Below are 72,089 nucleotides of genomic sequence, written 5' to 3' on the forward strand. Positions count from 1 at the left end.
TGCCTTAGCTCTCTCACGGTGAAAAGACACGAAAGAAAACTTTGCTTTTATGCGGTAAACTTTTCCGTACTGCAGACGAGGCTTAGCAGAGAGAGCAGCGTGTTGAGGATGAGGAGGAATACAAATGGTAACTGTCCTCTGACTACAGAACGCAAAGATGCTAGGAGGGCATTCATTTGAGGGATGTGATCTTTTTGACATAGATATTTCAGCAGATGCTGTAAAGCTTCAGGGAGATTGAGTTGAAGAAAAAGTGAGCATAGGACACCAACAATACTGTTCAAATTTCTGTGCGGACAATATTAGTAATCTCATCAAATACGCCCTATGAAGCTGTTCAAACTATATCTACCAACATAAGATGGATGCATTGAATTATTTTTATATATTGTAGACCTAATTGTAGACCTATTTAGAGATTGTTAAGGGCGTTGTTTAAACTGAAATATAGGTTAAATTACATGAATAACTTTAACATTTAGGCTTGACATCCTAAACAGGAGGACTGCACTTTTCTCCACAGCTCGTCGGGGCTCAACATTTCCATTAAATATATTTAATACAAAAATAATTCTATTGGTATCATTTAATATTCAAATAAAATAGGGAATTTCAGGTTTTTGATTAGCTATGCAAATATAGAGACTTTTTTTTTTTATCGGCGAAAGCCTACTGATATTTTAATTACCTTTTTCAGACTTTCAAAGATATAAGCCAGTAATATCTTGATACTAATTTTTATGAGGTATTTAAGCTCCTACTGCAGAAGATGAGCTTTATAGTAATAAACATAAAATGCTATAAAAATACCCATCTTAGCAACCTTTTTCTCAATACTTTCTTCTATTTTTTTCAGAAGATGTATCTTGTAGGGTAGTGTGATAAGTGGCCAGTACCTGCAGCTGATGACTTCAACAATAATCCAGGATATTTGAGGAAGGTAACACAGAACATCTCCATTGGTGCAACTGAAAAACAAGGAAAGACAACTTTGAGAAGAAGTGGGTAGCATAAAAGTAAGATGCATGCAGAAATGCTTCCAAGAGAAAAAGTATTAAAACATAAATAGGATTTTATCTTTAAAAAAAGGTTAGATCTTAACCAAATCCCAAAGTGCCCTTTTAGTCCAAACTTTGACATTTTAAAATTTCACTCATAGTATGAACTCCCTGCTATTAATTAAGGAAGCAGAGATAATCCCTAGTACACATTTGATTACATATTATTTAAACTTTAATACTAACTTTAACTATTGACACTAAATTTCATAAGTGTCATTAAAACCTGTAACTATTTGATCCCTATAGCAGAAAAGTACATTCATACAGCTGAATAAAAAATGCATAGACGACCAATAGATGACCCCACAATCTCTTGCTTTGGCATATCCTTCATACTCTGTCATATAATCTGACCTTTTCTCTTCATGTGTCATCCAGCATGGCAGACAGGAAGTTTCCATTAATCATTAGAACAACCCAGAACATTGAATTGAACCGTAAAGCTACTTTGAAACCTATTCAGCAACGAATCACATAAAAATAAACTAGAAAAAAGAAATAAAAATGCTATATATGTGATGAAAATGTAATATGGCATAAAACACAGTAGCATTTAATTGAATCACTATGAAAGTTGAAATTATGGTAAATAGGAATTTCATTTTTAACATCCTTTTGTGTAATGAGCTGTTAGCTAGATTCCTCTTTGAGATTCCAATTTAAATGATTCTTCCAAGAGACTTTTATGAATACTGATACGTTTAACCGATAGGTTCACCACAGCAACCAAATTTGTTTAAATAAAACTAGACATTTTTTTTCCTCCTAAAAGCCTGCATAAAACATTTAACCGGAACCAAAGGTTATCTTCGTCTGATCATTTTTATTATTAGCTGCCTAAACTAGAAAGCGACCAAAGATAAAAAAAAAAAGCTCTTCAAAGTATGGTGTCCTTTAGTTAAGCCCCTCAGAGAGATCACACAACTGCTCTGTCTCAGTGCACCTTTTGGGGGGCAGCTTATACAATTCAATAACTTCCATCGGAATTAAAGAATCGTCAGCTTGTGAAGAAAGTCCCTCTAGGTAGAGAAATAGAAGGCAAGGTTCAGTAATGTGTCAATCAGCAGGCAAACAAAATGATTTGGTTAACCTCCCTGCACACCCATCCACATTGATTACTGCGTATCTCAGGTGTTTATTTCATCTTTGCGCTTTATGGTTCAAGCTGTGTGTATGCAAGAGGCTCAGAGAGGTGTGCACATGAAGCTGAAGCATAACGACCACTTTAGAAGAACAAGGTCTGTGGAGCCAGCGTGACACCTATCTCGCTTTTGTTTCATTTCACGCTCTCTTATAATCATTATAAATTAGCCTCTCCACTCAACCACCACCCGATGCTTGAATGTGAAGCAGGCCATTGAATACAGCATGTAGCATCTCAGTCATTCACTCACTCATTGATCCATGCTAACAATATACTTTAGTCAGTACTTTCGCATGTTAAAGTATTCACACTGTGCCTCACGAAAGTATTGACATTTTCCCATTTTGTTTTAGAAGAACCCAAACTTGAAGATATTTTGTTAAGGGTTTATATTATAGAGCAAACCAAAATGGTGGGAAAAGATAACAGTAGCTATACTAAATGACAGAACCACCTGTGAGACCCATAGCAACTCTGGAGGAGCTGCAGACAATCATAGCTCAGTTGGAGGAATATGTTGTTGGGACAACCACACTGCTACACCAGTGCAGAGCTTTCTCATTGTTGGCAGCATTTGTGCAGTGAGACATTTTAACTGAAATGAAATAAAGAACAGCAAAGATGCCTCGACAGTTTAAGAATATGGTCAATACTGCTGACTTTTGCTTAAAGTACAACAATGAAATGGCTTGTAAGAGGTTTTGTTATAAGGCACAAAGGGTTCAAAGTTAAACAAAGTTCAGACTTGAATGATTAATCGATTATTGAAATAATGGTCAACTAATTTAGTAATCGATTAATCGTTAACTGGATTGTAGACACTTTAAAACATGCTTTTAGCTGACAGTGACCCAGTTAGAGCAGTAATTCTACCAAAATTGTAAAAAAAAAAAAAAAAATGTTTTACATTTAAGATGACAAAGGATTTTTATTTGTCAATATGCTCTATCCAGAACTCCTAATGTGGAAAAGTTTTAGTCCTATCTGGTTTAATTTCATAAAAAAGCCTTCTTAAGCAGCCTTTTGCTATCCGAATAATAATCAATTAATTGAAAAAAAAAATCTACAGATTTATCGATTAGCAAAATAATCGTTAGTTGCCGACCTACTTTAGAGCTTTGGAAATGCGTTGAAAGCAGATTTTTATTATTCTAAATTTGCTTTTATTTTATTTATTTTTTAAGAGATTGAATTGTTAATAGTCCAACGAAGAACCTGTACCTGAACCTGAAAACATTTCCATCTGGAAAATACATATTTAAACTTAAAGGTAAGAAAAACATAATTTGATATATTTCTTTGCAATTTAACAGCTAATTAAAGTATGAAAAGTGGTTAAAATACAATTCCTTTACTGAGGAATCCCACTTCATATACCAACCTAACAATTCTATAAGTTGTAGAAGTGCATTTAGTTTTATGCAGCAGTGAAATAATACAAAGTCTGAAAACTTACAGCATATGGGATTGACAGATTTAACTTAAACTAAAGAAGAATGAATGGAGAAAGGCATCAAGACTTTTTTTTTTTTTTATTCAGTTTGGATTTCCAAGCAGGACAATGATCCCAAATACACAGCCAATGGAACTTTTAACTACTGTAGTTTCAGAGCAAGATAAAGACTGTTAGAATGGCTCAGATAATTAAAAGAGCAGAGTGGACAGGAATGACTAAAAAATATCAAGATTTAAAAAAAGAAAATTGCACACTTGTCTTAATACTTTTAAAAGTGTTTTTACCTTTACATTCCTATTTCTTTTAACTTTATTTGCGTGTTATTTCAATCTGAATTTGATCTGCATGGGAATAGTTGGGCTGTTGTAGGCACCTGGTGCAAAGACTATGATATGACCTCAGAGAAAAATAATAGCAGACATTGATATGCATGATATTCTTTAACCAGCTTGGTAATGATTTAAAAACAGCAAATTTGATACTGGTTGCAGAAAAGTTCAGCCTACTCCGTATTCAAACTCCCCCTTATGTAGAACTGAGTAAAAAACATCTACCGTATTTAAAAAAAGGACATTTTACTTCAGATTTATTTGTGAAAAAGACTAAAGGCTTCAAGTGAACTGATGAGGATGAAAGTGGATGTAGGCATGAGTGAAAAAAGAGAGGAATCTCTGATTTTATTTTTCTACCCTTCCTTGTGTGCCCAATACAGCTCAACTTATGCTATCCATGAAGAAACACGTATGGAAAAAATATACAAATAAAACAAAACTGAATAGTAAACTCTGTGTTGCAGATTATAATATGGAAAAACGCACATGAAGTTAATCTATGATTGCATCTAAGATCAGAGATGGGAAGTAACAAAGTACAAATACTTCGTTACTGTACTCAAGTAGATTTTTCATATATTTTTACTTTACTTTACTACTTATTTGTATGGCGACTTTTTACTTCTACTCCTTACATTTTTACACAAATATCTGTACTTTCTACTCCTTACATTTTAAAAAATTGGCTCGTTACTTTAGTTTTGAATCATTTCAATGGAGTTACCGTTATTATTTTTCATGTCATCAATACCAAATTCAATCTAATTGGATGGGAATCTACGTTGCATTTAACGCACCACTACAAGATGAATCGACAGATTTGGCGGTATTCATTCACGGCAAATCATTGCAGCTTGGTGGGGGTGGCGTTAGCATAGTAGTATGAACGACGAGATGATTGAAAATGAACACAACGGAGATCTAGTCCTATTGGAAGACATTCATTTAAAATGTAGGCAATGGCATGAAAAAAGTGGTTTCTACTTTTACTTTTATACTTTAAGTAAATTTACAAGCCTGTAATTTGTTACTTTTACTTGAGTAAAGAAGTTTAATCAGTACTTCCACTTTTACCAGAGTATTTTTTAACACAAGTATCTGTACTTTTACTCAAGTACGGAAAGTGAGTACTTTTGCCATCTCTGTCTGAGATTATATCCATTTATTTTAAAATAAATGCATTTACAGACTACATGTACAATCAGAACTGATCCTAATAAAAGGATTGTTACAAAACCAAATTTTTACCTGGTATTGAAAAATAAATGACAAAAGATTCTTGTTGATATTAATTTAATTTAAAACTAGTCCATTTAAAATAAAAATTATTTAAAAAGTGTTATTGTTATAATCTGAACACAAGACGGCACAAAAAAACAGGCATTTTGTTTTTCGTAAGGGTAACCATGGAGGTATGAAATAATTTTTAGCAATTTATCACTCATCCAGGTGCTAAACATTTTTTGTTGCCTTACTTTTGGTACCATAGAAACCTGACTTTCATGTAATGGGTTTGGGTTTTAATCTCATGCCTGTTTTCTCTTCTCCCTTGCTATGCTTCCTTGTCTTCCTCCTCTTGTTTCCATCAGTCTTCTGGGTATTGCTGTTTCATTTTGAAGGATTTTCTCCTCGGGTGTCTGTCTTTACATGTAGTCGCAGAGTTTTGTTTTTTTTAGTACCTCATTAGTTTCACTTCTGGTCTGAGTCCTTTGAGTGTGCTCCTAATGAGTCCTGTGGGCATTTGACGTTCTTTATGATTTCTCTGTTCCTTATCAGTCCATCTGTTGCAGTTACCTATTTTACCAGTTGAGCTGTCCCTATATGCTCTCTTTGCTTTGTTTTAGACATTCCAGCTGCATTCAAGTGCCAGATTATTAAAGTTTCATTGTATTTGGCATGCTGGTTGACCTCGCTCCACCTCCTGCATGTGTGACCTCTGGAAGTATTGCAGCAAAATGAGCTATGTCTTTTTCATGAATGTGAATAATCTTAGGGCAACAGGTTGAATGCAGAATTATTGAACAACTAATTAAAATACATTTCTCATAACTCATATTTATTCCTGAACTTGGGAAGAATGGCCTGAATCAGAATGAATGCCTTTGGCACTGAATTTTCTGAACTAAAAAGCATCCATGTTGGAGCAGCTACAGTTTTTATGCTGATTTTTATTCAGGGCACCAAAAACATCTTTAGTTAGTTTATACTTAACCCTCCTGGTGCCTTTGGGTCATAACGACCTGAAAGTTTAAAAGTACGAAAACCAACTTAAAATTTGATGACTCCTCCTAGATTGACCCCAACATTAGAAAAAGTAAAGTGTAAACTTTATTCGTCTTCCATATAAGTTGTACAAAAATAGGTACAAATATAGTGTGTTAGGGTGATTTTGGTGATATAGTCACATAGAACTAAATTTACGATAGAGCTGTTTACACACCACATACAGTAGATGAAGAAAAGGCTTTAGTTCTGTCTAAGATTTATCAGTAACTGACGAAAGCATTACAAGATGCGGTCTACTCTAGCAGAAAGCTCTTCCTCTACACTCTCTAAGGCTACGTTCACACTGCAGGCCTTGATGCTCAATTCCAAATTATGTGAAATCCGATTTTTTTTTTACGTTGCCATTTAAATTTCCAAATATATGCGACTTGTATGTGATCTCCTGTGTGAACTGCAGTCATACAACGCAAGTGTCCCGAACGCGCAGTACAGGACGCAATGACGTCTCAGGCAAGCGGGCTCTGTGTTTATAGAAGGAAACATGGATGGTAGTGCCGGTGCGCATTTAGCGGTATTTTCCAACCATAAAAACTCAATCTTTTCAATATGGTTAAATATGAACACTGCTCTCCGCATCGTCATCTGCCATGGTTGTTGTTTTTCTTGCCGCTTCTGCATAGCAAGACACAGAATAGTGACCTTTGTCGGGTATTAATGACGTTCAGGTCAGATGAATGCGACCTGGCCGTTCAGACACAGGTCGCATTTGAAAAGACCAGATTCGTATCAGATTCAGGACCACATAGCCAAGTGGCCTGGGTCGGCTTGGAAAAAAGCGGATCTGTGTTGTTCAGAAAGCCATGAAAAGATCAGATCCAGGTCGCATACGGGCAAAAAAAATCGGATTTGGGTCACTTCAGGCTGCAGCCAAGGAGGTGGCACTTTAGATGAAAGTGTCTAGAAATGCAGGAACGTAAAGAATCTAATGAATGATATTTCCACCGGCTCAGTATGTTTGCAGTTTCTAATTATGTAACATAATTATGTGCAGGTTCTAATTATGTAACAATATGGTAAATGGTCAGTAATTTACATAGTGTATTTTCAAAGTGCATTCAGTATTTATTCACACATACAGTAATTGGTTAAAAGCTACATTTTAGCCACAGCTGCACTGGGGCAGACTGACAGAGCTGGTGCCTGTGGTGACATACCATCAGCAGGCAATGCAGGTAAAGTGTCTTGTCCAAGAACAGAACAAATGAAAAGGAGATAGCAGGGGTTCAATTTGGCAGCCCTATATTTGCATAACAAACTTCGGCATTCTACGCCACAAATATTGCTAGTATTTAAAGCTGCTCAGGGCTTACACAGGTGCTGAAGATGACGATACTCCGAATCTTCTCTTCTGCAGACATGAGTGTGTCTTTCACTTTCAAACATGTAATTGAAAATAATTTTGAAGCAAGAAAACTCTGATTCAGAAGAAGAGCAGGTATCAGAAGAAGACGGTGGGAAGGAACACAACCAAGAGCAAGATGCTGATTCCTCCACAGAAGAAGAAGAAACACCTCAAGATGAAAGAAAGACTTTCCTTTCAAGAAATAGGGAGTGATGTCCGCTGAATAAATGCCGTCTTTCTGACATGTGAAGGAGGACAATTCAGGTGATGGGAATGTTCTTTCAGGTAAAACAGATATGTTCTGTATACAGGTAGATACAGAATATAAGGACCACAGGAGGGTTTAACAGGAAAATACAATAAATCATTCTTTTTTTTTTATTGCAATTCTTCTGTTCATTACTTTGAACCTTCCATGGCAACAGAAATAAAGCTGTGATCGCCATAAAGTGTCCTAGAGAGACATTTTCTGATATTTCATTTGCTAATATTTCATTAGGAATCTTTTGGGCCTGCTAGTAGTTTCATTTATTGCATGCACTGTGTTTTAGAACTTACTTTTAAACGTATTCTTCAGTTCTGTCCTTTGCCACTCTGAAAGAAGCCTTTGTTGCATGCAGTGATTAATACTTTGCATATTTTGTTCTTGAGTAGGGCCACAGAACTGGCAGCAGGTAGGCAAAAATGATAATGATTAAAAAGAACAGGCTTAAAAAAACCTAAATATGACAAAGTGTTGAAAACCACTCAAGAAAATAATCCACAGGGGATGATGTGATGACAACAGGAGGATCTGAGGAAGACTGCAAACCCTGGCGAGCAAACATAGAGAGGGATTGATAAGTGATGAGGTGGTTTTATTTAATTAAAATATGGAGCAGCTGTGGGGGAGCATGGGCTGAGGCTCTGAGGTAGAACAGCTAGATTATATTACAAGCGGAACACAAGGGGAAATACTGAGGAAAGTGGAGATAATATTGTTGATTGCTATAAGCTGAACATATGAGAGCATTACAATGCAGACAAAGTCAAATGCAAAGTTCACAAAGGATCATGAAAAATACGGCGGGATTTTTTTTAATGCTTTTTTACTTCATTCTCATTATATAACATTTTCAAAAAGCTAAGATATGCTAATGAACTACAATATCACAAAACCAGATATCCAACTGAGTGGCCCTTTTTTCTAAAAAAGGATAAAATGTTTTCATTATTTCCAGCATGGAAAAATTATGCATCATATCTTAGCATGCTGCCTTTTCAAATCACAGAGGGTCATCGTTTGAGGGGATTCTCGAATCATCCATCACTTGAGTATAATTACCGGCAAGATGACACATTTGCCTCTCAAACATCTCAAAAGGGCACTAGGCCTAATCCACAGTACCGACACTTCACTCAGGACAACGCACGCTATTTGCTCTGACACATTTTCATTTTAACTGTGACCCTGTCTGAGAGATGCTCAAGAAAGGTCTTAGTAGGTATAAACCAAAGATTTTACTTCAGTCAGAGCTTAAAAACATACTGGTATAGACTTGTCTTTGCACTATTGTTAATTTAATACAAAGCAGGGGAAGTGAAAATGATTTGCAAATAGCAAAGGGCCTCGTGATATTTTTAATAAAGAGCAAAAAACAGTAGAAATAACGTGCCTCGTAGAATTGTTCCCACTCAATCATTTTTATATTTTAAAAGCAATAGCAACTGTACATTTCGGTTATTTTCATTGTCATTTACTATGCTCAAACACAAAACTCCTTTGGCTTTAATTATTGTATTTCTGGCTGTGTCTCTATGTTTGATTTAATCTCCTTCTGAAAGGTGAACCTTCAACCTAACCTTTTGAAGCCTCTTTCAACTCTACTGTCTGGATTGCTCTGTTTTTAGCTCTTTCCATCAATCCAGCCACTCTGAACAACCTCCAGGGTCCTTTTGGGAAAAAATACCACAACTTTAATTTGTCCTCACCATCTAACCAGAGCACTATTTTTTTTCCATGTTTGCTGCATTCCATTCGTTCCTTCCTTCCTTCCCTCCCTTCTTGGCATTACTTTTTACCGCTTCATAGAGGTCGAGTGAATTAGTTATCCCAATTTAGACAGATTATAAAACCTGAGGCATTGATCTCTGCAGCTCGGCTGCATCTCTTGACGGTTCCTATTGATGCATTTTGTCAACAATTGCTTCCTTCCATAAAGGATATATTTCTTAAAAAAATGTGTTAATATGCTGAAAAACTATGAAAGAAATTCCCTCAATGGTTATGTGTTAATCCTGTCATGTAAAAAATTTGAATAAAATATATCATAGAATGTTATTGTAACTGAGAAAATGTAAAAAATATTGTAATATTGTAGGGGTCTTCCATTTTTGCAAGTTGTTGTACTGAGTTGGAACAAATGTATATAGAGTAGGGGATATATGTTCTGGTCTGAACCTGCTTTGGAAAACAGATCGACATAGTTGATAGTTGTGTATTTCCTTTGAAAATGCAAATATAGAGAGGGAAAATTAGTTAGATGATAAGAGACTTGATTTTTACAATGTCTGTTTTTTCCCCCGTTCTTTGAGCCTTTAGAGCACAGCTTGCCTGTTCTGCTTTTGGCAGCGGGCCCTGGCAATCCCCCCCCCCAAAAAAAAACAAACAAAAAAATGACAACACAATGTAACTCTGAAATATTATTCAAAGAGGGACCCATGAGGGGGCATTGTTTGACGTCACTGCCTTTGTTGTGGGTGTGATTAGCTAAAAGTAGATTAGAAATCACAGCTAAGAATAAATTCAAGGGAATGCGGCTATTGTGACCCTGCATGGACTTAATCACTTGAGAATACTGATGGGTTTCCATAGGGCATTACAGTTTTTTTACATCAGATTTTCACCTTTTTGATATATATATTTTTTTTTTAACTGTTCATTGAAACAACACAGCAGTAAGAAATGACTCAATATGTGAAGCTTTTGTATTTTCCTTCTCTGGCAGTTTTTTTCATGGGAGAGAAAAAAAAAATCTGTTTTTGTATAAGACATGAAAGGTGGAGAACAGCCAAACTGCACTGAGAAAAGTAGAGGCACAGGCTGGCGTGCCATTGAGTCTATCACTTAAAAAGAATCAGCTTGGAGCATACTTGTTCTATGCAGATATAGTAATTATCACTGCAAAATGTGTTTCTTTGTATTGTTTTTGTACCTGCTGGCCAGTTTTTGCAGTCAGTTCCACCAAAACAGTTACAGGGATAAAACAATGATGGGGAATAAAAAAAAAAAAAAAAAATCAAGAAACAATGTGTTAAAATTGATTTATTGAACAACAGCTGTCCAATTCTTTCTAAATCAAAGCCATCACTTCAGCAGAGGCCAAGAGCAGAATAAGACTCGACATCTTTCAATTTTTGGCCATACATCTGAAAAAAACTAAATCACCATATGGCACGTGTTATAATACTGCTCACACCTACATTGTCAGCAACAAACATTTACTGTTAAATTCTATTCTAATTTTGTTTGCAAACACCTTTTAAAAGCCAAGAATCACAAAACAGCTCAAGATTAGGAACATCAAAGACTCTGGAGTGTAGAGGATTTCAGACAGGAGAATTTGGAATAAACATTAAAGCTTGAACATGTTGTTCATACAGCTTTGTACAAGAATTGTTGTTATTCTTTTTTTAACTACATTTTTCAGACTAAAAAGCAGATTAAAGATTCCGAGCCAAATGCTTATAAGCAGAACACAGACAGTGCCATTGTGAGATGAATATACCCAGATATTAAATAGCTGCATTCTTTGGGCATTTAATACGTATGACCTTTTTGTTTTTCTTTCCCGTCCTGGTTATTTCACACTCAGGAAAATTATCCTTCTCCACTGAGACCTTTCGGAACATCAATACATCATTTTGTTACTTACCTTAAAGGCTAGGGAAAGGCAAGTTTTTTAACTGTCAATAACACATTTCAGTGGCAAGGCAATTAAAAGTACTGTGTATATAAAATAGCATAGGAAAGACATAGTGAAGTACAATGTCTTGGCATAAGGGTAATTCAATTATCAGCTAGGAGGGGTAAATAAAGGAACAATCAGCCAAATGTCACCACTAGGTGAGCTGTTGAGCACTGTCTATAGATCAAAACATGGTGTGCGACATACACCTTATTACAACAATAAATATCGTTTTTAAATAGGATGCGTTTTTGATGTGCCGTTGATGTGTGATGTCACACCATGTTCCACAAAACACTTATTTTTAGCCCTTTTTATATAAAAGAAAGATTGCTTTTTGGGCCTTTTACAGAAAATTAAAATTAAAAATTACAAAGAATAATTAAAGCAACGCTTTAGACACAAGTGTCCACTTAATTGAAATACATTTAATGTTTTTTTAGGTTAATATCGGAGGTAGTGATGCTCCCTTTTGGCTGGTCTTCTCAAAAGCTAGACTGTAGCTTTAGAGAATGGGATTCTGTGACTGGCTGGATGTACTCTCTTCATCCTCTGACATGGGAGCAGGCTTGGAGCTCGTCTGCCTGGCTCTGTGGTTCTTTTTACAGTTGCTTTTTGTATCACTGCTTCTTTTTTGCACTTCTGTCTCCTTAAAACCCAGTCGGCCTCGGCAGATGGCCACTCAAACTGCTGGAGGTTTCTTCCTGTCCAAAGGGAGTTTTTCCTCTCCACTGTCGCTACAAGCATGCTTAGTGTGAGGGATTGTGTTCGAGTCAATGATCTATGCAATAAACTGGTTTTCCTTATATGGAAAACTTTTAATCAATTTGACTGTATGATCTGGTGAACTGTAAAGTGCATTGAGATGACATGTGTTAGGTATTAAATAAACAGAATTGAATTAAATTGTGACATATCAGGCAAATTTCAGCAGTCTGAGCTGCCCTTAAACATAAGAGATGACCAAGTTAAAAGTTGTTGCTAGGCAAAAATACAGATATTACACTTTCCTGATCAGACATAAATATGGTTCTGTGATGTAGGACTTTTCTAGCTGAGTGACCATAACTTGGCCTTTACAAGTAACCTTATTGCTGTGTTCGAACATCTCCCCTACCCCCTATAATATATAGGGCCTAGATGAAGCACTATATAGGGCTTACGCCAAATTTAATAAGAGTGTCCAAATGTCTAGTGGATGAAAAAGTAGTGGACTCAAAAAAATTCCCACAATGCAATTTGAAAAGTAGTGTACATCAATGGTCACCAGACAAGCAGATATATCCTCAAATGCTATACAAGAACTCTCCTTGAAAAGCATCATGGGATTTGTTATGGGGGCAAAAGAAAACATAAATGGAACAGGCACCATGTGGGGAGCCGGAAACACGTGGCCAATGGGGAGGAAAAAAGTAGTGGTCATCTGTCCAAATGGTCAACTAACTGAGTTCACTGTAACAGGCGGACGTTTGGACACAGTCTATGACTTCTCAATCTCCAAAGTGATCAGCTGTCAGATCTCAAACCATGGAGAACAGTTTTGCCACACAGTATTGTTTCCAGTTGCTTTCAGGGTTGCTTAGTGTTACAAAGTATAGCCTTAATAAAATCATATAATTGCTTTCACAACAAACTCAAATAGGATGTGAATGTGACCACTACATGGATTTTAAGCAGGCTTTATTGGCGTCATGTAGGCCTGTGCACACAATTATCTGCTTTATGTGATCTATGTGTGTACTGTATACCCAATACAATCTGTATTAGCATAAACAGTTGGGAACCCCATACTGAGTCTCAAATAGGTTCCAAAGAAATTAGTTAGAATTTAACAGTAAAACTAAGACCCCCACGGCTCCCACCTCTTATCCAGAGTCGTTATATATCACACCTATACAGGGGATAATACCAGGGGCACAACTATGTACCTCCTAAGTGGTATGGATCACTTGGAATTAATAGCTGTTCCTACATTTCCACTTAATATTTGACCAAGCTCCCTTCCCCTGGATAATTTCTTCTCTTTTTTTTCTCTCTCACTTCATCCTTGCAGCTAAATGACATTCATGTTGTTTTAAAATTTTTTTGAAAATACAGCAGTATATGTAGTCCAGCATAAACCACAAATAAAAACATAGAATCTAAATTCAAACGTGATCTTTCTTGGATATCAATTACTGATTGAGAATTAAAGTTATCTAATACATCCCAGTCGCCCTGTAGTATAATGACTGAGGGAAATCAACTCAAGTTCAGTAAACTCACTTCTTTGTGAGTTTACTGAATATTATGCTTATTTTTCTCTGGAAAGAAGGTCCGTTTTATACTTCTGTTGGTTTTCTCCACCTTGCCATTCATTTCAGGAGTGTCACATTGACAGCAGAAAAAACAACAAAAATGAATACAGGATATGTGATGGAATATAGCCAATCCAAAAACCTAATGTCTTCTACAGCCACTAACAGTTTTTCTTCTAGGATCCGATCACATTTTGCTCCATAAATCCTTAAGTTATTTCTGTTTAGCTTCTTTTCTCCTTCAAAAAATAAACATCCACTGAACATAATGTTGCCATTACCATATTGTACTATAATCCTTGCGCAAACTAATGTGTTGTCATGCACACACAGTTGCTGTCTTTCTGCTCTGGTGTTACAGATTGTTCCAGCAAGTTCCCCTAATGGTGTGTACCTTTTACTGCCTTAATGTCTGTCCCTGTTTCACCTAGGGGTGGCACTATTTAAGCCAGCCTTCTCCTCTGCTCTGGTGCCAGATTCTCGAAAACATGTGTGAGTAGACCTTCCAGAATTTCTAGCCTGCCTACCTATGAGTGAACCTGATTGCGTTTTGGATTTCTGCCTGTTTTGCCTCGCCCTGATCGGACTCTCTAGTGGTTCTTGGTTTCTGGACAAACTCCTGTCTCTGTTGCCTGACTTTGCCTTGCCCCCCCTGTACTTTTGCCAATCAGATTATTTTGGATTTCTGGACTCAGGACTTAACCTGAATTTTGCCTACTGGATTGCCCCACGGAAGTCTCTGCCTGCCTCTGTCTACCAGTGTTCAATATTGGACTGCATCTTCATCATTTCCCTTGTGGTTACAGGAGAGTAAATTCTGCTACCCTTAGCAGCCCTACCCTTGAGTCTCTTGTGGACTCAGACAAGAGTAGTAGCCTTAAGGATTTACATTATTTTTTCCTGGATGAGTATTTAGCCACTAAACCCTTCCTGTTTCTTCAGAACTGTTTGATCAGTCCTTAAGTTTCCCATTCTGGCTACACAAGCTGTTAAGATTTTTTTTTTCAGAAGTTTGTGTGAATTATCTGGTCGTACATCAGTTATCCTTACATTTGTAGTCTTACAGTTTCCAAAAACACTCCATGTTTAGTATGAGACCACGATTCGTAGTTACTCTGACTAGAACATCTTACTCTTTGTTTTGCTTTTGATGATTAGTGACATATATAATGGGGATTATGTTTTCAACAATGGCTTCCATCCTTAGACTATATTGGCAAAAAGTATTTGCTCATTGACTTGCATGGGAACTTAGGTGACATCCCATTCTTCATCCAAAGGATCCATTAAGATGTTAGTCAAAGTAATTTTTCTGGAAGGGCTGTCCACAAGGTTTAAGAATGTGTTTACAGGGATTTTTGACCATTCTTCCACACATATATGTAAAATCATACTAGATTCTAAGGTTCGACAAAACAAGCTGGCCCTCATTCACTGCTTTAATTCCTCCTGAAAGTGCTATACTGAGTTGAGTACAGGACTTGGTGCAAGCTAGTCATCCACACCAAACTCACCAAACTCATCCACAAAAAACACTCTCATTCATGTATTTCTGGAAATTGCTTTGTAAAATCTCTGTATACAGTGTTCTTGACCTAATCCAAAGTCCATGAGGTTTTCACGGTCATTACGAAATGACTCTGCAGGTGATTTTGCACACTACATGGCCTACTCCTTTCAGGTTAAATTGCTGTCGTTATCAAAGGAATTTTTTTTACCAATAACAGTTTATGGTGGAATATTTCAGAGCATGGAAGAATCACAACTGAAACTGTTTCACAAGTGGTATCCTATCACAGTAGCACAATAAAGTTCAGCATATGACCCATTCTTTTACAACATTTGTAGAAACAATCTGAGTGTTTAGGTGTATGATTTTATACATCTTTGTCCATGGATGTGATTGGAACACCTAATTTCAGTATTTCATTGGTTTGTAAATATTGTTTAGAATGGGGGGGTAGGTTTGGGCCTGCCTTTCTGTTTGCTTGTGGTTGACTGTTTATCTTTGTCTTGTGTAGTGATTGTTACTGTAAAATTGTGTTGTGTGAAACCGAGTGAGGGGTTGAAATTATATAAGTGTTGCGCCTTTCATCTCCTTTTCAGACTGTATGTATTTGAATCCTTTTTTTTTGTTTGTTGCTGGTGGGGCTCATTTCAGTCTGTTGATTGCAAGTTTGAAATAAATGAATAAATGAAATGAATTGTAGTTATAGTTGATATGGAGTATGCAACTACGTTTTCCCACATGGAGCAGGGAACTCTCGACTGAACTATTAGACAAACTGAAAGCTGCAAAATAAAGGTGAAGATGGCAAAAGCAAACCACAACAGTCATGAATTCCTTATTTCTATGTCCCACCAAGGAGATATTGAACACAAACTCTTGTCTCTGAACAAGAACATATTCTTTTTAATTACAGTTTTCAGTTTGAAGCAATGTTGTATTGTTACAACTCATTTTTTACAGTAAATAACATTATCTCCTTCCACAGAGAAGAGAATCAGAGCATTTTCAGACTGCAGCAGTTTGAACGGAATCAGCATCTTGCCATGGGACCTTCTGAGGAATATGGATTATTCAAGGAAATGTGGAGCATATGGGACACATTTTTTACTATGCTGATATTCTCAAGTGAGGATTGGTCCAATGGTGATATCTCAAGAGAACCTCTATAGCGCTGAATAGAATCTACGTTTTTTGCAAAACATATAAAAGCAGGGATAGTGAACATAGTGCTGAATACAGAAATGCAAATATAGCCTAGATTGTTCAGACTTCACCTGAGGGGATTAAAGTTATAGCTTGAAGGAGGTATATAATGAATTTAGAGAAAGAAAGTATTATTGGGGTTTACACACTTGCCCCTTTTCATTGGCTGAGTCATTGTATTTATAAAAGCAAAACCACATTGTATTGAGTAAAACTGTATTTAATTGAAGTGATTGTTGCCATGAATGCTTTGAAAGATTGGAATGTGTTTATGGATCTCGGCCGCTTCAGCAAAGGACAGATCATTTTTTTCTGTCACTTGTAAAAGACCCATTTATAGCTGTGAATTTCAGTCAATAAATTCCTCTGCCCTCTACGACCTCCTTTCGCTCTCTCCAACTTTCTGTCTCCCTCCCTTTCTGCGGAACACATCACAAAATGTCACCAAGAGACTTTTTCAGAGAGGTCTGCAAACATTCGTTCCCTGGAATTAAGGTTTAATTCCAATAAATGTGATGTGGTATCTTATTTCTGGTTTTTCTCGACTCTGATAAGCACTTTTGGAAAGAGGTTTATGATGTAGAGAGTGTACCCTTGACTGGCTTCATGAGGTGTGAAGTCTTAGCGGTCAGCTCCAGGAAAACGTCCAGGATATAGAGGCAATATAGGCCAGAAATGCAGACTCAGCTCAGGATACAGTACCCCTCTGTGCCCTTATACATCTAAACCATCTATGGAAGTTTGCAAAATGGCTCGAGCTTTGTCAGATTGGAAAGAGTGTCTGATGCCATCAGGTTTAAGGTCATGCTCGATCTTTAACAGAGAATGTGCACAGGATAAGAAAAAAAAAAAACGTATATGTTTATTATGCCCTGAATTGGTTTTCTGACGCTTCTATACATCTGCAGTCAATACGAAATTAAACTGGTTAGAGGGAGGCAGAGGGAGTGGCTCACCCAGGCTACCATTTATGCAAAAAAACATTGATTGTATGTTTGACCAGAGGATTTCTTCCATATGTTTGCTATAGTAAATCATCCGAGTGGCCTTTAGCAAACTTTAACTATACTTTGGTTCAATAATTTCTTCTTGCCGTTCTCCATAAATGAAAGTGAATAACTAATAGTTTCCTATCAATAGACTTTTCTGTTCTGTAAATAACTACAACTTTAAATACTTAGTTACTGTATTTCAGAAGAAGTCGTTTTCCAATCCTTCCTTTCTCAAACTGACCTGTTTTCTCTGTACATTATGACAATGGCATGAGATAAGTGGAAACAAAAAAAGAGGAGAGCAGTTTTCATAAAAACAGAGTGAAAGTGACATGATTCAAAGCAATGGTTTGGAAAACTGCAAATAATCAATGAGATTTTGAGATGCAAAGAATTCCCATCCATCCCCATTTTATTAGATTTTAAATGTACATATTTGATATTTTTCAAGTTCTAATTCAATTTAATATATATATATTTTTTGTATCATAACTCCAGCCTTATTCAGCTGCTCATGCAGAACTTATGATTAACTTAATCTCCATGGTCCTGTCCAAAATTTTCATTGAGGACAAAACTAGACTGAGTCAGTATTTTTAATGCTCCTTCTTTGTTTTTCTATTATGAATAGAATTGTTGTGTCATTTTATATTAGTTAGGAAGCAGTTCTTCTAGTTTTTCACTTTTAGTAAGTACAATATGGAACAGTTTTTTGTCTGTTTTCAAAAGTCTTTTGTTACACACATAACTGCACTTTTAATTGAATTTAATTGAATTGAAGTGTTATTAACACTCTGACTTTTCAAGCTGAGTATCTGGACCGGTGATTGTATTCTAGTGTGTCTTCACCACCAGTAAATGGCGTTAACTTGAATTATAATTTCTAGCAGATATATTACAAATGAACCACAAAGAAAATATAGCCTCTGTATGTTCAAGTTGTTAACTTAAAGAGAAACTGATTCAATGTCTTAGAGACAGCCATTCACTGTTATAAAATAACCACAGACGATATGACATTGTATGACCTGAGTGAATTTGGAAGGACTCATAGAATCAAAAGAAGCTGAACCTGATTAGCTGGGTGGGTGTTGTTGCACAATTTTCCTTACCATTCAAGAAAGTTTAATCTTTCCAACAGAATGAACCTTTTAATGGTGCCATGAAACTCCAAATATTCATTCTTGGTTCTGGATTTAATTTGTAGTAGACGGTAATTTGTTCAATTTTGTTCATGTTACGTTTTGTGTTCAATAGTAGAGATATTTATAAAAAAAAAAGACGAATGACACTGGAAGGGATTATTTTCAATTAAATTTTCTTTTTAACTGAAAAATCTGTTTAACATTCAGCAATTTCCGAAGGTTTTAAAACATGCAGTAAGATGACTCCTTTACTGAAAAACAGACTTTGCAATTTAAACTGTTTTGATAAATTTATAAATTAGAATTCTGATCAGCTTTATCATACGCTACACAGAAAATGCAATGTTTTATTTTTATGAGAACATAGGAGTAAATATCTTCTCTGAAACAGTAAATGGATGCTTCATTTAGAAGAGCCTTAATTGGAAGGGAAATTGTCATTAAAGCAAAACAGACAGCTAATATTTCATATAATTGTTGCTAATCGATTGTGATAGAAAATTAAGTTATTTAACAAATAAAATTTTGAATAGTCAGTTTATTGAGAATAAATTTGAATAACGATAACTACCTCCTGTTTTCATGAACAATAACCATTATTTTATGGTATACCTAAATAAGAGATAATAGGAAAACAGGAGGCTAAAACCATGCTTGTATGAAAGTTTTTTCATGTTGCTGTCAGGAAGTATATACTCACTGAAATAAAACAAAATAAATGTATACAGCTCACCCTGAAATAATGCTGAGAAAAAGAAAGCTAAGGCTGTAAAATAGGAGTGAGTAGGATAAGTTCCATCCACCGGAAGAATCCATGACTGAGCTAACATCTGAAATGTTTAATTACAAGTTTAAATATTGAAAGGATATTTGTTAAGATTTAATTTTTTTGCTGAAGCAGATTTGGCCTATCTTTTATAATTGATCATATGCAGGAAGTCTTCATTCAGACTAAGTACAACCGAAGCCTTTAAAATACAAAGTGAAGCAGAAGCTGCTTGTTTGGTTTGACAATGAACTTTAAGAAAGGGTAGGTAATTTTCTTTTAAATAGCCAAATATATCTCCCTGTTACTTAGATACACAGTGATCCTTTTCTTACACTTTCCTCTTAATTTTAATGCTTTTTTCAGGAGCACAGTCTTCCCGATTTAGAATGACAGTTAGGTTTTCTTTTTTTCTAATTGTTTAGAACCTCTAGTTGCTTGGATATAAATGTATCTTTTATTATAGTAGCAAACTTACACTGTTAAAAGATATTACATAGTGAAGACAAAAAGTCTTGTATTAAGAAATGTTTTTGTTTTTAATCTATTTTTAAATTCATGTTGAAAATGTACATTAAAAACTAAACTTAACAAGGTCAGAATGTGTCTAGAAAATCGTTTTTAACAGTCTTTGTCTCAATTTTTTTCCTGCGGCATGAATATAATGTGACAAAGTGGCCAATTTCTCTTGTTACTTTTAAAAATGGGAGAGGAACAAATATAAGACATGTCCTTTCAAGCAGAGCATCAGCCAAGAGGCCCTGTGTAGCTCTGGGTGTGCTTCAGTGATCAGCTACTAACGATCAATTCAAGGCAAGACAAATATATTTATCTTGCATAATTTAACAAAGAGACAATTTAAAGTTCTTTACTTGAATTAAACAGTATAACAGATGCAGAATAAAAGCAAGTAAAGATAAAAACTGGAGTTAAAGTAAACCAAACAATGAGGAGGCTGTCGACAGCCTCCTCATTGGACGCTGCCGGCAGCGAGGCCGACATGCATAGTGGGCGGCCATCTTGGATCAAACCACAGTTAAGACAGCTGCTGTCAGAATGAATAGGATGCGCCTTAGATCTCAGTTTAATCACATGAAAGATGAGTCAAAGAGGATATTACAATAATCTCTTACATGTCACAACCCCTTAAAAGAACAAAACAAATGTTAAAATGACCTTTCAGTTAGATTACACACATTTTTTTCGATGAAAAACTATTTAAACTGAACTCAAACTGGATGAGATATATGCAAAGTTATGTATTTTGCAAAAATTTGTACAATAAACTAAATGTTTTGTATATTAATATAAGATTGTTTTACAAATATAATGTATATCTACATATGTCTGCTCTTTGATGATGAGTATAATGATCTATAGAGGAAAAGTTGTTATGTGATTTACAAAAGAGCGTAAATTTATCATTTTGATATTTTTTTATTAATTTAACGTTTATTTGTTTTGAATTGTACTGTAAATTTATCTTGTGTCTAACTTAAAGGCTTGTTGTCCTTACAAGTTTCCAAAAGTCTTTTTCAAACTATGTTTTTTTTATCATTATTTATGCATATGTTCTTTAATCAGTTAATGTCAGTTAATCAGTCAATTTTATCCCTGCTACTCATCTTGTTTAAACACAAGAAAAACATGAACTGAAGCATGAGGATAATCAGTCATAAAATCCTACTAATGAAAGGAAATTCCACTGGATCTGGTTTGTAGTCTCCTTTTATTTGTTTACCCAATGGCAGAATTAAAGTTGGGCATCCTGAGAATTAGCTCTAGAAGTTTGCCAACTGTCAATACAAAATCAAAATTATGTCTTAAAACAGAAAATCAGATCAATCAGTTGGCCCCATGTAACCCGTGAAACATTCTCATTTTCAGTCAGACAATTTATCTGGAAATCAGTTGAGAGTTCACGGGATTCTATGGAAGCATATTGCATTCACGAAAGAAAAAAAAATCTGATAGCACATCTCATAATTATGAGATCAGTATCTCATTATTATGAGATCTTTTCTCATAATTACGAGACAACATCTGATAATTACAAGATACTGATCTCAATGAGATCTTATCTCATATTATGAGATAAGATTTCATAATTAATTTGTCATATTTAGGAGATCAGGAAGGAAAGTCATTGCTGACTTACCCTACATTAAACGTGAACATTGAGCGGGTTGTCAGACTTAATATGCTTTTATTTTCTTTAAGGTTTGCATTCCACAGCGAAAAATCCCACTCTAACTTGTTATCGTATTATTCCTGCAGGAGCAGTTAGATGCTTTGTGCCTATAAATTCATATATTTGAAATGCATTCCAGCTCGCTTGGTGGTGTCCAAAAGAACTGTCCGCCGGTACCTTGTCAAAATCCAAAAGGAGTACAGCTGAGACTTCAGAATCATTTAAAACTACCAGGTACCAACTTAATGCGGCATGTCAATTCATATGAAAAAATAAAACCATATGGAATCTGTATTAATGGAGCTGTTGACGGATTTTGGAATATGGTCATATGACTGCATGCTTGCTCCACAGATAGTAATCCTAGGGTTATAGCTGGATTTTTATTGATGAAAAACAGGAGCGGAACTACGTGTATAAGGTCAAACCTCGGTGCAGAGAACTGTTTAGTGGAACAGATGAAGATATTCTTAAGAAGTAATCATGAAGACCAGTTTTCTGAGAGATGCGTAATTACTGGCTTAAGTAATCATGACCAAATACTGTATATTGATAAGATCTCTTAATTATGAGATCTTTTCTCATAATTAAGAGTTACAATCCCGTAATTGTTAGATCTTATCTCGTCATTATGAGATTGTATCTTGTAATTATGAGAAAACATAATAAAGGGCAATAAAGTCTATTCTCTGAGCTACAGGAGCCAATGTAAGGACTTCAGAACCGGGCTGATGTACTCTACTTTCTTAGTTTTAGTGAGAACACAGGCAGTAGCGTTTTGGATCAGTTGCAGCGGTCTGATGGACTTTTTGGGCAAACCTATATAGACAATGTTTTAGTGATCAATCTTACTAAAGATAAAAGCATGTATTATTTTTTCTAGATCCTGCTTGGACATTAATCCTTAATCCTGGAGATGTTCTTCAGGTGATAAAAGGTTGACTTAGCAACTGCATTTATGTGCCTCTGAAGGTTTAGGTTTGAGTCCATCATGACCAGGATATCAGCCATAATCAGTGGTTTATAGCTGTAGTAGCTGAAGCTGTGAGCTAACTCTGGATCTCTCCTCCTTTGGTCTGAAAATTATTACCTCAGTTTATTTTTTAGAAATTATGGCGTATCCACATATTGATCTGTTCTAAGCATCTAGCCAACGCTCTGGTGGGTTCATAGTGACTTGGTGACACTGTGACGTAAAGCTGTGTGTCGTCTTCATAATTATGGTAACTGATCATGTTGTTTGCTAAGGAGAGCATGTTGATGTTGAATAGGAGGGGCCCCAGAATGGAGCCTTGACTCATAGTCCCCTACTTACACATAGAAGTCTCTGTCCTTCAGATAGGAATTAAACCATTCCAGTTCAGTACCAGAAAGGTCGCCGAAGATTTCCATGCACTCCCATACAGTAGAAGGAAGTTATCAACAGTAACAAATGCTACGCTGAAGTCCAATAATACCATCACTCTCATTCTTCCACAGTCTGAATTTATACGGATGTCATTGAACACATTAATCGGAACAGTTTTATGTACATGACAACCTCACTGGAAGATGTCAAAACAGCTGGTCATCATTATGAAAGCATTTAAGTTTTGAAAGCTAATTTTCTAAATATTCCTACTGATGAAGGGGAGGTTTGAGGCAGTCCTTTAGTCCATCAAGACCAGTTCTACTTATCTGGCCCATACAGTGACAAGTACAAAGCCATTAGTGGAAAAAAAAAAAAAAAAAAAAAACATCATTTAAATGTAGATTTGGGTTTTGTAACAAGCCATATAGTCACACTGCATATATGTTGAAGGAGCTCTGGATACTAGCAATGGTTTTGATTTTTTCTCATCTGATCAGGGCATTGGAAATAACAATTGGCAGAAATCTAAATGTTCATCTGAATACAACATCCCTACAGTCATAAGAATGGATATTGATGAATCCAGATTACAAACCAGTGTCAGATTGGAGAGTTGAAGTCCAGTCTGATAAAGGATCTTTTTGCAAAGAATGGGAATAAGTTTCCAAATATACACAGAGGCATAGATGGCTACGAATTAATGCACAGCAGCTGCAGTGCGTGCATCACAAGTAATCCAAGCAATCAAAACCAGTGTACGCTGCATGGAGCAGTTCCGGAGTACCGCAGGGTCATGTGGATTAACGTAGTGATTCTGCAAGAAGGAAGCTTGGCTGGACTCCGCAGCAGTCTCGACATCAAGCTTCTTAATAGAACAAACTACAGTAAGCAGAAAAAGTCCGGCAACTGACAGAAAAAACTCTTGTTAAATTTCAGGAAAAAAATATATTTATGATATTTATGCATATTAAAGAGCTTTTCCCTAGACCCTCTAAAGAGACCCTAAACCCATGTAAACTTCTTTTTTCTTAAGCTCTTTTTTGTTTCTGTACTGGAGCATCAGCTAGGCCAGATTGTACACTATATTCAGTATGAGTGGTTGTCTGAGGAACTGGAGCTGCATCACAGCACCACCATATCTAGTGTGAGCCTGGCGTTAGGATGCCAAATGCATATGAAACAATAATAATGTTCTTTTTTTGTCAAATAAATTCAATGTAGTTAATTTATGTAGCAGAGATTCATAACATCTCATCCCAAGGCACTTTACAAAAACAATTCAATCAGATCATATAATATGATTGGTGATAGTTTTCTTGCCAAGGAAGACCGGCTGAATGCATAGAGACATTAACTTGCAGCACACGCTCCTCCTGAATGAGCATTTGGTGGCAGTAGAAATTCGCTCACCCTTGGTCGTTGATCATATAGCAACACTGAGCATGCATGCAGTGACAGTGGAGAGGAAAAAGTCCCCTCTAACAGAAAGAAACCTCCAGCAGAACCAGGCTCATTAAGAGTGACCATCTGCTATTGGCCTTCTTGTATCACAGGGTTGAATTATCATAACAATTGCAGAATTTACAGAGCAATAGAAATATATGCTAAATATGTTCAAATAGTAAAGCAATGTTATATATTTTCTTAATTCATTTAGGGAATTAGTTTAAGAGAAAAGCTTTAATAGATTACATGGAACAAACTAAATACAACTAAGGAAAATCTGTGGAATAAACTGAAAAAGAAATAAGTACTGGCCTAGAAAACATTTTAAAGATGCTTGGGAAAATAAAGACATGCATGGCAGAAGAGAAGGCAGATGAAAACATCAATCTCTGTGAAAGTTTTCTGTTATTATGAACAGTGAAGTGACAAAAAACACATTGAAAAAAACACATTTTGGATCAGAACCTTTCTGGGTGACAGATGATGTATGTCTCATTCCTCGACGGTGCAGATAACCCTGCCTGACCTCTAGGAACATCAGTTTGTAGAACATTGTGTTAAGAGATCCTCCTGGGATCTGAGACCTCAGCTCTGGAGCTAATAGGTACAGATATCCATTTTCCTCCCTGCCTGCACTCTCTCTTCCCCATTCTAGCACTGCAAAAAATGTCAGTCTCAAAGGTGTCTCCGGCAGGCAGGCTGGTTAAGAGCAGCATGGAAAAGCTTTAAAAGGAGCTTTGTTAAGAAGAGCAACAAAACAATATAACTTAAACTCAGCACTTTGAGTTCTGGAAGGTTCACTAATATCACTGTAGAAAAAAATATTTTTTTATGTCTTAATATCAGTTTTGGAGAGATTTGGCTCCCATATGGCCACAATTGACATGTTCTTTTCTTTGTTGTTTCATCAAGTAATTGTCAACATGTGGTGTTAGTGTTGTTAGATTAGCTTTCCTCGAACAGATTCCATGTTTTTACAGTACAGTTTTAAGCCAACACAGGCAATGTGCTGCAGTCCTTATGTCGTTTATTCTAAAAATAAAAGGATGACCTGCAGTAAAAGTGTTTGCGGTTTTATAATGGGGATTTTAACTATGAATATGTTCCCTAATTTGAGAGAGTTATGACCCCCTAACGTCATATTAACTAGTTGTGCACTCCTTGGTGGAAAGAACTGCTGTCAAGAATTTTGATATCTGCAAATCCATTTTAAATTACTCTGGAAAAATATTGGCCAACCCTTCTTTCCAAAATTGTTTTTTATTTAACCCCTTTCAAAACTTTTCTGACCTCTTTCATAAAACATCAATATGCTCTTAGAGTAGAAGTCGGGGAACTCTGGAAGAAATTGTCCACTGTTCCATTTTCTCAATTGATGCAAATTGGCTCCAATTTTAATCAGTACTCTCAAATCCTGGAAAGGTGATGCATATGAGGTACTTAGTTTCTCATCAGGTCTTATTTCATTGTTTTGCATATGAGTTGATTTCCCCTCATCCTTTAGCCTACTTCATGTTGTCTGACAGGTTCTGTTTAAGTGCCAGTAATCAGGCCTGGTGTGGCCTGTGCAATTGAAACCCAAAAAATGTTAATCACGATTATTATGATAGAAGGTAATTGTATTTTTTAAACTTGGCCAGGCAACTCTGAATTTTTTTTTTTTACATTAAAAAACGATCAAACTTTTTCACCACACTGCACGCCAATTAATTTCCCATTTACTGTATTAGACAGCAGCATAATTTATTAGGAAGCTGTGAACTACAGCACCTTCTGTGTTCTCAAACACAGGATCCATCAGATTTAATATCTTGTTTGCAAATGTAAACACTGCAGGCATTCAGGGAATAAAAATGGGTGAATAAACATTCATGCATTTCAGTTAAGTTTGTTTTCAAAGTCCAAAAGCAAACTCCTCAAACAACCAAATGCAACTGACAGTTATCTCAGGATGGATAATAACAAAATCCAGGTTTATTCAGTCTAAGTTACAATGAACTTTAGAATCTAAGTTTTACACGAAAATTCGCTTCAATACAAAAAATTATTCCTACAAGTTGATTTCACTTCAACTGTTCTGGAATTCAACAAAGATATAATTGTCCTGATTAACCCCCAAACTTACTTTACTATTTTATTAAGCAACAAATTGGTAAATTTTTTATTCTAGCTTTCTTATTAGAGTTATGTCATCCATGTTCATTTTCTCACTAGGTAGACATTTTGGCGAATTACTGGTGATGGCTTCAAAAGATTATCATAATTATAAAACAAAGTTTCATATCTTATATTTGAAGACTTTCTATTGCACTCTATTTTTAATACTTATTTTCAGATATAAATTAATATTAAACAGATGAGCTATTTTTCAAAGAATATTAGACTAATGCCTCAATTTTCTGAAAAAAACAATATGAATAATTGTATAAACTGAAAGAATTCAATGAGTCCCCCAAAAGGAAACAAATTGTGTGGCATATCTAAAATCAAAAAGAGACCCAAATTCCAAAAGTAATTCCATTACTTTCTTCATTACATGGCAGCCATATTGAGGTTTTATATTGAAAAATAAGAAAACAAAGAAACACAGCCTCCCATTTATAATTGGAACACATACTATCTCGCGCTAAACAATATATATATATATATATATATATATATATATATATATATATATATACACTCCATTTTTAGAGGTTTCCACATTTATTGCATAAAGATAAAAGACTATAATTACCAATGTATTCATGGCAGGTGTTTCTACATATGGAACTATGAGGAGATGAAATGGAAGAAAAGAAAATTAGGAAGAAAGCATGCAAAGAAAGAAAGAAGGATGAAAAGAATAAGATGGGACACCAGAAAGGAGAAAAAAGATGCAAGACAGAAAACACAAAAGGTCAGTAAGGAAGTAAAGAAAGGGAGGATGCCATGGGAAGGAGATACTTATTGGACAAATCTAAGAACATTTGTTTCTCTTAGAAAAACAAGTTTAAAAACATTAAAAACTTTATTAGTGTAAGTGAAGAAAATTAAAGTCCTTGCACTGGACTATGAATGAATTCGAACCAAAACAGATCCTGAAAAAAATATACATGTATGGATTACAGCAAAATCAGATGTCTGCATTCAACCCATTCCTAGGGGGCAGTAGGCAGCTGGGGCTAAGGGTCTACCTCAGAGAACTAGAGGCGCAGTTTGTGGGGTTTGAACCACACTTGTTTGCATATTCATAAAAACTAAAATTTGATATCATTCATGGAAAATCTTACAATAGACTACTTTGTGTTGGCCTTTTCCAATCAGTATAAAATATATCTAAACAGGGTGGAATATATATATATATATATATATATATATATATATATATATATATATATATATATATATATATATATATATATATATATATATATATATATATATATATATATATATATATATATCAGGAAGAGGATTAGGGCCACAAAAAAATTATCAATTTTATTTCAGTTTTTACCAATTTTATTTCAGAAAAAAATAAGAATTCTGACTTTAATCTCATAATTCTGACTTTTTCTCATAATTCTGACTTTTTCTCAGAACTCTGACTTCAATCTCATAATTTTGACTTTTCTCTCAGAACTCTGACTTTAATCTCATAATTCTGACTTTTTTCTCAGAACTCTGACTTAAATCTCTTAATTTTGACTTTTTTCTCAGAACTCTGACTTTAATCTCATAATTCTGACTTTTTTCTCAGAACTCTGACTTAAATCTCATAATTCTGACTTTTTTCTCAGAACTCTGACTTTAATCTCTTAATTTTGACTTTTTTCTCAGAACTCTGACTTTAATCTCATAATTCTGACTTTTTCTCAGAACTCTGACTTTAATCTCATAATTCTGACTTTTACTCTCAGAACTCTGACTTTTTTTCTCAGAATTCTGACTTTTTTTCTCAGAATTCTGACTTTTTTTTTCTCAGAATTCTGACTTTAATCTCAGAATTTTGGATCTTAATGTAGATGGGCACCATGAAGGAAGAGATGTGGGAGCACTCAGCTTCACTGACAAAGATGTGAGTTGTTTTGGAGGGCCAGTAACACCTTGGTGAAAAATTAGGAAATTTTTTACATTCCAGAGGGTTCCGCGGTGATGCTATTTCATTAATGGAAGAGCAGCTGGTCATTGAAACAAGAGAGCCAGTCTCTAAAACAGACATGGCTACAGCTTGATGATAACATGTTTGTTGTCAGTCAGAATTCTGAGATTTAAGTCAGAATTCTGAGGAAAAAGTCAGAATTCTAAGATTTTTTCCCATATAAACTGAAATAATATTTAAAAATCAGTTAATTTTTTTTCCCCCAGTGGCTCGAATCCTCTTCATATATGGAACAAATCAACATGCAGCTATCATACGAGTTCTTATTCCCAAACTCCATTTTAGAGTTTAAACCAGATGGCTAGTCTCTAAAACAGACATGGCTACAGCTTGATGCTAACATGTTTGTTGGCTGTCAAAATTCTGTCAGAATTCTTAGAAAAAAAGTCAAAATTCTGAGATAAAAGTCAAAATTCTGAGATAAAGTCAGAATTCTGAGATTAAAGTCAATAATTCTAAGAAAAAAAGTCAGAATTCTGAGATTAAAGTCAGAATTCTGACTTATTTCACCCATATTAAACTGAAATAATATCTAAAAATCAGTTAACTGTTTTTTTTTCAGTGGCCATAATCCCCTTCCGTATATATATATATATATATATATATATATATATATATATATATATATATATATATATATATATATATATATATATATATATATATATATATATATATATATGAAACATTTCAACATGCAGCTATTTTACGAGTTCTTATTCCCTAACTCCATTTTAGAGGCTCCCTGGAATAACTTGGATAAGCGACATTTTTTGCAGCGGGCTTCACCTCCATCAGAAGACAGACCCAGACGAGAGAACGAGGATCTGGGAAGATGACTGACGGCTGCGCTAAGCCAATCGGAGCGGGGATGCTGCTCGGAGTCTGTCCAGCTCCTTTGACGCCATTGGCCGCTTGTGCCACAGAGTCGGGTGTAGCTTTGCGCTCATATTAATGACTGCCGTGGAGACGGCGGCGCATCTATGTGGTCCGCCTGACACTTGATCGAGGGAAGAGATGCGCTCTGATCGGGCGCTCCGAAGACATTGAAGGGAAGGGCAAAGGAAACGCAGGAAGCTGTATCCCAATTCCTCCCTGCTTATTTGGAACATTTTTTTTCATAGAAAGAAACCCGTTTGATTGCATATTTTTTTTCCTCCTCGGATGAAAACAGAAGTGATTTTTTTTTTCCATCAGCTGCGTAAAAACGACCCTACATTGTTGCGATTGAGATGGGAATATAGACCGCGCCGCGTTGATGCGACGATGATTAAAGCGGGTAAGTTTTCCCTCATTTCACACTGACGCATTTACCAAGTTATTACAGAAATTCAGAAAGGATGGATCTTTTATTTCCATACAGACGCGCAGTGATGAATAAGGCTGGGAGCAGGCAGGAAACAGGCGCGCAGTAATTAGACAGGCTGCCGGTCCTCGAACCCATCGCTCCAGACGCGCTTTTTTTTTTTTTTTTGCGCAACTGTGCATGATGCAGATTCGGACTGCGCCGAGGCAAACAAGTCAAACCAACTGAAGACGTGTCAAATACAAGTGAGCCAATATAAAAAATGACACATTCCCATCATCACCCTGAAAAAAACCCCACAAAATAAACAGATAAGTAAATAAATAAACTGCAGAAAGTACATTTCAGAATGTCAGCACAACAGCGTTGAACAGATTGCCTTCACAGCCGCACTGGCATGTGGGATCTCTGGGCTTTTTACGTAATTAACACGGCAGCTGAGAAGCCCTCACCATCACCAACGAACCTGATCACCTGCTCATCCTTGTACACCCACACATTCAGGGATTTGGTTGGTAAACAGGGAGCAGGATGACACCCTCTATTAGATGCCTGTCATATTGCTCCGAAAGCTTTCAATATTACACATATGGAATAAAAGGACGATATATACAGTACCCCCCCCCCCCCCTTTTTTTTTTTTTGCTTATTCCCAGTTGTGAATTCAATCGATTCTTGGCCTACACAATGCAAATGACTCACCCAAGGCGGAAGCTTTTATATGCTTTGCTGGGATAACCTCCACTCGTGCACTAGGCCATATTTTGCATGCAGAAAACATGTCAACCAGCCCTCTTTTAAATGCAACTTTTAGTTACCCTTTCAAGCAAACTATTTATGAGGTGAACTCTCAAGACCTGCATGAATAAAACCCCCCAAAAAACTGGGATCAAAAACTCTTTGAACCCCAAAGCACCCATTTGCATTGTTGCATGTCTCTCCCCCCCTGCTCCCACAGTGGTAAACAGTAATGGGTTTACTTCATTAATTTTGTCACATTTGCCAAAACAAATCAATAATACATGCTCAAAACAAGTCATACTCTTTAAGTGAGTAGGCTTGCGAATTGCCTATTGATCTGTGTGTGAAGGGAAGAGAGCTGCGGTGGGAGACAAGGTGTTATGCCTACAGTGGATATTTTTTTGGGGGCGGGGGGGGGGGGGGGGGGGGGGGGGGCTTTAAGAGCATGACCAGTAACTCTGTGTAGGTGTTCCATATAAATTTTTTCTCTCTATAGGCAAGAGGGCAGCAGGTCCCCTACAGGGGTATTTGTATGCGTGGGTAGCTGAATGCCACAGTTGGTTTGAAGTGGAGTTTGAGGACTTTAACCTTCCATTGCGCAAACCAATTCAATCACTGTTTTTCCATCTATCAGTTTTTTTGTTGTTGTTGCCTGTTGCATTTTCAAGGTTAACAAAAGTTTCAAATAAGCCACAGTTTCAAATGAGCAACAATTATTCAGATTTTCACTGCGAAGTCGAAGCCAAAGAATATCCATAGTTTTTTAGGCGGAATGGGGCTTTCAGTAGAGCTTTGCTGGTTCTCCTCCAATCATTGCTGTGCACTGTCACTCAGCTGGCTTTAAGATATATTTTTAACCTTCTTAACGTTATCTGTGATTTAAATAGGTCTTGTCAGAGTGACCAGGATTTTCTCTGGTTTGGATCAGAGTAGCACCTCAGCAGCCCTGCCCCTGTTGTTACTGGGCACCTCTGATCAGATGTTTCCCTCAACTACAAGAAAGGTTTATTTTGCTGGAGAATAAATATTCCCAATGTGCAAACAAAGGAATAGCCAAGCTGTCACTCCTGAGAAGGAAAAGCCGCTGATTATGTCAAGCAGCAGACTGCATGCTGGCCAAATAATCAAAAAAAGGTGAACCAATTAGCTCTACTTGCTCTACTTGTGTTGTTCTACAATGTAAAAAATAATTAGAGTGCATTTGATTTGTTGAACAAGCCTAAGCTCTTAATTTGAAAATGTCACACCGGAGTGAAAAAGTCTGAAAATAAGTGATTTTGATGCTAACTATTACTGCTTTTAATAAAACAATCGACTTTTGTGTTTATGTAAATTTATATGAACGACCTCCACAATGCATGTGTATGTAAATAGTTTGATGTAATATGATCCATCAGAAGTGATAATTAATACCTTTAATCTATTAATATTTTTGCAATTTATATAAGTGGCAGCCATATGGGATGATAACTTGGATTACAGCCATTGGGTGGTTGCCATGAAGTAGAAATTCAGACTCCAGGGGGTGTTCTTGTAACATTTCCTGATGGGAACTGAGAAATATGATATATATTAAATATTTTATGAAAGAAACGTCTTGTAATCATGCTTAGCGTGCAAAATATTTTAGTTTTTTATTTTAGATTTCAGAATTGGAAAGGCAAAAGCTTGTCTTTCTTATAATTCTTTGACATGCTAATTGCCATTTTAAAATACTGGAAGGATATGATGGGAATATTTTTTTTTTAAGGCTTGATTTTGTATTCCATCTGATTCAGACTATTTTTTTTTTGTTCCTCCAAGAGATGACGAAGAATTCACCAGATCTTCTGAGTAACGGTGTAATATATTTATTAAATGTTTTTCTAGGGTAGATCAGATTGTTCAGCTGAGTGCGATTGGCCTCATAGCATTCTGTTCACAGCAAACACAGCTGCTTGGGAAAATAGAGGAAACAGCAGAGTCACAGAATTAAATGGTTGTTTTGGAATCAGGAGGATCGACAGGACCCTGGGCCTAAATTATCATCATCAGGAGGAGGAAGGAAGCTTGAATCTAAAAGATCAGCGGATCAAAATGCGCTTTGATGGCAACATCCGTGACATTTTGCTGCTTTTATTCTGCATCAAAGGTCAGACTGGGATGTGATGCTTGCTTTGTGTCCACTGACATTTACATTGCATTTTTTTCAGCTTAGGATTTAGCTATAAGTGAATAGTTGCAGTGTTTAATGCATCTTAAAAAAAAAAAAAAGAAATCCACACAATGCTTTTATCTGCCAATTAATGTAGATTTTTGCAGATTTCCATCAGAGCCTAGACATGATAGAGACATTCATACTGCAGCTTCAATTTCCAGCAAAGGAGGAGGACATTTAAAAAGTCCACTGCTGTGCATCTCCATCTGTTCTGCATTCGCTTTGACACATACGGCACGTCATCGTGCTAATGAATAGGTGCTGGATCAGCTGCTGGGTATTGATGAAGCCGCAGTGACCGTTGCATGCGTGATTCCGTTTAGATAGATGCATTCGCCTGCACATTCGCCTCTTGTGTCGGGTTATAAATTCTCACGGATCAGCAAAGCAGAAGTCACATTCAGAAGTGCCGGATCTTCTGCCTGTTTTAGCTAAGGAAGAGTAACAGAAGGAGAAAGCTCATATCAGACACCATGAAATCATAATAAAGGGGTCCAAGCCCCCCCCGATAAACGCATTTCAGTCGCATATAATGATTGATTCTGTCTGCCGCAGGAACTTATTCCCTGCAGGCTCGTGCCCCCCTTGACCAGCCATATTTTATTCATATAAATATAGATAGCTGTGCATCTTAGAGACAGCACACATGCCACATTTGCACCTGCAGATTCAATTTGGCTCTGACTTTGAGGGATATGCCGCTGGCTCCCCCCCCCTTCCCTCACACCTCCCCTCGTTCACTCTGGCTAGCAGCAATACATGAAACATTATGCAGATTTTTGTCAAGAGTAGGTGCGATTATGTTGGGGGAGAAATGAGTGTTGCAATACTCACTATGCCTTTGACCTTATCAGCAGCAGCCTTAAGCTGGATACCTTGGCTTAATTTTAATGGATGCAGCACTATGCGAATTAGACAGTCGGTGGGGGCTGGTGGACCTTTGTAGTGCTGCATTAAGCATACATTATGTGAATGACAACTTCTAATATATATTTCTGCATTTTGTTTCCTGTGCGTTTGTACATCTGCCATGTCCTTTACTGAACAGTGCAGCGTGTTGCTTTCTTTTCCCTCACTCGACCCAAGGGCATGTCTTGTCCAGAGAGAGGGGTTGAAAAATCTCAGACGGGGTTCCTGTGGTTAATTTGGAACATTGATTTCACATTAACAGGTGACGCGCTGCTGATTCATGGCCGCACAAGTGCAGATGTAAGGTTTCCATCAGCTCGCACATGGATGCACACAGACTTAGACACATGCTGCAAGTTTCATTATGCACAGACACATAGACGGATCCTTTTAATGGACTCTCCCTTACCTTTGAGAAAGTATAATAGTAAATCAATGAGGTGAAGGGCAGTGGGAGGGGCGGTAAAGCGTCCACCCAATATGGGGCTTACTGTGAATGAATAATGAGGCTGAACCCGCTTGCAATGTGCTACTGATTGAGGCCCTCTCAAATATGTTCGTTTTTACCATTAAGATAGCTCACAAAAACAGTTTTTTTTATTTATTTAGACATTTATGGACATATAGCAGTGTTTTATCCCTCTGCATCTAGTAAAAACAAAAAACTTTCTTCCAAAGATGATGCTGTACCCTAAACCAAGGGTGGATAATAATGAATTATGAATATATATAAAAATATTATTTTAATCAGCAACTGTGATTTAAAGTTTAAACATACTTTGATATTTCAATCAGCAGGGAATGTTGGCATGTTTGTAGGGATATGATACATGTCACGATACCTGGGTCACAATACGATATTGCATTATTGCAATAGCACTATGTATGGAAATATTTTACCTTGCTATCAAAAATAAAAGTATAGATAAAACAGAAGCAATTTCTGTGTATGTTTATCAGAAGATGTTGATCATGAGAACCTACATCAGCGATCATTCAGTTATTTTGCTATCCATGTTGTTTGGGGTTTGAATCACTGTGACTGCCTCAACTACAGAAATGGTGATGCGCCGCATAGCAAAAGGGTTGCGATGCTATCTACTAGAGTTGCGGTGTAGAGGAAGCCCAAATTGTTTTCAATATTAAGTATTCAATCAATATTAGAAACTGCAAGACTGATATTATATTGGGCAGCCGAAAATAATCATATATCGCTAAATAGATTTTTTTCCCTACACCCCTAATTTCAAATACATTCTCTGATTATATTTGTCGCTGGGTGAAGTTTTTAATTCAAATTTTATGTCTTGTTTTTTTTTAAAGTAAGTACTTTTTTATGTTATATTACAGGAGTTTTATAAACATGGGAAAAATAATTGTCCTTAGTTAATGTAGGATGCTTCTGTCATCATTCTGGCTTGTGTTTCTGAGGCTTTCATTCTGCTTATATCAATATCAAAATTATATTGTATCAAAAAAAAAAAAAAAATATATTGTGGTGTAAGTTTTGGCCATTTTGTTCAGCCCTAAATCAAGCCTAAAAATATTTCTGATCAAAAATGGCAATATCAGACTAAGCAAAGCAATCTGTGTTTAATAAGGTGAAAAGAGGATTCACCCCTAAACCTATTTTAACTCTTTATGACATCTATGGCATGGACAACAACCATCAGCTGTTTGTGATGTTGTCATTATGAAAATATTTTGGCCCAGTCCTCCTTGCGAAACTATTTTAATTCAGCAACAATTAATATTTTCTTTGTGTTTTAGGGACAAACTTGCTGATATACTTTAGATTGCTGTCCTGGTATGCCACACACGTGCACTTGGTCTTAAACTCACCAAATAATGGCTGGAAATTCTTCTTATAGTCAGTCAGTGACCAAAAATTGTAATTCCATCAATTACAGCAAGTCAAATTCTGACAAAAGCAAAGCAATCTGGGACCATCACAGCACCAACCCCCTTTTTGGTGTCCTGTTCTTTTTCTGTTTTGCAGTTATTTTTTACAACTGAGCTCTTTTGGGAGAGGAAATGTATTAAATGCCACAAAGTACACAAACTGTGCTTTTAAGAAAATATGCACTTACTATAGGATATACTGTAGCAATTCTCATTTGACAAATGCAAAAAATATTTGGCAATTACGCCTCTGTAAGTTAGCCCATATATCCACGACCTGATCAATGAAAACATGCTCACCAGATGCCGTTCAAACCTTCATCTTCACGGATTTGATATAGAGCAAAACTATCAAAAACAAACCCACACAGAGGCAGTAACTCTGTTTCCTTTGACTTTTTGCTGAGTATTATAAACATCCACTTTCCAAAGGATGGATGTCAAAATTCAAAACAACTTAATGATTTTGCAAAATAGTTTTTTTTAAGCTCGGTTAAGGTGGTTTTTGACTTTTCTGAAAAAGAGTTAATGTGCTGAAAAGCGGATGGAAAGATATCGGTTCAATAAATTCTGACATTTGAACATTTATTATGACTGATCAACCGTTCCCATTGTGTGCAGTTTTCCTGTTATTCCCATGGCATGACAAAAAAACCCTACCATCTTTATGCATGCGCTTTCGAAAAAGTCACTGTACAGCAGGCAACATTTCTTTCTCTCTCTCTCATATATATTTATATATATATATATATATATATATACACATACATACATACATACATACATACATACATACATACATACATACATACATACATACATACATACATATATTCACTTGCACACTTGTATGATTTGCTATTATAACGCAAGTAATGGAAAACCAGTGAAGTTTCTTGCTTGTGCACACAAACTTTCTAATTTGGATAACACAGCAGCAGTGAGCCGGCCAAATCTTATTTCTCTGAAAACAAGATGCTAATTTTAGCATTGTGGATTTTATATTTGTGATTAGTTTTGGAACCTACAGATACGGCTCTCTCACAATTTAACAGGTTGACAGTTAATACTTTGCACTTAAGTAGAAGAGATTTAAATAGAAATACTAAATGAGGATCTAGAACTTGGTGTCTTGAAAGGAATCCAATTATGTAATGAAAAAAAGTGAATCAGCATGTTTCCTTATTTAAATTTTTGGATCCTAAATTGAAATTTAAAATTAAGCAAAATTTATATATATATATATATATTTTTAAGGATGGAATTACTGTATTAAGGTTGAACGAGTACTCTACCTTTTAGTTCATATATATTTGGGTTATGTAATGACACAGCCACAAGGTGATCAACCAAATATAATAATTGCAATTTCTATATTCTTTATATTAAATTTCTTTACATTCTTTCCCCATCATTAAACAGCTCTGGAAAATAGTATAAAATCTCTGGAACTAATCTCACTTTGTGCAACACACTATCCACTGGCATGAAGAATCATTAGGATTTTAACTTAGATACTTAAAACTGAAATGATAGAACAAATCCAAACCAAGAAATATGATTAAGCAACCTCCATTACCTTGTTTATTTTCTATATCAATTTAAGAGAGGAACAACAGTGTTTTTTTTCTAGGCCTCAAATATTCTAGAGGCCTATGGGTAAATATATAGCACTTGGCTATGCTATGTGTCAAAAAATCAACATCTTTTTAAAACTCAACTCAGGAAGGTCTTATCAACTTAGCCTGCAAGAGGATAAAAAAGAAAGAGGAGAAAAGATAGATTTTCTTACTGAGAGATCAGGATCCGGCACAAGACAACATTGGAAACTTAAAAGAAAATAAATGAAGTTCATTGGATGCTAAATGTCTGAATAAGCAGGAATGAACATGGTTCTTCTTCTAGATAAACAGTTTTTACAAGTTTCAAGAAGTGTTTCATATACTGTCTTTATATTATTATTCTATTATTTACTTGACTGACACCAGAACAATACAATGGATCTTTCGCTTGTTGATTGCAGATGTTATTTCTGAAGTGTCTGTTTTTGTCAAACTCTTTATAACCAGTGGGTAGCACTATTGCATTCCAGCAAGAAGGTTCTGGGTTTGATTCCTGGCACATGGTATTTCTGCATGGAGTTCCAGCTTCTCCCACAGTCCAAAAACAGGACTGTTAGGTTAATTGACTTCTCTAAATTGTCCTTAGGTGTGAGTGTGTAGTTGTGTGTCTGTGTTGATCTGAGACATACTGGGGACCTGTCAAGGGTGTACCCTACCTGTTGCCCACACCAGCCCCAGCGTGACCCTGACAAGGACTAAGCGGGACAAAATGGATGGATGGAATTGGAAGATAATATTGGCCAGTACAAGCTTTTCCAAATACCTCCATCTTAGATATTTTAAAGTAGTGAAACAGTTCCCCAGTTTGCTATTCTTTCTCTGCCTTAAGCCGAAGAGTTCAATTATCCTGGTGTCTTGTTCATGTGTGATGGCATGATGGAGGGGAAGATTAAGCGTGACAGAATGGGGCCTGTTCTGCAGAAGTTGGGATTTCTGCTGTCTAACATGGGAAAAAGAACTTACCAAAAAGCAATTATATGTATATCCATACAATCACCTATGGTCATGTGTTATCAATTGAAATCAAGGGTACAAATTCCAGGATAGAAGGGGCTTCAATTGCATTTTTGTATTGAGTGGCTGGAATCGGCCTTAAGGATCATCCAATGAAGTGTTGGTGCAGTTCTGCTTCTCAGTGGCCCCTCTCCTTCAAGTTTAAGGTGTCTCCTTGTTGCATCACACCAGAAAATAATGGATGATTAACAAGGTTCTGCAGAAGAGGGGCTCTCATTTGAATTAGGTGTGCTAGACAGATATGTATCTAAAACATGCAGGGAAGGGGTCCCTGACGACCCAGATGTATCTCACATCAGTAGGATGCTTTGAAAGTGTTTTTTGCTTTGTCATTAGGATTTTGGCAGGAAAATTTCCTTTGAAGGTTTTCCTAGTGCACCCCAGTTTAAGATGTTCCCAGGACAGACCCAAGAGGAGGAACCTAAGGTCCCTTCTGGTCTGAGAAAAACAGGATTCCTCTGGATGAATCACAGCATCCCAATTTTTTTTTATTTTTCACAAAGAAGGTTAGATGAGTTTAGAAAGAATTTTATTTTTGGTAAAGTACTGCAAATTTTGACTTCCGAGCTTCTTAATGAGGCATATTTTGATCAGACTAAAAAAAATTTTTAAAGGAGGTATTTATTTTTTGTAGTGTTGCTTTGCACAGAAATAGAATTTGAAAAATTAAGTGAAAGGCCCCAAATCAGCACATGCAGAGTGGGAAAGCTCATCAGGACTACAGCTCTGATGATTTGTGGCCAGGTGTATCCCTTATACTGAACTATGTATCCTCTTTAGTGAACATCTTCCAGAAGCATTTAAAAGGAATACAATTCAGACAAACATTTTATTAGCATGTATTTCTTATAATTCCTTGGTTACCATGTAAATCAAATCCTAAAAGTCTTAAAAAGTTTTAAGTTTGGTTTGGTTTTTGTTGGCATAAGATATTTTAGTAAGTCCAAGTCATTTAACATTGGTATCCAATTAATTCCTATTTACCATGAAAGTATTGATAACTATACCACTCAAGAGAGCCCAATACTAGTAGCAGTATAGTTCAATAACCATTGAAACATGTAATATACTACAAAAAAATGAATGGACAAAATTCAAGATGACAAATCAATCAGTGGTGTGAAGAAATAACCAGAGTCCGAACTGGAGTTTCTTCCATTCGTTGTTGAAATAATCAGGTTGACAGGAATATGCAAGACAGAAACCAGGAAATAGAAGAAAGCCGTATGAAATACCTGCATTCTCCACAGTTCAGTGCTGGTGTGAGTCATGATACTAATAGTGAACATGGTGAGAAAATTTTAACTATCAGGGGTAAAACAGAGAGGAAATCTGAAAAAAGCTCAGGGAAAAAAAAAAGACCCAAGTTCTAAAAGGATTATCATAATAAAAGGCTAAGGAGACTGGGGAAAGGCAGGGGGGTTGGGGGAATCGGGGGGCTTGGAGGAAAGAAAAAAAAAGAAGCATTCTAAGTCTTATTACCAGTGGATCAAAATTCCCAGTGAACTATCCCTATAATGCACAGGCCATTCTTTTGAAAGGAAGAGGCAGTTCTGTTGTGCCCTACTTTCCACTTATGTCCGACCTTATGTCTTCCACCCAGTTTTACCACAGTGATTTTAATGCCTCGGCAGATGCAATACTGCCTTGTTACCACTTAAACCGTGCAGGCTTCATAATCAGCTCCCAGAGGGCAGCTATGTTATTTCTCTCAAATTCTCTTATCTATGCCTGTTGTATCCCAAAGATCCAGGGTATTGTGCCATAAATGATTTTATTTTCACATGAACGATAGGTCAACCTGCATCCATGTGGGGCATTGATGAGTAGCCAACCTGCAACAAAGTAATCACCTTTATGTCGCCGCTTCAGTACACCCCATCCAAGCGCCATGGAGCGAGGGAGAGGATTTATAACTTATTTCAATAAAGAGCACAAAACAAACAGTTCTGCCTGGCTGTTTGGCTGCCCAGATGACTTAAGTCAAGCCTTTCTGAGTTAGCACTGCAGAGTCACTAAGACCATTGCTTTCTGCCCTCTTAGCGAGCGTGCTCATTAATTTAAAGTGGTCATATCTCACTGGTCTCTAATCAAACTGTATTTGTGCCATTACTGTCCGCCGCAGCCCCAGAGTTTGCATAATGGAGGTGGCCTGGTGGGGATGCGAGCGAGGCGTTGCCAAGATGTGAATGGAAAAGCCTTTCACCTTGACAGCAGGGGTGAACCTCTTAAAGGAAACTCTGGCAATGAGTGTGCAGTGCTTTTGCCAGTTAGAAGGAAATTCATTGTAAACCTGAAATTTATACCATTTTACCATTTGTACCATATACAAATTTATTATTAGTGCAAAAAATATCTGATGGATAGATGGAATATTTAATAATTGGATTTCTAAAATTTCAAAGACAATTTTGGATTTCACTGTAGTAGTGTATTAAAAAATATGTTTTTTTTTGTTATAAACACTTTTCTTTGAAATAAATTGAATAATTACTTCTAAGTAACCCAAGCTTAATTGAAGATTTCGTGTAGTTTTCACACAGATATTATTACTTCTACTGGAAAAATGTAATGTTTTTATTACTCATTGTAATCTTCATTAATGCTTCACTACTGACACTGGCATATCTTAAAATACAAAACCATAATAAAAAAGAAACAAATTTGAGTTAAGCATTTCTTAGAAAAAAAAAGGCATATTGAAAAATATTAAAAATTTCCACATTGATCAATGACAAAATCCTGACTACTGATTTTGATGAGCATTTATGGATATTAACCACAATTTTTGACACTTTACCTTTGATGATCTGGGCGCAAAGTTTATGAAGATCTAAGACTTTAAAAGCATCACACAGATTTTGTGTCAAATTTAAGTCAATATACTGGTTTAACGACTCAAAAACCTAAAGGTAATTTCTAGTCAGAGGAAAAATATTGATAAAATTAAAATATTACCTCAATCGAACTATATGGTTCTTCATAGTACACATGGGCTGAGGTCTCGGTGCACTATTAGGTTGTTTTTCAAAATATCATTAAAACAGACTCTAGACCAAAAAACAAGATTACAACAAATACTAGCGAAGCTTAATTAAAATACTTCAATAGACTGTATGTATTTTAATATTTCAATCCAAAAGGAAAAGCTTTTAAGTTAAATAGATGATGGTGTGAGGGATTGCCTTTAAGTCAATGAGTCGATGCAATAAGCTTGTTTTCCTTAGAAATAAAAGTTTGAACAAATCTGACTGTATGATCTGGTTGAATTGTCTCTGTAAAGTGCCTTGAGAGGATAAGTGCTGTGAATTTATGCTATATATTATTAAACTGAATTGAATTGAATTGATCAAACGATGAAATATTCAGTGGCTTAAAGTATCGGAAAAGCAAAGTTTAACTTCCTAGAAAATCAGAATAATTGCTTAGGATATCTGATACTTTATTTACTCAGTAATTAGTAAGAGCTAATTTCATACGAGTCACTGCATCAACACAGTGTGGCATGAAGAGATGAGTGGGTTAAGGAAATTAATTCAAGCTCATGAAAGTTTCACTGAAGCCACAGTCTACATACTGTGAATTTCTCCCAAACTTATGTATGATATTTGCTTGACAAAGATCCAGATTTTCCTTCCGTTACCTGTTCATACATTTGCTTGGATTTAATTCTCTGATCAGCCGACTTCTTAAGTTGTAAATTTTTTTAAAACATCTTTCCTTGTTGTGGGTTTGTACTTTTTGCATTAAAAGCAATCCAGTTTTATTGGTTTTACATAAGTCTAATTTTCTGGAAAACTATATTTTAAATTTTAACATGTTTTGAAACATAATCACTGCAATGGTTGCTAATTTTACAAACAGACACGAATCTTGTCTTATCGTTTATGTTTAAATACTGTTTTAAAAAGTTGTACCCTTACACCAAATACTGTTTTAGACAACTGAAGGGATCGCTTTGCATTTCATTATAAAAAAAATCCAAGAAAAAAAAGACAACTATCAAAAAATAATATTATTAAAAAAAGATTAATGAAGATAAAAGATATTACCATACATTCCCATCTCAACAGAATGCCTGTTCCATGGCTGTCCAAAGTGTCATTGAGGGTTTAGATGTTTATCTGCTTTAACACACCTAATTCAGATGACTGCAGTTGAGCAAGAGTCTGTTAAGCTGAAAATTATTGAAATTGGGTGTGGGGATGCTTGGACACATCAATAACCTGCAGGACACCAGCCATACCCTATTCACCATATAGCCATGACAGACACCTGAAAAAAAAAAAAAACATAACCACTGCTTTTGATTTATTAAAAATATAGGCTACTGCAGATATGATCTAAAAAATTAGTAAAACAATTTTTAAAATAAATCCATTTAGACTTAATCTTGGTAGGTAAAAAAGATGATTTGTCAATAGAATGCGATTTTTTACACTTAAAATTATTAGATATTATGCACTTGAAATAATAGACTGCAGTTGTTTTTTTTCTATTTTAAATGGAAGTTGTCTTATTCCATCAGCTAAGGATCTCGCTTACCTGCTTAATCCAAGAAAAAAAAAACACAACACTTATTTTAAGAAAAATTGACTTACTTAGCCTTTAATTTTTTTGTAGTGTAGATTAAACCACCAGAATGGTGCACTCTAAATTTCTGTGTGTTTATAACTGCTGAATATTGCAGAAGCAGCTCGAGCCTACTTGTGATGCCAATGCAATGGCCCTGAAAATTTGTAAGAGAATTGATCTGACAACTACATTTTGCTTCGCTTATATTTTTGCTTCTGGCAAAAATATATCATAGGATAAATACTACAGAGAACGGTTTTGTGCTTTGCTGATTTGGAAAGTATTGATTTCAATAAAATGTATAAATCATCCTGTAGATCAGGAGTTTGTAATCCATTTACAAAACTAAATATTAGTTGTGAGGCAGAGCAGGCAGCTTTTACAATCAGTTTTACTTTTGTTAGTCGTTTTATTTATTTTAAAGAGGGAAAATCTCATAAATGATGTATAAGTCTTCTTTATTTTAATGCTTGACCTTAAGGTGTTGCATCCATCCTAAAAAGCGAAAAAAGAAAGCTTCAGTATGCTTTCAGTTCTGCACAGATCTACCTTGTGAATACAGCAATCAGCCAAAGCATTATACTCTGACAGCTCAAGTGAATAGCATTGATCATCTTGTTACAGTGCACTGTTCTGCTGGGAAACCCTGTCTCTTTGAAACACACCAGCCACTAAAAGATACACAAAAAAAAGAAAAAGAAAAACACCTCTCACCCCATTTTCCTTCTGAGGCAGTGACATTCCCTTAAAGCTGGAGCCTTCCCCGACTGGACGATCCTGCAGCAGCAGCATTAAGTGCTTATGGATACGACAAGGAGTCAAAGGCATTGCCATTGCTTCCAGACTCCCCTGAATCCAAATTTGATTGAGCGGTCACAGAACGTGGTCCCAGCATGCAGCTCTCAACTCAATTTCCCAGTTCCGGACACTGTGAGACATCACTGGCGGCACCTTCCGCATGCCTGGATGGGCGAAAGCTGTTTGCACGGCATGAAGGGGCTCTGTTGAGCCCTGCTCGATATTAGACTGGGTTTGTAGATAAGCATATGTTGAAACATTTTACTAGTAAATATTTATAACATTGCTGAGTCTGCTGGAATAAAGGAAACGAAAGGGAAATATAATTGTGCAGTGACCTGCAAAAGTATTAGTCCTCTAATATAAACCACATATATAAAAATATCTACCAAGCCTTTCATTGCAGTCAAAATGTTTTATTTTAATTCCATTTAATAAATATGCAGTGCGATGTCTGGTTACATGAAATAATCTTGAAATATATGGAAGTTTTTGTTTTCAAACTCTAATGAATTGTAAAATAAAATACAATTTGTTGAATATATTTGCAAAGCACTGCCTAATATATTTAAACACTTGTCTTATGGATTAAATCAGGTAGTGTTCAGCTACCCCGGCTCTATTTCACACAGATACTGTACGTTTTTCTAGGAACAAACCCAATGCATGGAGCTTGTTTGCTGTAATGTTCACAGGAAGGAATAATTCTTTCCAAAGTGTAAAAGCCCATGGGCTAGACTGTCAGCCTCCTACTGTAATGGAGTTGCTTAGAATGACTTGAATGATTGCCCCCCACTTCCCTCCCTCTGACACCTGGGAACTAGCGTTACCTCCATGAGTGAACACCTCAGCCTGACTTACAAAGGGCTCCCTAAACAAACGTTGCAGTTCAGCTTTAATGTGTTAGTGCTGGTGGAGATTAGGTTACAGGAGATCCCATCTTCAACTGTCTGAGTCGTCTCCAGGTGCTGATTACGTATCTGTGGTCTTAAAGATTACCTTCGGCTTTTCTGCGTACAAATACCAGGCATCCATCTTGGAATTCAATTTTCTCCTGCAATATTAACCACATTTCTCCCTGTCAAGCAGCTGCAAAGCCACTTATTGATAAACACAGCACAACATTTGTCTTTTCTGCCAGGGGAATTCTTGTCTATCCATTTCTTTGACTGGTTTGTGATGCAGTTCCAGTCCTCTTTTATGGTTTAACGGCCATCCTAAATGTTAGAGAGGGTTATTACACAACTGCTTGCTTAAACTAAGACAAGTTCCTCCCCTGCAAGTCCTTTTGTCCTCCAGATCTTTCCTCCTCCCTCCCATATGACTCTGCCTCAATTACCACCAACCGAGCAGCGGGTTGGGGGAATTAGCTGTATAATGCAGCCTTGCATGGAGTGGGGTGGGCTGTGACTGGACCTTTACTAATAGGTTTGTACAAGTCCACAGTCGCAGGCGCCACAGAGCAGGGCCTCTGCAACACAGACTACCTCCCTCCTCATCTCTGCATAATGTAGTTGCGCAACACCAATTTATGCACTCAAATGCCTTCAGATGATTTGCAAACTTTGCTTGAACTGATTAAAGTGTACTTGAATATATCAACTCATAGTTATTGAAATTTTATATAAGGGCTATTATTATTGGATATGTGGTTCAACGCTTTTATGTTTTGTTAGTCTATTGGGAGAGGTTCCACATATCACTTAAAGTCAAAGTGAAACTTACCTGTGCTTGCTTTAACTTGTGTTTTCTCTTTTGCATTGTTATCTTTTATTTTAAAAAATACCATCTTATTCCATATTATTCGTGTGCATTTTGAATCTTGGAATCTACTACAGTGATCTAGTTTAGATGAATTGGTCCAAAATCTTAAAAAGCAAAAGACACTATGCCATTTAAATTGGCATTTGTATCTTATCTGTTGTAATTATCTTAATTTAATATTGAACCAAAAATTATGACGCAAAAAGGTTGCAGAAGTATTTTTTAAAGCTTCTTTAATCCTAACAAAGTTGGACAATTCTATCGACACAACAGGGGAACAGACAAAGTACCTTTTTTCTAATTGAAATGTATGAGTGTGACAAAAGCATGTAGACATAGGCTTAGAGCCTGCTCTTTATTAATGACGACAAAATTTGATTCATTGGATGACAATAGCAACAGGACAGAGCTTAGTAAAACGTACCTTTTTATATTGCAAGATCGTGTAACAATATTAGTGCATGAAGGAAGTGTGTTTTTTTTTCGAGATAGGCAAAACTCCAATGAAAATGAAAGGAAATAGCTTTTTTTGGAGGGATTTGTCTATCATTGCAGAGAAAAGCCCAGGCCAGATATATATATATATTTTTTAACCAGTTTTGCTTTCTCTTTTGCTTGAAAAATTAGATTTATCTTGATTATTATAAAGAAAAAACAGGATGACACATACTTGTTGGGTAATTAGCTAATTTTATCCCGGTTAAATCAGTTTCTAATACGTTGGCTGCTTTATGCGGCACATTTTCCCCTAAGGTCTCCTAATCCCATCATGGATTTCTACGAGTCTGCACAGAGCAGGCAGCAACGTTTGCCAAATCAAATGCAATAGCTTTCCCAATCCATTGTTGTGTCTGAACACTGTTACTGGCCGTCACATCATATGCTCATTCATCCCCAAGCCTTACTAAAATCTGAGGATGTCATGAGACCCATGGACATCCAAATAAATGGACCCCCTGGTCCAATTAACATCACTGGTTAAACAAATAGCATACTCTAACTAAGCCGAATGCTATGAATGCAGATTGTAACCATGCTATAACAATTAAGCTGACCATATTACGCTGCTGGTGTTTGGGATTAGAAAGAACAGCCATAGTGAGCACAGGTGAGACCTAAACACTGTAGGCTGAATTACAGCCTATTCAGGGTGCAGATCAACTGCATAACCTACACCGAAAAGCAAGTGCTGAGGGAGAGAGGCTAAGACCTGTTTATCAGAATGCTCTGGGTGTAGAAGCTTATTAGGCAGGCAGGAGCTCTTGAAAAATAATACTCCCTCTTTTGATTTCCCTGGCTCAGTGTTCTCCTCACATCCACACCAGACTACAGCCAATGGTGGAAGTTCAAGTTAAAAAGCATTGGTTCTCTCTTCTAGCAGGGAAGCATTTCTGCTCCAGTCAGAAGTTCTCATTTATTGATCCCTTTTCTTTTTTTATTTATTTTTTAACTGTAATTGACGTCTGATCTTTAAGCCCCAAAATATCACCAGCACCATTACAGCCCTCTGCTTCGACTCAGAATTAATAGATTGCTTGGTGCACTTCAACTATAGAGTATAAGCGGCATTATATTAAAAGAAAGCAATAGTTACCCAACTCTCATTAGTCGGATGCACTGTAGTTAAAGCTGTTTTCTTCTTGAAGCAATGCCCTGTTTAATGAACACATTTTAGTTCAATTACTAGAACTTTACAATGTTAATGATCTCTAGGCACTCGGTAAGATTTTATGAGATTTAATTTTAATGACAATGAGGCGGTTCTCTGCACAAGAACACATTTGCTGATTAACATAGAATACAATCATGCAATCACAATACACAGGCAGAATATAGTGTGGGTAGTAGAAGCTAAAGGCTCCATTCTACTATGGACAACAGGTCAGGCAACTGTGCACCCAGCTCAAGAGATAAGGTAATACATTTAGGAAAATAAAAAATATTGTGTATATTTAGATTGTTTCTATAAATTACAAAAGTAAGAAAACAGGAAGACTGACTTCCATTATGTGAAAAATAAATAACAGTAGCAGATACCATTCAAGTTCATTTATTATAGCACTGAAGACATGAATAGCCAATCACTGGAACATTTAGCCTTTGACTGTAGACAGTTTCAGAACACTTTCATTGGTGCCACAATCTCTCCGATTCGTGTTGTCCACCATAGCATGTTGAGAACCTACCCGCTTTATATGCCCTCAGCCAATCATATGCCTATAGCCCCATTTCCACTACCCTTTTGAAACGGTGCCAAGAACGGTCTGAGAGCGGTAACTGAGATAACTGTTGAGTGTAAATAAAACGCAACTGAACTGGACCCCGCCAGACACAACCGAATGGCCCTAAATGTAGTGCTAGTTAAACAGTAGGGCTCGGCTTGGTTCAATTGCAGCTCGGTTCACAGATCTCTTCACCTGTTCACAACACGATCTTCTTCTCAGCCTATTAACAATAAATGGCTTCAAGAGCATGGTGCAACCTGGGATGATGCTCTCATTGAAATTTGGGCGGAAGAGGCTATCCAGGCATATAAGTTCCTGAATGTTATGGGTACCGCCATTTTTGTTTGCGTAAATCCTGCCTTGAGAGGTGCAGTATCTTGAAACACCGATAGAGGGAGAGGAACCATGCTGGCACGATGATCGTAAGAACCAAGATCGGAACAGTTAACTAATCTAAGCTCAGTCCCAATAATGCACTTATGAAAATTTGTTTTGATTGACTGAGTTAAACAATTTTTTTTGCTCTAGATTGCAAGTAAAGTAAATGCATTATCGATTTTTGAAAAATTACCTAGTTAGAATACTCCTTTACTACAGACACTGATCCTAATTTAGTAGCAATGCAATGTTTTGAAGCAGATGTTGAAGACTGTAGCAGCCAACTGCTGAAAACTAACTTCTATTTTTAAACCCCAAAATCTGCTTGATAATTTAGTGGTGGAAATGTTTTTTTTATGCCTTTGTCACACATTGTTGTTATACAGCTTTTATTAGCCAACCTTATCCATTTGAAAGGTCAGTGATTCAAGAACTTCTTTGTTTCTTAAAAGGCTCAAATAAAGACCAAGATGTACAGTATACCCTATCATGTACAGAGCTAACAATAAAGACTTATTCATGTTTCATCAGACAGTCATATGACAGCATCTAGATAAGTGAGGAAAATCTTCACTTTAAAAAATAATGCTAAGCTTTAATATTGCACAACCTTAGACTGTCACTAACTAGTTAAAAAAGTTAAAACACTTAACACTGAACTGTTATAACACTTTTGCATTTATGCATTGTCAGTTCAGGTATAAGAAATATTTAGCACACATTGAATTGCTCAGTGAATAATGGATAATGAACTAAGACATCAGAAAAACAAAAAAAAGGGTATTTTTGCAATGCTTTGATGTGGCGGTGTGAGATAACAATTTAATCTACCAATTTTCTGAGAAGTCTGCTAAAAAGAGAAGGACATTATGAATGGGGGTGGTTCCATTCATGTTGTGACATTTGTGTTGTGATAGTTTCGGACCATTACCTGTACTGTTAAACCCATAATAGGCCATACATCAAAACTGTAAATGCTAGATTAGCTGAAATAATGAAGTTGAAACACAGCTACGGGGTTTTTATTCAAATAAAGAGGAAAAATGGGTTTATCTTAAAGTTATAGGGAAATCAGATCTAAATGTCAAATCATTCTGGCTTAAACATGTATATAAATGTACTCTTTATCTAATGATATTGTCCGAAAATTTAGAAAATCTCTATTTAAAAAAAAGAAAAAAAATCCTGTCTTATAAATGTGTGTTTTTGTTCGTTATCTTATGCAGGGCAGTTATATAAACGTCAGTCTGTACACCTAAATTCGGCCAATCATATATCACAGGTCATCTGTCGATAAAATATTTTCGGTCATAGCATCTTGATTCATATGTCGCAGCTAATATATGCAATGGTTGAAATAACAAATAAGAATAATTTACTTTACCATTGAGCTACGTCCCAGTGTTCACGGGGATGGACGTCTGTGTCTGCAGCAGGCGTAGAGAAACAGAACTGGCAGCATTGCGAGGCAAGGGCTCAAACATGTACGGCTGTGAGCCTTCTGCACCAAACAAAGCTTCTGCCACCCTGGCGTCCTCTTTCACAACATCTTCGTCCCCACCTTCCTCCTCTAAATAAAGATTGTATGATGGAGGAAACCCATCCACGATCCCCGGTACAAAACTCTGCTCCTCTTGCATGTTTCCGCTGTCCATAGCGTTCCTTGACAGTGTTGTTTCTAAGTCACGAATTTAGTGCTACTTGGTCCAAATGCAATTTCCCATTGGGAACCTACTGGCACTAAGTTGCTAACTGGTTAGCAAGATGGATCTGAGACAAAATCAAACTTGCTTGCGAACCTTCTGCCACAACAACCCTGCACTCTTGATAAACGACCAATCACATTCATTTTATTCACTCGTGTAAAGTTGTGCACCACTCGGGACAATTCAGAAATGCGAAAGTTAAAACAGCCGTTTCCCTACGATTTTAAACAGTGACTGTAACCAACTGAGGAAGTTGACAAATATTTTCTGACCTTTTACGTAACACACATAGTTGTGTAATGTCAACCCTAAGATGTCTTGTATTTTTTAAATGTCTCCCTGCTCCCAAACTTCTGGTTATAAGGGCTTAATTTGCTCCTCAGATGTTAATCAAGGCCTTTTAACAAGCCATTCATTTGATTCCGGTTTGTCAAATGTGAGAAGTGTCTTTACTTTGCTTTGATGAAGACCAAGCTTTGTCTAAGAGATGGGGGGGGAAAGAAATCCACAATTGAATCATTTTTTTTTTTTTTTTTATTAAATTCAATGCAGGAGGAGATGGGAATATCAGGTACAAGTTCCAGGAAGTACAAACCAAAGAAATGATTTATTTTACTTCTTACTTTAAGAAACAAATATAACAGTTACAAGGGGGATTTTACATTTTATATATCAAAAGGCACATCTTTTAGGATGGTGGAGATTTAAGCATTTTTGAGTTTTACTCAAACATTCTACACATTGTGGACTCAAATTATATACAGTTCAGTTTTTGGTTCATAGGGGAGTTTTAAGTACATTTTGGACATTGATATAAGAAGAAACCTATCTGTATGGTTAATACAGAAAAAGACAAATATAAAACAATGTTTAAATTGACTGGAGGATTTTATGTAGGTCCACAATACTGCAGCTTTAGAATCTGGACTTAAATACATGTTCTATCATTAAAACTGTGACTTTTGGTCTTGTAAAGAAGGATATGTGTAGCTTATTGTTTTGGGGACTTTTCTTTTATCGAGTAATATCAAACAGAAAAGAAAAATGTTTATTTGTTTGGCATTTTATAATGGCCTGGCTTCAAGTCAAGATCTAGACCTAGATTTAAAGTCTACCAGGACATAAAACAATGTTAAAAAAAAGACAAAATAAGACAGGCCAATATAATGCAAATATAAATTAATGAAAAATCCTGTTAAAAATATTAGGTAGTTAAGCTCTAATTTTACTGGAAGAACAGATGTTTCTCAACAACAGAAGTTGAATGGACTTAAATAAAAGCAAAAAAAAGTATTATTAGTATAAATATATTAGTATTATTAAAAGTATTATTAATGATTATTTGAGAGCTGTTAGACTCCACTCTAAAAAAACCCAAACAAAAACAATAAAAAAACAGAGTCCCTGAGGAAAGTTGTAGATTAATATTCCCAGGAAGTGGATAAAGCTTGATAATTGCATTGTGCATGTATTATATGGTTAACCCTATTGTCACAAACAGTAGTAATTTGACACGCCTCCACAAACAGACTAAATTTGTTGAATCTAATCTATATAATAAACGTTGATTGAAATAGAAAAAGTGTATTGGAGGGATCCCAAATGAAAAGCTCCCCCCTTGTCAGGGTTTATAAAAACAAAAAAACACATACCAACAAAAAAAGCAGTGTCTTTTGTCATTTAAAGCTTTGATGTGAAGAATCAGTCTTTTGCTTCTTGCTCAGTTAATACTACTTACAGATTGCTTCTCATAAAATACAGCACTGAATTAAGTAGACCATAGATTACAATCTCCTTTAAGTCCAACAAAGCTTACATAGAACATTCATACAGTATGTGACTAGATATATATTACCAATCATTTGACATTGAACATTCATGGATTTGTGTTGCATGAAAATTTCGACCCCCATCTTTTTATTACTTTTGGTTTTCAGATTTTACACTGTGTGACTTTCATAAAAAATTTAGAGAGCAGCAAGGGCATTTTAATTCTTAATCCTGCTATTTCTGTGTCCTCTATCAAACAGGTGCAAACTGCATCTGGGTCAAAAGCTTTGTCTGCCTTTACCACCGACCAATCTCATAGTGTTGTTTGTGAGTGGCTGCCCATTTACTTGTTGCTATAGCGACTGGCATATTTCAGTGCAGCTTCCCTTCAAGTCCTGGTGCTTAAGCCCTCAGTTGTTTGCCATTTAAGAATCTTAATAAGCTTTCTCTTTAACTAATAATAGGCTCACACCGCCCTAACGTCAAGACCGAATGGCATATGGTAAGGCCACATGCGGTACATCCCAGAAATGAAGTCTAGAAGGTCAAGCAGATATGAATCCATTGTTCTATATCTTGAAGGGAGCACGTATAAATGTCAACATGCATCAGTGTGCCTATAACAAATGTCAATATGCCCAAATCCCTATTTCATGACATTCCTTGACCACTTTCAGTGTTGTGTAATACTAAAAGTGCTTCTCTCTGTCTTGTTTGTTTTCTGCAGGTATGAATGGACTGGACTGTGGAATCTCAAAGCTACTGAAGACAATCAAAGAGGAAATTAAACTTTAAGTAAAACCTATACCTAGAGAAACAGATATAAACTTTTTTTCTTTTTTTCACCTGTCCTAACTTTTTGTCAGAGTTGCAACTTTGACTTCAAACCTTTAAACTGGATGCAACATAGAGTGATTGGTCATTACATTCAAGGACATCCACACAGCAAGACATAAAAAATCCCTAGGGAACCCATTGGTGGTGGTGTGTGTGTCAGGGGGGTGAGTCAGCCGCCTCTGCATCAGCAGTAGCAAATGATTTGTGGTTGGTGAAGGCTACAACTGAGAATCTTTTATCTGCAAAGACTATTTTCTGGTTGGCCGAAACGGTTCATTATGAAGGACTTCTCGTTTCTGGATTGCCTCTTTATTGGGTTGGCTATGGCCTCTCTCGTAGCCACCGAGGTCAGGCCTGATTGCCCGAAGCTTTGTGCATGTGAAATCAGACCCTGGTTTTCTCCTACATCAGTGTACATGGAGGCACATACTGTGGACTGTAATGATGTAGGACTGTTCAGCCTGCCTGAAAGATTACCACTGGGCACACAAGTTCTATTACTGCAAACAAACAATGTGGCAAAGATTGACAAACCTTTGAATTACTTGGCCAATATCACAGATATTGACTTATCACAAAACAATTTATCTTCTATTACTGATATCCATTTGGGTAATCTCTCTCAATTGGTTTCTCTTCATCTTGAGGAGAACTGGATAAAGGAACTACCTGGGCTATGCCTTTCTGATTTGATTAACCTGCAGGAGCTCTACATGAATCACAATCTCATCTCTTCTATTTCTGCAACAGCTTTCCAAGGCCTAAGTAACCTTCTGCGACTTCATCTCAACTCTAACAAGCTGATGGTTATTAAGAGGGAATGGTTTGAACCAATGTCGAATCTGGAGATCCTTATGATTGGCGAGAACCCAGTTCTTTCCATCTACAATATGAACTTTAAACCTCTAGCAAATCTCCGCAGTCTTGTTCTTACCAGAATGAACCTTTCTCAGCTTCCTGACAATGCACTTACAGGCCTTGAAAACTTGGAGAGCATTTCTTTTTATGATAACATTTTCCCAGAGGTCCCTCATTCAGCCTTAAAAACTGTTAAAAATCTTAAGTTTTTGGACTTAAATAAAAATCCAATTACCCGGATACAGAGAGGAGACTTTGTTGACATGCTTCATCTGAAAGAACTGGGTATTAACAGCATGCCAGAGCTAATCTCCATCGACAGCTTTGCTCTTAATAACCTCCCTGAACTAACCAAAATAGAAGCCACCAACAATCCTAAACTTTCCTACATCCACCCCAATGCTTTTTACAAACTACCACGCCTGGAGACCCTCATGCTAAATGGCAATGCACTCAGTGCTCTCCATAGAATAACAGTTGAGTCTCTCCCTAATCTCAGAGAAGTCAGCATGCACAGCAACCCCATACGCTGTGACTGTGTGGTCCGTTGGATGAATATGAACAAAACCAACATTCGCTTCATGGAGCCTGATTCACTGTACTGTGTAGAGCCTCCAGAGTATGAGGGCCAACATGTTCGACAAGTCCACTTCAGGGAGATGATGGAAATTTGCCTGCCCCTTATATCCCCTGAAAGTATGCCAGGACACATCAAGGCACACAAAGGGAGCTCTGTGTCACTCCACTGCCGGGCGTTTGCTGAACCGGAGCCCGAGATCTACTGGATTACCCCTTCTGGTACCAGGATCCTGCCAAATTCCATGTCTAACAAGTTCTACATGCACCCAGAGGGAACCTTCGACATCTACGATATATCTGAAAAAGAGGCTGGTGTTTACACCTGTGTCGCACATAACCTGGTGGGAGCTGACCTCAAATCTGTTTCAGTAGAGGTGAATGGATATTTTCCTCAACTTGCAAGTGGGTCTCTAAATGTGGTAATCAAATCAGTGGGGACAAACTTCATCATGATTTCTTGGAATGGTCACCCTGGCATTTTGTCCCCAAGCATTAAGTGGTACACTCTATCTGATTCAAATCATCCAACCACAGCCTTTACCACCAGAGTTCCCTTAGATGTCCAACTTTATAACCTCTCTCATCTACACCCTGCCACTGAGTACAAAGTTTGTGTGGATATCCGCAGCATCCACTACAACCATGACACCAAATGCGTCAATGTCACCACTAAGGGATTAGAGCTGGCAGCCAAGGACACAGGGAAATTGGATGCAGCACTAATCACTGTCTTTGGAGTGCTCTTGGCAGTGGTTTCATTGGCATGCCTGTTTTTTTACGCATCTCTGAGGAACCGCTACGTTTATGGGAATATAAGGAGATATGACTCCAAGGCTTTCCTTACACCAGTGGAAGTGGCTAGTCTGCAGTCGTCTTTCTTTACAAAGCTTTGGGATACGGGTAAGAGTGTGCCAAGTGGAGTGGAAGTTAAAGCCACAGTCATAAATGTATCTGACAATACCTTTTAGAATATCCAGCAGTGGACAGTGTCTCTTACTAACTTCAGATAATGGACAAGGCCATAAGCAGGGGTGAACTAACTAATGTTTTCAAAAGCAGACCTGTGGCTAAATCCCAGCTCAGATACACTGGCAAAATTTATAATCATACATGGGATGAAACTCTTAATAACTAGACTACATGGCATCCCGTACAAAGCAATAGCTTTGTGAACCTTGCTTGAAAACAAGCTGTTGTTAATGGAAAAGGTCTCTACTGCAAAAACACCAACCCGAATACAATTTATCCGGAAATACAGGCAGAAAAATGGAAGCAAAGACGACGACGGTGATCAACTCTATTGTAATTGACTGTTAAATGTGTTCAGAGTCGTGGAACTGTCCGTGTGGTCCCAAGCAATACCGTCTGTGCTTTGTCAAACATCCATAGACGAGTTAGAGAAACAGTAATAACACCTGTCTATTATGGGAAGGGAGGGAGATTTAGTAGAGTAGACGAATACCAGTGACTATGGTGTAAGCCTTTTGATGAACTATAACCCATTTTTCTATTTAAAAAGATGGATTCTTGAGTTTTTCTTTCTTGGAAATATTGTTATATATTCTATTATGTTGATGTAATGACAAATTCTCTGTATGTGAAAAGTTTAAATGGGTTTTAAATTAAGGAGAGGACTAAACTACTTTTGATTACAGCTTCACATTAAGCTTAATGAAATTCTGCTATGAAATGAGTGTCTAGAGAGATTTGCCCAATGACTGTTTATGCTTCGTAGTTCTCATTACGACAATGACTGGAAGACGATGCAGATCAAGTCAACTAAAACTACACAAAGAGGTTGATTAAAACCTAGTCAGAGATGTGTTGTCTCTTCAAGGAGTGGTTTGCTATATCCTGGTAAGTGCCTACAAGAACTACATAAAGAAAGGAGGAAGAGGAACTAAGGAAATCCGTCAACCATAGCAAACATGCTCATGTCATCATTGCAGAATCAGAAACTATACTCCCAGTACATTAAGTGAAATACTTTCTCAGTATTTTTAGCATACATATTTTAAGGAAGCATTTTGTTATTGCTTTGGGTGTAAAGTCAAAAAGCCATTTTTATATTAACTGTATTATATGTGATCAATGGGCACAACAAACTAATCGAGAAAAGCGCTAAGAAAAAATAATAAATGTCATTGTTTCTTTTACAAACAGTGGTCTTTCTGTTTTCTTCATATTTCTTCTCTAACCTACATTGTACAGACTTTCTAATTATCAGTATTCACTTGAATATTTTCAACCGTTTAATATTTCTACTTGTCAGTTAAAGTTTAACAACCAGAAAGAATGTCTAACTTGTACTGTACGTATACTGTATGGGCAAAGAAATGCCTGGAACCAGTGGCACTTTATGGCTGTGGTCACTTGGAAGCTTCATTAATGAAATACCATCCTAAGGTAGAGCTATTCCTTCTTGCATGCTAATCTACCTAAAACGTGGTATAGGATTGGGAGACAACTGCACGTTTTTTCATGTAAAATGCCAGGTAGGTGCACTGTAGCATGGATTACCCTCTAGACTTGTTCAAGTTCCATCAGTGATGTCATATCCAACTTCCCTGTCTTATTACAACCCTGTATGTGTACCACTTAATGACTAAAATTAGCCATTCCTTCTGAGAGCTTAGAGGCTTTTTTGCGACTGTATGGGCATATATTAATAATGACCAGAACTCAGTTAAGAATGTTCTACCATTTTGCTGGTTGAGTTACATGGCCAGCCTCTGCTCATGTTTAGAAAGGGACATGGTGTCCCTTACAGAGAGAGGGAATGAGCCAAGCTGGAGGTTCAGACCTCACTTTTTATTTGTCTCCCTAAATTATCCAGCACACCAAACATTTCACATGAGAAAGCAAAGCATGATGAATGGCTGTCAGGGGCAGAGTGACACTGTGGATTTATCAAACTGGACATAACACCCATACATCAGTCCAGCCCTCAGCACCACAAACTCGAGGCTTTTAGTGCCATGCAATCAGTCAAATACAAAGGTAAAATATGACATCCTGTGGTTCTCAGGTAAGGCTTAGGTCAGTCGGTGTGACTGTGATGCAAACAATTGATCAAAAAATACTTATGAGACTAAATCTTGTGCTTTCTAAAAATCTTCATCCCCTGAAATGTTTAATGTTGTTCATGTTACAGTTGTCTGTTATTTTAATTTTATATATAAAGTATATCTTTGGGGGAAAAAAATCTGTGAAAAAAAAGACTCAATGAATCAGAATGTTGAGAAAGAGATTATGTAAACATTTTGACTCCATTTATCTTAATCATTATAATTATTTGGTAACAGCTAATATTATATTATATTATTACAAAATGGTGTGCCTAAATAAAATGCTTAATACATGCTTAAAAGTTATTTACAATTTCTATTCTAATTTACTGCATTAGTGTACATGGTTTTATAATATTTTTTTCCTAAAGAAAACAGTTAAAACTATATTTCAATGTATTCATTCATCTTTTGTAAAAAAAAAAAAAAAAAATCTAGAGCATCAACATTTTTTGAGAAATTGGTAAATAGATATGAAACAAGAAAAGGCCCTTTATCTGAACTGAGGGGAAGAACATGAAGAGTATTGGACAAGCGGTTAATAGGATCTTAGTTACTTTGGGAGCTGCAGATTCATTTACAGCTCATGTGGAAGAATCTTTTAACGAGGTAACCATTCATTGTGCACTTTGAAGAAATTGTTCTTTTGGAGGAAGGGGATACGCAAAAGCAAATTTTGAAAGAAATTGGTATTTAGAACTTTTCAAAGAGCTGTGCAGGTAACACAGCAAACATGAAAGAATGTGTCATGGAGGGACAAGACCAAAAATATGTAAAATACTATGTATAGAGTAAATCTGTGGAGATAACCCCGTTTCAAAAGTGACAACTGGAGATTGTAGCATCATGTTACAGACGAAACTGATAAAAGTTGATAGAATGAGTTTGGGCTGAAATAATCGGGTTAATCATGATTAATCAATTATTGAAATAGTCGTCTACTAATTTAGTAATTGATTGATATAGAATGGAATATAGAGACCCTAAAATATGCCTTTAGCTGACAGATAAAAACACAGTTAGCTGCAATTATACCAAAATTGTAAAAACAAAATATGTAAAACAAAAAACAGTCAACATGCCCTAACTAGGACTCATCAAATGGAAAAGTTTTCGTTTTATCTGATTTCATTTCATAAAAAGTAACCTCTTTCTAACCGATTAATCGATTAATCGAAACAATAATCGACAGATGAAACGATTTGTAAAATAATCTTTAGTTGCAGCCCTAGAATTAGCAGAACACAAATTAATCCTGGAATAAAACTGCAAGAGGCAGCAAACTACTTTAGTTTTGATTTACATGGATAATTGTAAATACTTGGCATACTTCTGTATCTGGGTTGCATTTCTAAAAACTGTTAGAAAATGACACTATTTGGCATAATGACATTACACCAAATTGATTGTTTGCTTCTATCACATAATTAAATGTCAAAGGGGTAGACAGTCATGAAAAAGGTCTCCCTCGTTTCTCAGCCTCTAGAGGAGAAAAATTAAAAAGCAAAAACAAATGTACATTAAATCACTAAGTACTTAACCGTAGAAGTGTTACAGCTTCAGTCTTTCATTGAATGCCCATAGGAACATGGCAGTGAGCTGGTCCATACAATGACTTCATCACCCCATATTTTGTTATGATTAAAAGAGCTAGCACATACTTGCCATTTTTATCCTGTCGTTATCATTACTTTCCGCATAACTGGTGATTTGGTGATTTGATTACATACATGACTGAATAAGCTGAGAGTTATCTCGTTTTTCATCTCCCTTGCTGTCTGTCCCAATCCGAACACATTTCCATTATCTTTTTGTTTTCTCTTACTACCAACCTTCTACCTGCAGATGTTTATGCTCCTCCACTGACAGCCATTTTACTTAAACATTTAGGTTGGCCTCTTTTTATACTTTTTTTTTTTTACATTCTCACCATTGTATATTACAAGAAAAATAAAATACCATTGAGGATTAAAGTTAAATCCCTGCCTGAAAAGGACCAGGGAGCTGTCATGATTTAATCCACAGGAAGGAAGGAAAAATTATATTTCTCACTGAATCCTCAAATATTAACCCACCTTATTCTATTTAAAAGAAGCCATCTGCTTAGAGGCAGATATTGAAGCTCTCTCTGAGGGTTTATAGAGAAGTGCTCCTGCTGGTTGAGGATTAATTTTAATTTCTAAAGGATCATTGTGAAGCAGATTATAATTTCATGGTAAAGTTCATGAAAGAGTGTGCTGGTTAATGGTGTTATCGTTTATGTCCTACAACAGTTTCTACCATTTCAATTTTCACTGATTTCAATATTTTTATATATTTCACAATTTCTGACTAAATTTGATTTTGATTTCTGCCCTGCAAAACAATCAAATCATTGCAGCTTTTAAGAATTTGTGAGCTTATGATAAACTTAGAAGCTATTTTTGTTGTGTGAAGTAAACTCAGAGTAATGCATGATAATACTGTTCTCTCACCTACAATAAAGGATAGAGAAGATTTTGCATACATTTATTTTAAGCCGATTTTACTCCCATATCCCACATTTTGCCATGTTACATCAACCAACTGCCCTGTATTTAATTTAGTAGATTATATACCAAATACAAGTTTTGGTTTTATAAGGGAGAAGAAAATAATAAATGGATTTAAAATTATTTTGCAATATATTACAAAGTGTATCTTTATATAAACTTTGATAAATCTTAACACAAACCTGTGATTTTATTATAATCACTATAAAAATAAGTTTGATGAGATAGTTAAAAATAATATTTAAATGTATTAAACCTAATAAAGAATCATATTAGATTTAAGTACATAATCTTCCAAACTGAGTAAATCTAGACCATAAAAGCTACTTTGGTTTGGTAGCAAAGTCAGTTTTATTTATAGAAATAATGTAAAAATCAAACTGATAAGCTCAGAATAATTTAGTATTAAGCTTATTCAAAGTATTTTTTTAAATAAATTCTGAGACACATTTTTTTTTTATTAAGCTGTCTTTCAAAGAAAAAACAGAAGCTTAGAAGTTTGCTTGAATGAAAACAGAGGCTTATACTGGTATCATGTGTTATTATCATATTGCTGTCTTTTCTGTGTATTACTCCAGAAGTTGGGTGATGAAAATTAACAGAATCATCAAATAAAAATCCAAAAAGATTAGAAGTAGTTAAATACCATTCTATTTCAACTGGTGCTATATGTCGAACTATGTGCAAATTATGAGTGCAGCTGAGCTTGAAAGGTCAAGTCTTTTAATTAAAAAATGCTTGTTAGAGGAAAGAAATGAAGTTTGTATTCAGCTTTGGCTACTTTAGCAGGCTCTAATCCTGATGTCAAATTTGCTAAAAGGCGGAAACCAGAGGCTGTTGTCCAAGTTAGTAGCTGTGGTTAAGATAATAAAGATTGAAATACTTTTGTATAAACTGTTCTTTAAGCTGTTAAACTCATATGATCAGCTCAGCAACATTAGATCTAAAGGCTATATTGTATATTTTTTTAACGATTAAGTAGAAATGTCAAAAGCAGCATTACAGATATTCTGTGACAGTCTCAGGGCTTTTTTGTTGATAGCCTTCAGGTGAAGAAATATGACTGAGACCTAGCAGCAGGACAAACTGTGAAAAGGTTCACGCTTCCATATACCTCATTACAATGACTAATTTACAATAAAAGGTATGCACTGTGGGATGGAAAAGCTGAAGCAATTAATCTCAATGGCCCTCCAGTGGCTCTAGTTTATTCTAGATTTATTTAGACGACAGTTAAATATTGTCTGTTCTCCCCTTTTTTCCTGCAAAGAGATAGCCAATTTCACATTCTATGTTAAGATATAATACAACTTATAGCTCTGTGTCAGCAGTAGAAATGCTCTATTCGCTGCAGGCACTTTTATATGTTTGAATTATCAGCCCATTACAGCTACAAACTTGCACATAAGCTGCCAGTATACCTACAGGCAGCTGCGTTCCACTGAAAAGTGAAAATGTCAACATGCACAGTCCCTGCTGCTAATAATATATTTAATGGCAGTCTGGCTTTCAAGGAGTCTTGAATCAAAGTATTGACAATTCTGACATGTGAAAAGCACTAAAGCTTTTTTTTTTTTTTTTTTTTTACTAAATGAACAGAAACTGAAATTTTATTTAATCTTTGAAATGAAAATGACGGAACTGTTCAGTGGTTCAATATTTGTTAGGTTTTTTCAGTGAAGCTGATGAGAATTCGCACACCCACATCTCTGTATTTGGAGTCAGAATATTTTAATTCTAAACACGCCCTATGCATTTATGGGGAAAGGGAGAGCAGAAATGTTGGAGCAGATTTAGCTCGACTCATCATAGAGTCAGCAGTCAAAAGCAATTTGTCTGTTTCCTTGTGCTCACACATTCTGTCAGACCTCTTCCTGCCTGCCTTTTTACAGCTCCCATCATTCCCAGCATGTGCCTTTTAAAATGGATGTGCTTTTATTTCCTGTTTCTGCATTGCAATTACTGCTAAACCAAACCACCAGAAATGGAAACTGAATCTCTCAGGGTTAGATGTTGGATACTCAAATAACTTGGGGGAGAAATAAAAAAGAAAAATTTTCTCCCCTAACTTTAAAGTAGATGGATTTGTAACCTTCAAATTACTAATTGATGTTAATTAGATAACATTTGTTTAATGGAATGTTTTAAATATATATTGTAGGGATGTACCATTTAAGCCTTTAGATATCTTTAGATATTCATGTCTTCTGTAAAAAAAAAACAGTGTAATGTTTGAAAAATTCATAAAGTGGAGCCTTTCATAAACTATGATCATTTTTGTGTTGTTGTAACTGTTTAAATTCGTTGAATTCCACTTTATTTGTTTTTTGTCTCTCTGAGAACCCATTAGGGCTTGTTCACACATCAAGATAATTAGCACGATTCTTTCCCAGATCTGCTCCCTCCAAAAATTGTGAGAAGGCCCTGGTCATCATAACGCCACTTAAAATAATCTTTAAGAAAATCCTGTTGGATGTGATGTGTTAAGAGTGATATTGTCTGCCCAGAAGGACGCCCTAACTTCTTGGATTAGGATATCAAATGTACTGGATGGCCTTGGCTCCATGTCATACAATATGTGGTGTCCCCTGAGCAGAGACAAGGATGCAACTTATTCAATGTGACATTACAGTAAGCCAATCAGAAAGCGTTCCCAAGTTTTTACTGGAATAGCAAGCCTGTATTTCTATTAAACAAAGATGCTAGTTAGATTGATGCTAAGGTATTATATGACTGTCAGATACCTTTCCACAGAATTTGACTTTAAAAATGTTGATTTTTAAACAATTTAACATTTTCCGCAGCCTACTTTCTCAGTATGGGATTTCAGATTTTTTTTTCTAAAATATCAACAGATTAAGTCTATAATAAAAAGACAGAATCCAGATTAATGAAGCAGGTTTTCAAATTCCACCAAATGTAGAGGATTTACTTATTGCACAGTGCACAGTCTTTTGGGGATCTGCCTCTGTGGACATGGGTTACTGGCCTGGCAGCACTGTGGATCTGGGGTGGGCCTGGAGGGACCAGGGGTCTATGCAGTGGCATGCCTTTGGGTGGGGTCCCTACTGGGGGTTGGGGACTTGGTCCCAGACCAATGTGCTGCCTGGTTTGTGGATCAGTGCCTGCTTTTTTGCTTGGCCTGCTCTGGGGTCTATTTACGCCTCTGCAGGGTCTGAGGCCATTGCCTTGGCAATGAACATCCTTTATACATCGTTCTGCCGGTGCTCTTCCCTAGACGGGACACACTGTGTAAAGGGATCGAGGGAGGGTGGAGGATTGCGCAAGCAACTCAACCCAAGTGCCCTAGTCACGTGGTGGGTGGAAGTTGCAGCATGGGAGCGGGCATTACTTTGGATATCACAGCTCTAGGGTTGGCTCCGATTGTTATGGCCAGGTCGGGATGCGGCCACCTGGCGGGAGGGCTTTGGGCTATGTGCAGAAGTAAGTTTGCTTGAATGATAAAATCTCCAGGAGGAGACCTAGGCACTATGGCCTGTGGTTTGGGCCCTTAGCGGTCGGACCCCATTGCTCTCATCTGCTATTCTCTGGTAGGTGCGACTGTCCTAATTTCTGCCCTCCTTATGTGCCAGTGATCTGGGGTGCCATTAGATATCTGGGGCTCCTGTCTTTATTGATCCTCGGCCCTGTAGGGCAAGTCTGGGGCCCTCCTACACCTGCTATCGAGTATATTTTTCTTCAGAAGAAGCTTTGTTAATCCTTTATACATCAGCATGCACATGCATACATACCATGGGAGTTTTGTTGCAGACGTTTCTGGATACACACTAATACTGAATACTAAGCTGCAGCTTAGTACCCTGAATAATATTGTGTAGTCACCACAGGTTTTTCCTTCCACACACATAGATATCTAAAGGATACCTGCTGTTCTTAAAGTTTTTTTGGTATGGAAGCAGACTTGTAGGATGTTGCTATAAATCTACTTTGTTGTCTATGAGGGTTGGGTCGAGAGGAGTGAAAACCTATTCAAAAGGACAGAAAACAATTTGAACAAATAGGGCAACAGAAATCAGAGTAGATGGATACTGAATGTGGAGTGCCACAGGGCTTAGTATTTTGTCTTTTTTATTTATAATCTAGTATTAAAATTAAGTTATGAGCTATAAGTTATTTTATTTGTAGATGATATTTTAATGTGGTATATTCTGTTCTGGGGATAATTTGAAGCAGATTTTGTGGGAGATAAAATAAAAAAAGAAACTAAAACTGTGGTTCAATAAGAACAAATTATCTTTAAATCTGAGTAACCAAAGATTTTTTTGGGCAGATTCAAAGAATCACATGATGAATTGATGACTGACAAATAGAGAAAGTAGTAAAAGTAAGACCATAAAATCAATGGGAAACTGCATTTAAGTTAACTAACATTAAAACTGGCAAAATGCACAGCATTCTTTTAGAAAATGAGTTACATGTTGGATCAAAAATCTCTACATATTCTTTATTCTTTCTGTTTTTACCATACAGTATCTTTCTTACTGTGTGGAAGTCGGGAAATACCTATAAAAGCCCTCTGTAACTGATATGCGTACTTAAAACAAGAAGTGAAAAAAGCAATAAGGGCAACAAACAAAACAGGATTCAGGGAACATTGTAACCAACTTTTTTATAAAATCTTGTATATTGAAATTCATGGATTTAGTAAAATCTAAAACAGCTCAAAAATTGTCTAAAGCCAGAAAAAAATTACTACCAAGAAAGGTCCCTGGCAGGTTTACCAACAGATAAGGAGGGTAAAACCTAAGGTGAAAAGCATTTGCACATCAATATGTGGCGGGACTTTATGGAACAGTGTAGTTTACTAGAAAAGTATATGGAAAAGGAGAAAAAAAAAATAGCTCTACATAAGGAAACTGCTACATACAAGAGTATATATATATATATATATATATAAATTTATTTATACATACATATGTGTTCATATATTTACACATTATAAATGGCTTTAAATATAAATGGCCTAAACAGTTTAAACCTCTTCCCACTACTTTTTAAAGTTGTTAATATTATAATTTCACTATACATTATTATCGATTTATTCATTTTTTTTCTTCTGGGTCTTCTAAATCATTTTTTTTGTTATATACATTTCCTTTTAACAATTTTCATTCATTTTCTCTTTTTATGTGCTCTGTGTCCCCTTAGTTTTAAATTCTCTCTTTATTTCTCACCTCCCTATCTGTCTCCAACTATTTTGTATACTAAACAACTCCATAAATAATTTTCAATTAATTTTCATACACAAGTACAAAATGGATCCTTATGCCAACAACCATAATGGTCTGCCTTTGAAAGCAAATCTGTTGGAGATCAGATCAAGCCCTGGGACAACGGTTCCCAGAGCTTTATTAGCAAAACAGGATATAAAAATAGAAAAAAATAGTTGATCTTCCCCTCCCTGCCATAATTAAAATTATGCTCCTTTTTCTCATTTAAATTTACCAAAAAATATATGCTTATTTTTAATTTCATAATTATTAAGTTAGTTGCATTTCTCCCAGTTTTCAAACACAAATCCATTTGTCTTTACCTACTTGCTCAAACATTCGGTAAGGGGTCTGTTATCCAGAGGTCAATGAAGAGGAGCCATCAAACATCCAGGAAAGGTCACTCATCAAATGCAGCGAAGCAAACACAACAAACAACCATTTTAACACAATTTAAAGCATAAAATCCTCCTAACATTCTTGTCTTTGGACACGGTCTGATTTTGAACCTCATATGTTCTAGCTGCTTGCTAACCATAAGAAGTACATAGACCTAATAAGTATGTTTTGTCAGAGTTAGGATTGCTTTCTGGTAAAACACCTATAAAAGATAGATACCCAATGAACTCAAGCTGGATCTACCACACTGCTGAGGATTTAACATTTTACGTAGCTTATATTTCAATATTTGGTTCTAAATTTCTTTTAAATCCATATGTGATTAAGGCAACAACACCTGAAACAAACATTTCTCAATTTTTATATATATACTGTATGCTTAATCTATATATCTTTAGTGTTATGTATTGAAAAACAAATAAATGTTACATTTGATTCTAATAACGTTTTTTTGGTAACAGTAGTTGCCATTTTTGTCAGACCTTGTTACAGTAGATTAGTGCCAAATATTTTTAAGTAACATTTGGGACAACCCTCTATGTTTAGATCTTAATAGTGCAGTATTTTCTTTTTCCGAGTAATCAGTTCAGTGCTTATGTACCCAAGTAATCTGTAAGTATTTAGATATTTATGTAAAAGATGATGTTTTAGGATCTGTAATTAGAATTTAAAGTTTAATTGAAGTCAGGATGAAATACCCCTTTATATTGGTTTGAATTCGCTACTATCGGAAAAAAAATTCTCTTTTTTTTATTGTATTTCCCCTTTAAACATTATTTAGTTATGTTTTATTATTTTCTTTTACGTGAAACTAGGAGTGGCTGAGAATATTATGCCTCCTCTACAGAGAGCCTTTGCACTAATTGGAAGAGCCTTTTTCCCTAAATAGATGATTGGTTTCCTGGACTGATTGATTACTGCCCCCCTTTGTCTCGCTACAGTTTCCTCTATGAAGAAGACATGCCGTTTGTGCTTGGGGTGGATCAATGTAGGGACTAATGATATATTCTGATGCATGTGGTCATTTTGAAGATGGATTGAGGGCCAATATGGAAGGCAGAAAGAAAATCGTTCATCAAAAAAAAGCAAACATGTTAAAGCACGAAAGGACATCGTTTCATCTTAGGTGAGCTTTGCAAAGTATGTTATGCCTCATAACCATATGTGCTGTCACTCCTATTAGATTCATTAGCACTACAGAGGCCATCAATATTCACGTTAGCCTTCATTAATCACTACCAAACATTAAAGTCCTGCTGGAAAATGGTGGAAGTGCCACCTACAGTGATGGACCCAGCATAAGAGCAGGCTTTTTCACTAAAGGCACGTTAACATAATATTTCACTTAGCTCCACCTGTAAAAAGGACCTCCTGTAGATGTTGCTCTCCATTAGGCAGATAGAAGATCTGAAGGGGAGAAGCTTAATAGTTTTTCATGCTAGTTATGGCACATCTTTGAAGTAAAGCATGCTGCTTTCCATGCAGCTGTAATTTATGTAATGAATACCTACTGAACTGCTATTTTCCAAAGCATGTATAAAAGCCAATTAACTCAGTGGTAATTATGCACTGGCCAAATGGATTGAGCATCCACGGCAAATGTCACAATCTATCATCTAACCAGGGTAGCGTTTGAAGGTGGGAGATGGAAATGATGGGGGTTTCGGAAACTTTAACCTCAATGAGCTAAACTTTCCTGTGTGTGGGAGATCTGGCCTTTTGGGAAAGCAGCAAGAAAATGAAAAATGCTGAAAGAAGTGCCAGAGGAAACATAAAACACATGAGAAAAAAGTTGCTCTGAACAAATTAAACCAAAATCCAACATTTTAGCCCACAGGTGAAAGGCTATATATCGGCTCTGGTAAAACTCGGCAGTGGCAGCATCATGCAGTGGCAAAGTTTCTGTTGCAGATCAGGGGATGGAGATAAATACAGGGCAGATACAGGAAGATAATAAGCTATTGGCAGCAACAGATGAAAAGTGGTCAAAGTTTACCCTCCACGGACTGCAACCCTAAAGATAAAGCTAGATTTTGAGAATGATTTTGATCATCTGGTAGAATTGTACAAAGTTTGGATCTGAATCCAGTTAAGATTTTCTAATAAAAAAAACCCCAAAAAGTGATATGTAATATTTACAGATATTCTTCATCCTGTCAGATTAGGCTTAATGTATTTCATAGGTAACAATAAGCATAAATTTATTCTTGGTGTGCAAAGCTGGCAGAGATATAGTTCCTATCCGACTTGCAGCCGGTATTACAGAGTTATTTCGTTTTATACATGCAATTTCACTGGTTCTACTACGCATTGATGGCTGGCCTGATACACATTTCATTCACTTGCCTTGATTCGCCCAGTTAAGGTCGTCATTACAGTTCTTCTGATTCACCTGTTCCAGTCTCTATTTAACCAACTTTCAACCAGTCATCAGGGCCAGATTATTCAAGCCTTTGACGAGAGTTCTCCAGCAAACCTGAGTGTTTCTGATTGCCTGATCCAGACCCGTTTTGCCTCTGGACCTCTTAGCCTGCCTGTCCCCATTATGATCGGTTTTCACAATGTGTCTTCAGACTCCTGCTGGATTCCGCTGTGTACTGAACCTGGTCCTGACTCCTGAGGGTCCTGACTCTTGAGCCCGTCCTCGACACAGGCTTTGTCCTCTGGATTTTACCATTTACCTTTGTCTGCTTGGTTTTAATCTCCTACCTGTCCCCTGACCTAAGGGACTTCAGTGTCTGCAACTCTCTGGGCGGCTCCCGCCGTGTCTTGTTAGCAGCCAACCAGCTGGAACTAACCTCATTCTCTGGGCACGAACTGCGCTTTAAAACCTGGTTACATTCATTATCATCATCTGCCAGAAAGACATGGTCACTAATCTGTGTTTTCCTCCTGCAGAGGTTCCTGTCTTTGACAACGGCGCTATTCTCTACAGCTCCGTCTTAAATAACCATTTTGTGAAACCTAACTATCTTTCTGCCTCTAAAACTGGGTGCTATATATATATATATATATATATATATATATATATATATATATATATATATATATATATATATATATATATATATATATATATATATATATATATATCTCACACGCTCAGGTAAAAAAAACAACAACAACAACAACAGCTCTGTATTAAAATGATAAATGACATATTTCCAGTTAAGTTAAACCTACTAAATTTAATCGTCTAAACTATGGCGACAGTGAATTTATACCTTAGAGCACGGGTGTCAAACTGGTTCAAGAAAAGGCCGTGTGGCTGCAGGTTTTCTTTCCAACCAAGCAATAGCACACCAGACTCCAGTCATCTCATCATTTGAGTCCAATCTGAACATGATGACTTGATGAGATGACTGGAGTCTGGTGAGCTATTGCTTGGTTGGAAAGAAAACCTGCAGCCACATGGCCCTTTCTTGAACCAGTTTGACACCCCTGCTTTAGAGGAAAAGTGATCTTGTAGTATATATTTACATATTGAGCTCATAATATTGTTATAGGAGCAGTACATTCTTTGGAGCTCCAAAGCACTCAAGGAAATAGTTATAAACACACGAAAGGCTTTAGTTGTTCTGATCAATAAATCTGTCAGTTAAGTAATTAATCAACCATCAAAGAACTTTTGGAAAGATTTGAGGAAAAAAATAACAGTAAAAAATACTTTCTTCACCTAAATTTAATTTCTCTCCTTTTGTTATTGTTGGCAGGAGGTATTCAAGCTGTGTTTATCAATAAACAGAAGCACAAAATCAAAAAAGTGGCCTTTTAAAAAACTAAGCAATTTGTTTAATCTTGTTTTTTTCTTCCAACTCTACAGCTCTGCTCGGCATCATTCATGTTTTTTATTTTCTCTGGTCAGGTCTTTATACTTTTTGTAATCAAAATGTCTAATTTAATTGTTTTGCTCTTAAAATCTACAATTTGAGACTCCTTAACAGTTGTTGTATTTCTGTGATTGTCGTGGAAAGAGATGAACCTAAAAAAACTGAGTGAAGTAAAAAAAAAGTGGTAGGAAAATTCTCTGGCAACAAAGATAACAGCAGCTTTGCTAGGTTAAGCAAAATCTAGTTTCGAATTTAAGAGCTCTAAGCTTAAAGTTCAAATACAAAGATGTGTGACTAGAACATTTTTATCGTTTGTGATGGTAGATGATCCTTTCTTTTCTCCATATGGCTGGTCTAAATCACACAAAAAAAAATGCCAAGTACTAAATATCGAGGGAATTTTACAGTATAATGGGTGCCTCTAGTGCCTCTAGATTAGTGATGTGACAAAACACAGCTGTGACGTCATTGTAGTCAAACGTCCTCCGATGGGTGTATAGAAACACTTCTTCACGCATTGTTAGGCACTCTGAAATTATCGTTAAAACGTCATTACAGTGATCTATTTTAATGCTGCCAATTGTTGGAATGGCATTGGATCAGGAAAAATAATGTTTAATTAGCTGAAGGACCCAGTTTTGCTTCAAATATCGATCTGGAAAGTAAGTACATTAGACAAAAATAAACCTGACAATCTGTGGTGTCCAAGCTGATACAGCAAACTATGTTCGGATCACTTCACAGCGGATTCTTTTATAATAATTTCTGTTGTCACAGTATCAGGTGGATTCAATATACAAATACGGCTTGTTTTCTCTGTTGTATAGCTTTCATAAATTGCCTGATGGCAATAAAGCTGATTCAAACCCTTGTTTTTGTTTTTTAATGAAATATTTTATTTCATACGACAACAAACCCTAGCTAGTTGGAAAGTTTAGTATACCCGCAGCTCCAGGTGGATTTCCATATTATTATGGCCCGGGCTGCAGAACAAGAACAGCAATGGATAACAGGTAGTTACTGCAGGTGCGAACCCACAGCTAGATCCCCACCAGCCCAGAGGCATGAGCCAAAACGGGTAAAAACCGAATCTGAAGGGCAATGTTTCCCTAGCCTGTGTGCCATTCCAAACTTAGTCCCGCCCACAACGTTTGAGGTCGGGAAGTTCGGTCTGGCATTGCTCAATAGTAGCGCGAGTATGCTCGCACAATATCTGGCGGGCCAATCAAATTGCCAGGGCGGGCTTTATACGATGATGGACAGATGATCAACAGTAACGTAATCAACCACGTCACCAAAGCGCGCTTGGGTGACAACAACAATGGCTGCCGCTGGAGAGTTGAGGTGTGTAGATTCTGCTATTAGGTCTGTTCTAGAAGATATAGACAGCAAATTAATTTTAAAAGAGGAACAGAGAAACGCGATCAAGACTCATCTTCTTATTCTAGGCGTGCAACTGCACGCTTTGATTTTTGTTGACAACAACTATGCGTCGCTTAACATACATCACGCACTCCGTTGCTCTTATTGGTTGTAGGTCTATCCAATTGAGTGCAGAGGCATTTTTTTTCCTGGTTCGTTCGAAACACGCCCCATAATCACAGCTCTATGGAGCAGTATCAGACTCATATTCTGACTAGAATTGAGTAGGACTATGTCAGGCTAATGTTTCCCACCTGGACAGCAGAAAAGACCGGGTGCTTGGACCGATCATTTTCACCATCCAGGCTCAGAAGCAGAGCATAGCCTGCTATCCAGAACTGCCAGCACTGCACACAGGGCTCCAACACTGACCACCAGCCTTCACGCCCTGTTGCAGCACATGCTTTAGAGTCGATAAAAAAAAAGAAAAACAAGATTTAAAAAATTTCCTAGTTTTTTAAAAGGCCACTTTGATTTTGTGCTTCTGTTTATTAAATGCAGCATACATTATTTTTTTAAATGCAACTTCAATAGCTGCTGGCACATAACAAAAATAAAAAGAGAAATTGAATTTAGATGAATAAAGTATTTTTTGCTAAGTTATTGTTTTTTCTCAAATCTTCCTATAACTTGTTTGATTGTTGATTCATTGATTTGTTCTTTGCTTTTTTAGGTTAATAAAGATTTTATTGATCTGTGTTTAATGCATAATTCATAGTAGATCAGGATGCTTTGGGAAGAAAACCTTGTACGTCTACAACCATTCCTTTAATTGAAATTTTGTTAGTTTCTCTGTCTGCTATTTTAACCAATATGTGTTGATCTAGATCTGGTATTTTCGCAGCATTATAAGACACTTTTGTATAAAGTAGTGCATTAATTCATAAAACAATCTTTTTGCATTCTAGAAATCAAAGTTTTTTTCAGAACAGCAAGAATCTGTTATTTGAAATTGTAAAAGGGTTTTTTTTTTGCAACATAAAACTAGACCAAAAACTTTTTAAGTTTTAATCGACTACAACCGACTCAAACTATCACATATCATAAAACTAATAACAGTTTTTGTCCTGAAGACTTAAGGCCTGGTTATACTCCCGTAGCAGTGTGTCGCTGTGAGCTTGATGCAGACATTTTTGATTTATGCTCCATATTGAAGCGTGGTCTGCGCTACTGTATACGCTGTGGGTCTAGATACAGCTGAGGCAGTGAGGAAATGGGGGGCGAGTTTGTCTGACAACGGAGGGACATGACGGCGAACAAGAGGGGGGATCAAGGTGGAAAAATGGTCCCAGCGTTCTCACGCATCTCAGTCTTCTAGCTGGTCCAGCTTCACGAGTTGTTTTCCAAAATTTCGGTCATAAAACAAAACAAGCCGGCCTCCTGTCTGCAGCACTGTCTGCGGTGACCTACAACTTGGGAGAGGTGCAGCAGAGTGTCTGCAGAGGGGGCGGGGACTTTTTTTGTTCACTGCGACACCTGTGCAGACGACCTAGTTTCGAAGTATAAATCAGCCTTAAGACTAAATCTAAGATCCTGTCAAAAACAACACTGTGCAAGAGCCCATGTCTCCTTGTGCATGCTCCATTTAAAAGTTGCTGCTTGCATCACTGATACAAGGTTACAGTACGTTCCCTAAGAAGATTTGCAATTTTTCCACTATGTCAGACTCGCCACCAGTAAGAGGAAAAAGTATTTACGACAAGCAAACTTGTTAAAAAACATAGGTGTAAAGCCAATCATAACACAGATATTGTGAATGCAGATATGCGTGTGTCTCTGTAGCTACAAATATCTTTATAGCTAACTTAAGAATG

At 36.5% G+C, this 72,089-nt stretch overlaps 1 protein-coding gene across 1 annotated transcript; it reads left to right on the forward strand.

Moving 5' to 3' along the window:
- The first annotated feature begins 29,518 nt into the window (after positions 1-29,518).
- On the forward strand, positions 29,519-55,954 carry LOC119784465 (leucine-rich repeat neuronal protein 3). The gene is made up of 2 exons (XM_038286512.1): positions 29,519-29,892; positions 52,248-55,954. The coding sequence occupies exon 2, from the start codon at positions 52,636-52,638 to the stop codon at positions 54,760-54,762; it is 2,127 nt and encodes a 708-aa protein (XP_038142440.1). The 5' UTR covers positions 29,519-29,892; positions 52,248-52,635; the 3' UTR covers positions 54,763-55,954.
- The last annotated feature ends 16,135 nt before the right edge of the window (positions 55,955-72,089 follow it).

Source organism: Cyprinodon tularosa, unplaced genomic scaffold (genome assembly GCF_016077235.1).
Source record: "Cyprinodon tularosa strain WSP-4 unplaced genomic scaffold, ASM1607723v1 ctg227, whole genome shotgun sequence".
In the NCBI taxonomy this organism is placed as follows: domain Eukaryota; kingdom Metazoa; phylum Chordata; class Actinopteri; order Cyprinodontiformes; family Cyprinodontidae; genus Cyprinodon; species Cyprinodon tularosa.

Bases quoted from the DNA above. Each gene is read 5' to 3' on its own strand.
- LOC119784465 (XM_038286512.1), top strand. From the start codon at position 52,636: ATGAAGGACTTCTCGTTTCTGGATTGCCTCTTTATTGGGTTGGCTATG.